Source organism: Sus scrofa, chromosome 3, assembly GCF_000003025.6.
Source record: "Sus scrofa isolate TJ Tabasco breed Duroc chromosome 3, Sscrofa11.1, whole genome shotgun sequence".
NCBI classification, from domain to species: Eukaryota; Metazoa; Chordata; class Mammalia; order Artiodactyla; family Suidae; genus Sus; species Sus scrofa.
Genome location: NC_010445.4, coordinates 25,704,680 through 25,776,569, shown reverse-complemented (window position 1 = coordinate 25,776,569; position 71,890 = coordinate 25,704,680). Strand labels below are relative to the sequence as shown.

Below are 71,890 nucleotides of genomic sequence, written 5' to 3'. Positions count from 1 at the left end.
TTAAAATATCCACATGATCATTGGAAGACACTGGGGGCTCTTTGGGGGCAGGGACCACGGTTTATTGCCTCTGGAGCCCAGCACCTAACACAGTGCTTGGCTCACATTTCGTGTTTAGATTAACTGTTGTCTGAATGCTCTTGAATGAGGGCCGTGAAGAAAACCCGTCCAGGTCATATATCATTTGGAGAGAAAAATACTCAAAGCCTCCTTATTATGGAATATTTTATGGTGATTATAAACAATAAGGTCGCCCCATATGTGCTGACATAGAAAAATATTAAGGGAGTTTCCTTCAAGGTGCCACGGAAACGAATCCAACTAAGAACCATGAGGTTGTGGGTTCCATCCCCAGCCTCGCTCAGTGGGTTAAGGATCCAGCGTTGCTGTGGCTGTGGCTGTCATGTAGGCCAGCAGCTGTAACTGCAATTAGACCCCTAGCCTGGGAACCTCCGTATGCCGGGAGTGTGGCCCTAAAAAGCACACACACACAGGAAGAAAAATATTAATGACGTATTCTGTCAAAAAGCAAGTTTATGCCAGCAGGTATAGCATGACACTATTGTATATGAGTGTGTGTCTGTGTATTTAAAAGATATTTACGGGTAGAAAATGATTTGTAGGCTGTGCAAGAAACTATATCTATCCCAGAGTAGGGGAGAGGAAAAAGGACCTTCCTGTTAATTAATTTATTTTAATCTTAACATTTAGCTATCACTGGTGTGCTATACGGTGTAAGTTTAATGTGTATCACTGCTGATTTGATACATTTATACCGTGTGGTTTGCCGCATGTATATACTGCGATCTGAGTACCACGCAGTGTGAGCCGACACCTCCATTGTGTCAGGTAATTATCCTTTCTTTTTCGGTGGTGCGAACAATTAAGACCTCGTCTCTTAGCAACTTTGAAGTTTCCAATACAACGGGCTTGTTGACAGTAATCACTCTGCCATGCATTTAAATTAAATTCCCCAGAACTTATTTCTCCACTAGGTGCAAGTTTGTACCTTTAAACAGCATCTCTCCTGGATGTGTGCCTATAGAGCTTGGTTTACAAAAACAAGCAGCCTGCAGCATTTGGCTGTTGTTTGCCAGCCCCTGATCTTACTGGTAGTGACAATTACCGTATATCCAACCATTGTCTTCTGGGATACTGAGAGGTCTAATGAGAGCTTTTTTTCTGCCTCAGTTTCTTTTTGTTTTTTTTTTGGTCTTTTTTGCCATTTCTTGGGCCGTTCCCGTGGCATATGGAGGTTCCCAGGCTAGGGGTCGAATCGGAGCTGCAGCCACCAGTCCATGCCAGAGCCACAGCAACGAGGGATCCCAGCCATGTCTGCAACCCATACCACTGCTCACGGCAACGCTGGATCCCCAACCCACCGGGCAAGGCCAGGGATCGAACCCGCAGCCCCATGGTTCCCAGTCGGATTTGCTAACCACTGAGCCGCGATGGGAACTCCCTGCCTCAGTTTCTTTATGTTTAAGGGAGTCAGAAGAGCCTTTCTTGAGCTCTGGAGGGTAATGGGGGAGGTCCTAGAGAGAATGTGACTGCCAGTTGACCCTTGAGCTGGACCCGGGCAATGAGAGGCATCCCCCCACTCCTGTCCTTGGAATGTTCACTCCGCCCACCATTCCCACGGTGGGAGCCCTTTTCAAGGATGCAGCCTTGAGAGAGCCAAGTGTTGAGGAGACTATCTGGACCCCATACACGACTAAACCTTGTTAAGACCTCTCTGTAAACTGTGGAAGTTCTGGTGGGCACGTGTGGAGATCCATCATTGTCACTGGCGGCTCAGCGGCACGGGTTTGATCCCTGGCCTGGGAATTTCCACATGCCTCGGGCGTGGTCCCCACCCCCACCCCCAAAATGCAAATCTACGGCCCTTTCCGATGACTTCAAATCCATCACGGCCCCATCTTGACCACAGGACGCATCTAAGCTTCAGATTTCCAAGGTCTGACTTCATGGTTCTTTCTTTCCTCTTGGCTCTTGCATTTGCCATCCTTAAATTTTTTTACTTCTATAATCTCTACTGGTTTGGGATTCCCACCAGCACCAGGTCACTGATTTTTCTCCTCTGCCCATAAAGCTATCCCTGACATGGGATAAATTCTCACTAAATGTTTGTGCAATGAATGAATGAATCATGCTAATGAGAATGGCTATAGTTTATCAGGTACCTACTACATGTGAGTATTGGCTGAATGCTTTAGGTCCATCTTCCCATGCAGACCTGGGAATTTAACCATCGGGGGTCTTATATTTGAGGAAACTGGTTCTCAAAGAGGGTGTCACCAACTTAAGTTGCCCGGCTAGTGATGTCAGCGCTTGAATTGGGGACTGGCTCCTCTTTTTCAAAACCCCCTCTTCCCTCTGCACTGCCCTTACCCCACCCCCAGTCCCTGGGGACCCCTGAAGAAGGGGATTAGCCTGAAAATTCCAGCCTTGCCCCAGCCTTGCCCAGGAAGCTCTGTTACCAGGGAGGGGGCAGCCGCTGGGAGGGGCCTGTAGGGGTCTGGCTGCATCTCGGTTCCCAGTATCCCCCAATTTGCACGCTGCCCGTGCCGCTGCTGTCTGCACGACAGCCTGGCCGTCACGTAGCGCTGGAGCGCAGGTGTTCTGCACCAGACCCTCTTTCAGGAAGAAAATGCAATTAGGGCTGCACAGTTGGCAGACTGCATCTCTATTCCTGCCTCGGGAGAGGAATCACAGGGCAGCGCGTGGGGCTGCGTGTTCCTGTGCACACGACCGTGTGTGTGTGTGTGTGTGTGTGTGTTTGTGTGTGTGTGTGTGTGTGTGTGTGTGTTGGGTTAACCCCAACATGACTCACAGGGCATTGTTGGCGGGGGAGAGGGGAACTCAAGCTCTTTATCCCCACCAGTGACCCTAGCCTCCCCCTTCATTAATAATAGTTACATTTCTTTTCTTTTCTTTTTTTTGTTGCTTTTTAGGGAGGTTCCCAGGCTAGGGATTGAATCAGAGCTGTAGCTGCTGGCCATAGCCTCAGCCAGAGCAACACAGGCTCTGAGACACATCTGAGACCTACACCACAGCTCACAGCAAACTGGATCCTTAACCCACTGAGTGAGGCCGGGGATCGAACCTGAGTCCTCATGGATGCTAGTCAGATTTGTCTCTGCTGAGCCACGATGGGAAGTCCTCACATCGGCAGTTTAAATCTTCCATTCTCCTGCCTCCTGCCATCTGCCATCTTCTCAGTAGATGGTCATGGAAGCCATCAGTCAAAGGGAGAGCTTCTCCTTTCCAACCGAGCATCTTCTCCTTCCCTTTCTTATGGTCCAAGAAGTGTCTCACCTGTGCTCTGGATCCCCCCTCTTGTGTTCTTTGGGTCCTTGGTCCTTCATCCCCAGTCTTTCTAGCATTTTCAGCTTCTCTCCGGTATTGACTCCTTCTCACCCACATTTATTAGAGCATCTCAAAAGTTGTTTCCCATCAAGGTACAATTTATTGGGCAATAAATAAGACTCCAAGGAAATAAGATTATGTGGTGAAATATCTCCTATGTTTTTTGAGCGTGATTACCTTATCTTTCGACAAAGCGTTCAGTCTGCTAGAGGAGGGATTTGGCAACGACAGCCCATGGCCCCAGTGTGGCCTTTGTCAGTATTTTGTAAATAAAGTTTTATTGGCACACAGCCATGCTTCTTCATCTATGTATATCCTCTGTGGCTGCTTTCATGTTGCAGTGGCAGAAGTAATTGTGACGGAAGTGGTACGGTTCTCAAAGTCAAAACTATTTCTCATCTGGCCCTTTGCAGAAAAATTTTGCTGACTCCAATGTTAGAGAAGAACCAATGTGTATTTCAAGATGAATAATTGATATGGGCTGCTTCAAATTTGTCACGTGTTTGGAACCATCTCCTGAATAGAAATAGGGCCACAGGCCACAACAACCATAGCTTGATGGTTTAAGGTCTGGATCATGCACTGGATGTGGAGTTCGACCCATCCAACTCAGATTTTTGCCTGTGTTAGTGACCTGGAGTGTTCCCTATTGGAGAAGTGAGGTTTTGGATGAGCAAAGCAGGGTGCTGGTGACAATATTTCATAACAGCCCAAATTCACCCCACATGGTGTCACAGCATAGGCACCTGGAATGATGTCCACATTAAAACCCAAAGTCTTGGGAGTTCCTGTTGTGGCTCAGCAGGTTCAGAACCTGACTGGTATCCATGAGGATGCAAGTTTGATCCCTGGCCTTTCTCAGTGGGTTAAGGATCTGGTGTTGCCACAAGCTGCGGTGTAGACTGCAGATGCAGCTCAGACCTGGCATTGCCGTGGCTGTGGCATAGGGTGGCAGTTATAGCTGTGATTCGACCCCTCGCCTGGGGACTTCCATATGCCGCAGATGAGGCCCTAAAAAGACAAAAAACATAACAACAAACACAAAAACAACACCACCACCAAAAAAACCCCCCAATGCCTTAATATCTTGAGCATGTCTTTTCAGTATAACACAATTCATTTACTCACGCCCTTTACCTGGAAGAAATACATACACTCTAATCGCAGTTGGGTCATCACCCATTGTGGGTGCTGCAGATAGGCAACAAAGACAAAATAGATGGTTCAGATGGCTTAGTTATCATCAGAGGGGTCTTTTTTTTTTTTTTTTGTCTTTTGTCTTTTTAGGGCTGCACCTGCAGCATATGGATATTCCCAGGCTAGGAATTGAATTGGAGCTGCAGCCACTGGCCAACACCACAGCCACAGCAACATGGGATCCGAACTGCATCTGTGACCTACATCATAGCTCACAGCAATGCCGTATTCTTAACCCCCTGAGTGAGGCCAGGAATCAAACCTGAGTCCTCAGGGATGCTAGTTGGGTTCGTTCACCCCGAACCATGACGGGAACTCCTAAATAAAATTGGAAACACCAAGTAAACCTGTTTCAGCGTCTTTTGGTATAAAAACAAACACACCCAATACGCCTTCCCAGTCTCACATCCCCTGCAGCAAGCGGCTCCCTCTTCCTCAACCTTCCTTCCTGATAAACTTGTCAGCCAGCTGTTTCTAGTACCTCACCTGCTACTTGCTTCTCAAGCCACTGAGGCCCAGCCTCTGACCCAGGCACTGCTTTGAAACTGCTGATGCCAACGAGGTGTTTTGGTCACCCTCTAGCTTGAGAGCATGTGTTTGGCTAATTGCTTTCTTCTTCCTGAAACTTGGACATCATGCCATCACAATTTTCTGGTTTCCCTCTGAACTACTGATTGCTTCTTTTCATGAATATTTTATTGGTATGAGCTTTCTACCACGGTGTAACAAATTACTGCAAATTTTGTAGTTTCATAATCAGGACATAAAACAACACGCCCTTATGGTCCCAGTTTCTGTGGGTCAGGAGTCCAGGTCCAGCTTACCTGGATCTTCTGCCTGGGTCTGAGAATGCTGTCATCAAGGGGCTGGCTGGACTGTGTTCTCATCTGGAGGCTTTTTTTTGTCTTTTTAGGGCTGCACCCGCAGCATATGGAGGTTCCCAGGCTAGGGGTCTAATCAGAGCTGTAGCCACCAGCCTACGCCACAGCCACAGCAACACGGGATCGGAGCCACATTAATGGTGACCTACACCACAGCTCATGACAACGCCAGATCCTTAACCCACTGAGCGAGGCTGGGGATCGAACCCACAACCTCATGGTTCCTAGTTGGATTCGTTAGCCACTGAGCCACGAGGGGAACTCCATGGAGGTTTTTTTTTGTTTTGTTTTGTTTTTGTCTTTTTAAGACTGCACCCAGGGCATATGGAGGTTCCTAGGCTAAGGGTTGAGTTGGAGCTGTAGCTGCTGATCTACACCACAGCCACACCAATGCCAGATCCAAGCCTTATCTGGGACCTACACCACAGCTCAGAGCAATGCCAGATCCTTAACCTGCTTAGCAAGGCCAGGGATTGAACTTGCATCCTCATGGATGCTAGTCAGATTTGTTTCCACTGAGCCATGATGGGACCTCCTCATCTGGAGTCTTGACTGGGGAAAAAATTCTGACCCAAGGTCAGTTATGTTGCTGCCTGAATTCATTTCCTTATGACCGTATCACTGAGGGCTGTGCTTCTTGCAGGGTACCAGCGGGGGCAGCTCTTAGATCTTAGAGAACCACCCACAGGTCCCTGCCATGTGGCTCTCCCACAAAGTGGCAGCTTATTTGTCAAAGCCAGCAAGAGCCTGTCTGACTCTAGTCTGCTCAGACAGAGTTTTATATAATGTAACGCAATCATGAAAGTGACCTCCTGTCCCCTTTGCATAAGATATAATACAATTATGAGGGTATCAATGATACTCCATCCCCTTTGCCATATTCTATTGGTTAGAATCAAGCCACAGGTTCTGCCTGAATTCATAGGGAGGGGATTATATAAGGACGTGGCTCATTGAAGATTACTTTAGAGTGTATCTGCCACATTATTACAAAATAGAGTAAATGACCAGAGAGTCATAGGAAATAAGAGAAAGCCAGTCACCTATATAACATCTTGACATTTTGCTTTATTTGTTATCTATTTATTTATTCATTTTAAAGTAAATTTTTTTTTTGTTTTGGTTTTTTTTTTGTCTTTTTAGGGCCACACCTACAGCATAGGGAGGTTCCCAGGCTAGGGGTCCAATTGGAGTTGTAGCCGCCAGCCTGCACCACAGTCACAGCAACGCCAGATCTGAGCCGTGTCTGCGACCTACACCACAGCTCATGGCAACTCCGGATCCTTAACCCACTGAGCAAGGCCAGGGATCAAACCTGCAACCTCATGGTTCCTAGTCAGATTCATTTCCGCTGCACCACAACGGGACCTCCCACGATGGGCTATTTAAACAGGACTTTGCTGCCGTCCTTTGTTAAGGAGCTACAGTCAAGCTTGAAGGTGAGCTGCCCTCCCAGGAAACCTGTCTCATTCATGGGGTCCTGGGAAAAATGGCCCCTCTTAGCCCTTTTTCTTCTGGATTCAAGCACCACCTTCACCCCCTCTGCCCCAAACTATTGTTGCCATGAGACCATCCACTTCAAGACAAAGGGAGGCTGAGCCCTTTCTCCTCCCGTCCCAGGCACATTTCCTTTTTCCCTGTCTGATGGCCTGGGTGACGGATGCTATGATGACATCCTCTGTGGAAAAGACCCTGCCCTTTCCCCTCATGGCTGTGGCCTTTCCCTGGCAGACCTCCCCGAGAGAGCAATGTCAGAACACATCACCATGCCCCAGCAATCAGATACAGCAAGGGGCACACGCATACAGCAGCAGGGAGTCACTTCCTTACAGCTTCTTAGAAATCAGATAGTTACAAGATTAATTTGCAATAATAAGAAGCCCTTGTCTCCAGCTGAGGAATATTTGTTTCCTCTCTCGGAGCCCTGGAGACACACTTGACATCGTGGGGACAGGTCACCTCTATCAACCTCCACCCACCCGCCAGCGGGACTATTTCCATTTTTCTCATCATGGGAACCAAGGGGTAGCAACCCTAATGAGATGGGCAAGTGGCCTTTTTCAGCGGCCACCACATCACCCCGAAGGCTGAAGTTTCACTCCAGACATTGGCAGCGGATGCAAATTATTGGAGAGAAAGAATTAGGGGAAACCTAGAGGCCACATTTAATGGAAAATTGAAATTGAGTATGGAGTGACGGATGGCTCCCTCTCGTTTTCCACATCCTTGATGCTGTATCTTTCTCAGGGACTGGCATTGCATGCGCGCAATGAATGATGCGCTTTCGTTACACTGGAAAAGCAAGACAGCTGGAAAATGACAGAGTGAAACCCTTTCTTCCTGAGAGTGGCCTCATCATGGTCAAGTTTCCAACTTTCCCAGACACGTCCTGGAATGTGCCATGTTCTTTTTGTTCCTATCCCAGGGAGCTGCATAATCATACTACCATTTATTAATAATACAAATGTGTTCCAGACACTTAAAAATCTCATCAGCTATTCCCATGACCCGCTTTTGAAGTCGGGACTATTGTTATTCTTATTTTACCCATCATGCAACAGTAGCTCAGAGACTGGCAGTACCTTGGCCGACGTCACTCAGGTGGAAAGTGGTAGGATCAGGATCCAGGCCAGATTTGCACAATCCCATCCTTCCACACCGGAAACCTTTCTTGGGTGGTGGTGGTGGTGTTTGCGGTGTCACGTAGGTGTCTGGCTCTGGCACCATCTTTATTCACTCCTAAAAGTGCTATTTGACATCCTTATTTTAGAAAGTCAATTAAAAGGAAAATTATTATTATTTTTGTTAGAACCGCACCTGTGGCATATGGAAGTTCCCAGGCTAGGGGTCCAATCGGAGCTGTAGCCGCCGGCCTACACCACAGCCACAGCCGCACAGGATCTGAGCCGCATCTGCAGCCTGCACCACAGTTCACGGCAATGCTGGATCCTTAACCCACTGAGCAAAGCCAGGGATCAAACCCACAACCTCATGGATACTAGTCGGATTCATTTCTGCTACACCACAATGGAAACTCCTAAAATTATTTTTTATTTCGGAGCTTTTAGGTGCCTATGTGCCAGCCGTGAGAGATGCGTAGACCAGAGCCTAGAATCTGAGACCCTGAAGATAGAATTATGCCTTGGGGTACTCAATAGCCTTAATCTGAGGACAACAATGCCCCAGGAGGATCAGGAGGCATTTTTCTTGCCCTTTCTCTAAGAATTTTAACCGTACCTGACTCTCTATCTCCTTGTGGGTTGTGAAATTCCCTGAGTCACATTTGTAAAATTCCCCAGGTCATGAGGAGGTGAGTATTAGGGGGAACCATGTTTTTTTCAAATGGTTCTAAGTTAGCCCATACATTAGGAATTCTTGATCTTACTCTCAGAAGTGTTTGGAACATAATTTCTCTCAACCCTTCTCTTTCATTCCACCCCTAATGGAGAAGGAGGACCTTGATCAATTTGTAGGATTGGAAGAAGGAATACCACATATATAAGAAGCCCCTTGGAGTTCCCGTTGTGGCGTATCAGAAACAAATCCGACTAGTATCCATGAGGATGCAGGTTCGATCCCTGGCTTCGCTCAGTGGGTCTGGGATCTGGCATTGCTGTGAGCTGAGGTGTATGCAGGTCACAGACATGACTTGGGTCCCACATTGCTGTGGCTGTGGCAACTGTGCTGTGACCCAGTGGCAGCTGTAGCTCAGATTCAACCCCTGGCCTGGAAATTCCATATGCCGAGGGTATGGCCCTAAAAAGCAAAAAAAAAAAAAAAAAAAAAAAAAAAAGCAAGCAAGCCCCTTATTTTTTCAGGCCTCCAGAAGGGAAGGATTCTCCTTATCTTCCATGTGGGAGTTTTAATTGGGTTGTGAGCTAGACTTGGCTTCCCGAAGAGGGTTTACAGGTCCATCTCTAATTGTTCTTAGGAATAGGGCCCTACTTGGGGGACAGAAATTCTGCTTGCAACCATCTGGGCAGATGTCTTTTATGCAGGTGCAGACTCTTTCATAGGTGTTTGAGCCGAGAACTAAACTGGTTGCGTAGGAAGTCTGTTGGCCCTGGATTCAACTGAGGTTTTCCAACTCACTCTTATAGTAACAGAGCTAATCATTGATCTCCACTAGTCCATTTCTCCTTCCTTCCTTCCTTTCTTTTCTTTTCTTTCCTTCTTGCTTTCTTTCTTCCTTTCTTCATCTCCTTGGCTTTTAGGGCTGCACCTGTGGCATATGGAGGTTCCCAGGCTAGGGGTCTAATTGCAGCTGCAGCTTCCAGCCTACACCACAGTCACAGCAACATGGGATCCGAGACGCATCTGTGACCTACACCACAGGCAATGCCGGATCCTGAACCCACAGGGCGAGGCCAAGCATCAAACCTGCATCCTCACGGATATTGCTTGAAGTCGTTTCCTCTGAGCCATGACAGGAACTCCCCACTTGTGCATTTCTTGCATCTATTTCTCAGCTGGTCCCACACTCTGAGTGAGAGGAGAGATGGATATGATTTTTCTGCTCCCTTGATCTTCAGCAGTGAGGAGCCCACACACCGTGAAACCTCAACCAATCGTGGGGAGTTTGAAATAGGGAACTGGCCAAATGGCAGGTTACTGGGGAAGCTGTGTTGTAATTTCCCAGTTCTTCTAGTAGACAAGCAGGTTCTCAGTCCTGGCTTGGTATCAGAATCACCTGGAAATGTTTTAGAACATTCTGATGCCTTGGGTCCATTCCCAGAGGTTCTGATTTAATTCATCTGGGGGTGGAGTCTGGACATAGGCTTAAAAAAAAACTCTAGGTGAGTCTAAAGTGGGACATTGGGAATCCCTAAAATAAAGAATCCCTGATGTCTCCTTATTAAATCAGTGTTTCCCAAAGTGTAGCGTTTGTTGCACAAGAGATGTGTGAGTGGGCTTAGATGGCAGTAACACTGAAACACATTGTGAAAAAAATTTTTACTTTTTAATTTGCTGGTAATTCTTCTGATTAGGTTAAAGAAAAGTCTCAATATGGTTGTCGTAAGCCCTTAACACACACACACACACACACACACACACACACAACAAAATACTGATGTCAGTTTCTAGTAATTATGTGAGGTAAGAATTATTGACAATCTTTGATCTTTTCCTTTTAATGGTTTTTTATCTATTTATGGCAGGTGATACTGGTTTTCATTTATGATGGTGATATAAAGTTTTCTTTTTAAAAAATCTTCACCTAAGTGAAAAGAACCCTTGTACACTATTGGTGGGAATGTAAATTGGTGCAGCCACTGTTGAAAACAGTATGGAATTTTCTCAAAAAAACAACAACAACAACAACAAAAAACTGAAAATAGATGCCATATGGCCTGGCAATTCCACTCTTGGGTGTATGTCCAAAAAGTCCCAAAATACTAAGTCGAAGAAACCATTAAAACAGTAATGATACATGCACCCCAATGTCCATAGCAGCATTATTTACAATTGTCAAGATATTTCAGTGTCCATCAAGAGACAAAGGAATAAAGAAGAGGTATATGTAGTGTATACACACGCACACACTCACACAAACACACACACAATGGAATATTACTCAGCCATAAAAAATTCAATTTTGCCATTTGCAACAACATGGATGAACTCGGAGGGTATTATACTAAGTGAAATAAGTCAAATGGAAAAAGCCAAATCACTTATATGTGGAACCTAAAAAAGAACAAAACTAGTGAATATAACAAAAAAGAAGCCACAGAGATATAGAGAATAAACTAATGGTTACAAGTGGGGAGAGAGAAGGGGGCATGGGGTAATATAGGGGCAGGGAATTGAGATAAGGTACAATTATTATGTATAAAATGAGGTATGAGGAAACAACACAACACAGGGAATTATAACCAATACTTTACAATAACTATAAATGGAGTATAACCTTTAAAATTTTTGGATCACTCTATCACATACTTGTATCATGTAATATTGTGTATCAACTATACTTCACTAAAAAAAAAAAGAATTCATCATTGGCTCAATGCTAGACTCATCTGAAGAATTTTTAAAATACTGCTATCTGGATTTCATCTTGGGTACTGGGATTTTTCAAAAGCTTCCCAAAGGTGTAAAACCACTGTTGTAAGGTACAGCAGTGCAGTGCTTCCCAAACTTTAATGTGTGTATGAATCCCCTGGGGATCTTATTAAAATTCAGATTCTGGCTCAGCAGGCTGGGTGGGGCTTGTGATTCTACATTTTTTCTACAAATTCCCAGATGATGCCTGTGCAACGCTCCTGTCTGGTGGAGGAGCAAACCACAGTGGGTTTTGTTTCTGTAAGAAATCCTACCTTAAATAGTTTCATAAAGTAAATATTGCTGTCCCAATTCATTTTTTTATGAGAGAGGTGAAAAAATCTGTGTCTTCTTATATAAAATCATTTTAACTTATATTACCTTTCTTGCTCAAATCAAATTCGCGGCCAAAGGACTTCAGCACCTTGGACAGAAAGCAAGGCAAGTGTTTTGAAGGTGTGCCTAGGCTGGAGAATACCAAGAATTAAAATCTGCATATAAAAGCATTTGCAAAACAATGACATTGAAAATATTACTGAGGGTGGTGCAGGAAAGTTTTAAAAAGGCTACGCTTTTTTAAAAAAAATGCCTTATCTGCTAGTAGAGTCTATATTATTTCATTTACAGTTTTGTGAGGCCAATACTCTACTCTGACAGATTTCATTAGATGCATGAATTATATCATGAACTAGAACCATATGATATTATGACCTGATGATTTCTGACTCCTCATTACTGGCATTGGAGGATGACTTTGGCCTAAATAGCAAACTTGGATGGTGAAAAGGGTAATGGGAACAAGCTGCAAATTCAGAAGAGGGTTGAGATGTCAAAGAAAATGTGTTAAAGTGGCCTAATGAAGTGGCTCATAGACCCAGACAGGACTGGGCTTAAAGGACACCAGATAATAACTCATCATGATATTGTACAAGCTTAATTTAGTAACCAGTGAGACTTAGTTTTTTCATCTGAAAAATGGAGGTAACAATACATCTCCTCAAGAGTTATGGTGATGAAATTAAGTGAGAAGATGACATCAATTTCTTACTTAAAATTCTTTTTTTTTTCCTTATTAGGGCCATATCTGAAGCATATGGAAGTTCCCAAGATAGGGTTGTATCCAGAGCTGCAGCGGCAGGCCTATGCCACAGCCACAGCAATGCCAGATCTGAGGCACATCTGTGACCTGTGCCACAGCTTGTGGCAACCTTGGATCCTTAACCCACTGAGCAAAGCCAGGGATCTAACTTGCATCTCATGGATACTAGTGGGATTCTTAACCTGAGTCATAACAGGAGCTCCGTCTTAAAATTCTCCATTGACTTCCCACCAATTCCTTACCAGGATCCGCAAAGCTCCACATGATTTTGCTCCTGCCTGCCCCTCCCCACCTGTTCCATTCTACTCTCCCCTGGACGGCTATGCTTTAACAATACTTGTCTTCTATTTGTTCCTTGAGCACTCAAGGTTGGCCGCATTTCAAGGTCTCTGTCCTTCTTGTCTCTTAGCCTGGAATATTCTTTGTACGACTGTTCCATTTTAGTTTGGGTTCCAGTTCTGTTACCTTCTGAAAAGGACCTTCCCTGATTAGGCTGCTGTTATTTCTGCCTGACCTGAGTCACCTCCCTCCCTCCTTCCCTCCTTTCTTTATTTCCCTCTTTCTTTCCTTCCTTTCTTTCTTTCTCTTTTCTTTCTTTCTCTCTCTCTAGAGAGCTCTTTTTTGATATCTAAATGAAATAATCTCTAAGATCCTCTCCAGCATCCAATGACAGTAAAATAAGACTCTAACCTTGGCTGGCTATTCTGTAATCGCTTCCTATCTCACTTCACCCTGGGTTTTTCACTGCTTTGTGCCTTAGCACCTGGCCACTATGGACTACGTCACCTGCACTCTCTTCCAGGCTGACTTCTGTTTGAACTTTTCTGGGGGTGGGGGGCGGTGTGTGGCATTAGCATGATATCACAGGGAAGGAAGAAAGGGGTTGGGATATCCTGTCCCTTCCTCCCTGGCATCACATCTCTGGCTGTTGTGTGGCACCTGCTTGCTGGAAGGCCTTTCTCCCCAGCACAGCCTACTCTGAGCTGCAGTAACAATTACTTCCTCCCACCACCCACTGCCCATCGGGCCCAGGGAGGTAATAATAGCCTAGGGAGGCTATTATTTCCGGTTTCTGGGTGCCTCAATAACTCTTTTTGGTTCCTTTAATCTTGCTCAAATTGGAGTTCCCTTCATGGTTCCTCAGTTAATGAACCCGACGAGGATCCATGAGGATGCGGGTTCAATCCCTGGCCTTACTCAGTGGGTTAAGGATCTGGCATTGCCGTGAGCTGTGGTATAGGTCGGATCCCATGTTGCTGTGGCTGTGGGTGGCTACAGCTCCAATTTGACCCCTAGCCTGGGAACCTCCATATGCTGTGGGTGCAGCCCTAAAAAGCAAAAAAAAAAAAAAAAAAAAAAAAAAAAATCTTGCTCAGATCATTGTTTCATTGCTTTATTGAAATCATCTGAGTGAGATTTGCTTCCCTCTAAGACTCTGATTGATATGCAATCCATTTGGAAATATATTCTGAGAAATTGAGTCTAAGACTTGCTGCAGAAAAACCACACGGGCGCTTACTGGACCTCTCTGTGAAGATTTCTTCTTTGGCTCCATCTGGGTCCCTCGTGCTGCTGTTGAAGTCTCCTGCCCTCTTGTTCTATCTCCAGTGGAGAGAAAGATCATGTTACTGGTAATATCATGGTAATACCAGGTTACAAAGCTCCATGGACATGATAACTCCTCGTGTGGAGTGTTGGCGAGAGAGCCTCTCTCTTCCCTGTAGGCCTGTTTTACTCCTTTTTAATCAGAAATGTTTTCTTTTTCTTTTTATGGCATGACAGTGACACATTCTCTCAACAAACCCAGGAAATTCACAGTGTCTATTTATCCCGTAGACACAAGCTTCTTATCCCCCTTGTTGTGTCTGGCAAGTGCTCAGAGTAATGGCACACCTTCCATGGAGGCTGAGCCATCACTTTTAGCTGGGAGCACTAATAAAAGGATTCTTATTTAACAGTCCACCCTCCATCAACTGAGGATGTGCTGGCCTTGCCTTCTAGTGTCTGCTTGCCACCTTCTTAGCAAAATCTTGGCTTTCCTGCACTTCCCTCTCACCTTGTAAGTGGCTTTCATTCTCCGAGGTGATGCAAAGACAGACGATGACACTCGTTTGTGGGTGGCTGTCAGAACTGATGGTGGTTTATGTGGGACACGCATACACAGCTAGTCTGAGAGCTGTGGTTGGGATTCCTAACAGAGTCAATTTATAAAAAATTCTACCTCGCAGGGAAAGGTCAAATCAAATGTTTGATTATGATGCTGTTATAATATAGTTCATGCTTGGATGACTTGGGTTTGAAGAGCTGGAAAATTATGCAATACACCCAACTCGAAAAAGGACACAGAAAGAATGTGATCTTTTGAAGGAATGAGTCAGAATCTTGCAGCCGGGATGAGGAGTCAGAGTGGAAAAGATGAAGGGCTAGGTGCCTTGGGTTCTACTCCGGACGAAAGCATGAACCTCTTTGGGTCCGGCAGCCTCACCTGGAAAAGGATGTACAAATGGAGGCTTTTCTTAGCTCTGCTGTTAATATTTACCCCAGGAAGTATGTACTGGAATTACTATGAGTCCGACTTTCTGGAGAGGAAATTTAGAGTCAGAGAGGTTGAAAACTTTGTCCAAGGCCACACAGCTAGAAAACGGCAGAGCCTGCAAAATTATAGCTTACAATAACTCACTCCAAGCCTTGGTTTCCTGACTCTGAGAGTTTCTACTTACCTTGCAGGCAACTGGGGAACGTTAATTTTGACAGCGTTTTCTACAGGAGGACAGTCTGTCAGAGCTCTTCAAGGACTCGTTCAAGGTCACATATCCAGTGAATGCTACAGCCAGGACATGAACCTGTGAATGTCTGACTTTAAGTCTAAGCCATCATGCTAGATTTCTGCTTGTGATTACAGACACCACTCCCTCGAAGATGTGTAGAGAATGTGGTCAGAAGAGAATTTAGATTTTTTTTTTTTTTTTTTTTTTTTTTGCTTTTTAGGGCCGCACACGTGGCATATGGAGGCTCCCAGGTTAGGGGTCCAATTGGAGCTGTCGCCGACAGCCTACATCACAGCCACAGCAACATGAGATCTGAGCCAAGTCTGCAAACTACACCACAGCTGATGGCAACACTGGATCCTTAACCCACTGAGCGAGGCCAGGGAATCAAACCTGCATCCTCATGGATACTAGTCGGTTTCATTAATCACTGAGCCACGACAGGAACACCCTCCCCCCACTTTTTTTTTCCAGTGGTCTTAAGTTCTGAAAAATATCTGGCTAACCAGGTGGAAGGTGGGACTCATGTCTCATCTGGTACCAGCACAAAGTATATGGAAGATGCTTATTTAAAAATATCAATCAGAGGTTTGCCATTGCTGGAGCATACCTGCAACTACAAAACACCAAGTGTGCACCATATTAGAATTTATTATAATACAAACAAGTCCAAACACGATATAATATCTAATTAAGAAAATATGAACATTTACTATTTTTCTATGGTAACATTCTATTCCATTCTTTAAACTGGAATAGCCAACACAAGAGTCTCTTATTCAGTTTAGGCAGGCTCCCCGCCCCCTCCTCCCCTTCCCCCCCGGTTGGACCAGTAGGCACCAACTGTGCAAAGTAACTTTTCCAATTGCAGGATGTTTGCAAAATTAAACTTCATGCCTTCTCATGGTCTGTCTTTTACTGTTAGTCTGTCACCTTCTTCATCTCCTTCCCATGAGACAGTTCAGTCCTCGAGTGGTTCAATAAAAAGACACAGTGTGGAAGTGCGTAGCATCACTGCGTGTCCAGCCAAGGATACAAGTCGTCCAACAAGAGGGATGCTAGTTAACAGCCTGTGAAAGAGGCATCACAAAAACCTGATCTAAGGCAATGGCTTCAGTGCCATCAACAGCAGCCGTTTATACCACAGGCTTCAAAAATCAAGGCTTTATTTCCAAAACTGGCCTGAAAGAAAAGGCTTAAAAGTTTATTTTTTTCTTAAAAAACCATCTTACGTTATCTACAAGTATTACTATAAATAATAATAAATTAAAAGTCCTTAGATTCTCTGAAACAAGTTTGAGGAGATATGTATCCACCGAAGCCCACGGGCACGTGTCCGCATTTTCACCGGAAGACGACACCTCACTGGATTGCCTCTGAGAGGCAGACCTCTTTTAAATATTATGTTATCGAAATATAAACTATCGTCAGAAGGAAAAGAGATTACCACCCTACTTGGTACAACCTCTGTTGTTAAGAGAAGTAATTAACGAGGGAACGAGGAAAACCTTCCAAAAGTACGCCCAGTTTTTGGTTTTTCAAACATCCATAGTTTTTACATACAACCAAACATGTCAAGCAGGGAACACAGAGGTCCACACGCATATCTTCCCTCTTCCATACATTCTCCCAAAAGGCATTGCTTAGCCTTTCTAGATATTGCACTGTGACTCCTTCCTGTGGAGCTCAAACGAGCATTCTTTTTTTTTCAGAGCTATGTGTTTCAAAATAAATAAATAAATAACTATATGTCTCGAGATATATAGATCTATATATATATAGGTCTATGTATCTTGGGTGTAGGTTGCCTTTGGTCAATGTTTATTCACAAGGGAGTGTGGTGGGATCGCCTGCCACACACATTTAATGAACACGTAGGCAAAGAGGGCTGCTTGGCAAAAAAGGAACAGAGAAAGGCCAGTGAAGGGGTGTGAGGAAACCGGTCCACCCTTCCATGTGATGCCCTGGGGAGCGTGTGAGCCCAGAGATATGGATCTGCTGGTCCCTCAACAAATATCAGGAACCTCTTGTCGCGAGAGCAGCCTCCTGCACCTGTGCGAGCCTGGTACTTGCTTATAGCTGTCACACGATACGGTCCCCCAGTGCCAGCCACCTCTGTCTTGTCCTCAGTGGGAGAAGCAGCAAACCTGTTCCAGCGTGGGGGAAGAAGCTTAGCCAAGTTAGGTGTTTTTTAAGGGATAGGATGTGGTCTCGACCACGGCTTCTCCCCGAGAACTTTGCAGAGGTAACTGGCTCTGCCTTTCTCCACTTGCACTGACTTCAGAACGCGTTTTGGGGTAAGACGCGGCTCTCATGCAGTCATTGCAAAGGAGGAGGAATCAGAACCCTCAGGATGAAAGTGACCTTAAGGGGACACTGAATTAGTGTGGGGGCCTCGGCTGAAGTTTAGGGATTGTATGGCATCAGAGCTTTTTCTACCCTGCTCATTTATTGCAAGTTTCCTTCAAAAGGGTAGACCTTCTTTCAATTCAGGGGCAACAATGCCATAAAAATCCAGTCTGAGGAACCCGTAATTCCAGGGGACTGTCTGCTTTTGGTTGGGTCCCCCTGAATATCATACAATTCCAAAATCACCTTGGAAGACTCGTCAGAACAGGGATACACTTCAGATACTGGGAATCTGGGAGAGTTTTTTTTTTTTTTTTTTAAAGACAAACTGAGGAGTTCCTGTCATGGCTTGGCAATAATGCATCTGAGTAACATCCATGAGAACGCAGGTTTGATCCTTGGTCTTGCTCAGGGGTTAGGAATCCGGCGTGGCCGTGAGCTGTGGTGTAGGTGGCAGACATGGCTCAGATCTGGCATTGCTGTGGCTGTGGTGTAGGCCGGCAGCCAAAGCTCCGATGAGACCCCTAGCCTGGGAACCTCCATATACCATGTGTGTGGGCCTAAGAAGACACACACACACACACACACACACACACACACACACACACACACACGACAAACTGAGAAAACCTCCAGCATGGATTTTGCTTTCAAAACACATCCCTGGTACCTAGGAGCCTAAGATAATGAAGTCTGTGTATGCATTAGTGGGGGCACACAGGAGTGGTGACTCCCAGGGAAGCCTCTATTAGTTACATCTTAGAAGTGTTCTTGCCTTGGACAGGCAAGGGGCGAATAAATAAACACATTCCTATTTCATTATTTTGCAAGGGATCTGGGTTAAATAGCATCACTGAAAACTGGCACCTCCCTTTTGAGCCATGTGCATGCCAGGGCAGACATGCAGATCGCATGGGCACCTTGCCATCGCCATTTGTGGCCGAATGGCACTGCCAGCTGGACGGTGGGGCAGAGCCGACAATGGCTCCCTTCGCCCCTGGAAAGCTACGGTTCCTGACCCTCAGACGAGAAATCCGGTTCGGAAGTCACTTCAAGGAAAACAGTTGGGTGAAGGGTTTCAGCAAGCAAGAAGGCAGGCTGGCAAAGGCTTCTCCAGGAAGCTTGCGTGGCACCACCGCATGATGTGACTCTGAGTAAAGAGATGATACGCAGCTGACACGGGGATATGTTGAAACAATGGCAAGACTGGGCTTATTTTTGTGTGTTTTGTTTTTCTGGGCTCAAGAAATCCTCCTTCCCCACCCCACCCCTGACACCCCAGGCAGGGTCTTTGTTTTGGAGGCGCTAGATAAAATCTATACATAATGGTGAATAGAAAGGCTGCAGACCCCTCACCCCCCACCCCTGAGGTCTGAGGCTCATCCTTCCATTGGTTTGGAGTCTTTCCACAGAAGTTCTGGGCAGGAGTTCGAGCAAGATTCCATCCTCCCCGCCCCGTCCCCACAATGTCACTCTGCAGAGAGGGTGCCAGGGTCCCTTCAAGACCAAAACCTTCAGTGGGACAAAGGGCACCTTGGAAAATCCCCCAACTGGTCAGAATTGTTGGCTGCTGGAAACAGCCCGGGGACCCGAGGGATGACCTCGGCTCTTGGAAGAAGAGTGTGGGTTCAGCAACCGGCTAGTGTGGCTGGTGGGTCACTTAAATGAGCAGTTGCCAGTGACTGTGGATGATGCCGCGGTGAAGTCATAGGCTCTTAAGACACCCCCTCCGATGGCCTCTTCAAATCGGGAAGGAACTTTTACTGTCCCCAGGACTTGGGGGGAGAAAAAAAAAAAAGGCAGAAACGAAAACAAGATTCATGCTTTTCTTTCCTCTCCTCCACCTTTTCTCATCGACCTGTCTGAGAGTTGCTCAGTCCGTGGAGACGGGAAATCAGGTTGCCGCTCGCCCAGAGAGCCGATCAGCCCCCGGATGGGCCACCACTTCCCCATCAGGAAAGGGATTAGGCAGAGGCACGAGGTGCCCTCCCCGCCTCCGGGGTCAAGGGGAGACTTTTATAGGCTTTCCGTTTTTGTCATACTGGTACACCAGCATCTTGATACAGTGTGAGTTGGCCGGCGAGATCCAGGGGCTACTGGTTATGGAAAAGTTATGGTGGGTGTAGAACTGGGCCGGTTGCTTCTGACACTTGATGAAGGCCTTGAGGGTGGCGGCGGCCATGGAGCGGAACCGCTTGCTGATGAAGCAGTAGAGGAAGAAGTTGATGGCCGTGTTGAGGAGGGCCAGCATGTTGGCAACGTCGGACACCACGTGCACCAGCCAGCGGTTCTGGATGGGCGCCCCGTAGAGGTGGTAGAGGATCATGACGATGCGCGGCGCCCAGAGGGTGGCGAAGATGGAGGTGATGCTGAACAGGATGGCAGTGGTCCTCCCGGTGGAGTAGCCGCGGAGGCGAAAATGGCTCTTCCGCCGGAGCTTGTACACAATGACCGAGTTCAAGATGAAGAAGATGCAGCAGGGCACCAGGTACACGGTGAAGCAGTGGACCCAGATGAGGACGTGGTGCACCGAGGTGCTGCTGTAGTCTTCCGTCCAGATGTTGGGCCACCAGTAGTAGGGGATGCTGGTCAGGAAGCAGGTGAGGTACACACTCACGATGACCTTGCGGGTGCGGGCTGGGTAGGACACAGTGTGGTACTTGAGGGGGTGGCACACGGCGATGTACCGGTCGATGGTTAATGGAACAGTGATCCAGATGGACGTGTGGATGGACGAGAATTCCAGCACTTCTATGATCTTGTCCGGCACCCGAGGCATCTGCACGTTCAGGATGAAATCTTCCAGGAGGAAGTCCACGAACACGATGAAAAAGAGGACCAGGATGTCCGCGGCAGCCAGGGCCAAGAGATAGTTGTAGGAGGATTTCTGCCTCCTGGCCACCAGCTGCGAGAGGATGATCACCGTGAGGATATTTGCTGTGGAGACAAGAGACTCCGGTTTAGGTGGGAGCAAGAGGACTGTACTGGCTCCGAGGGGGCCCTAGGTATAGTGCACTGGGCACGCCCATAGAAATCGAAGGGACTGGGGAGTTCCCAAAGTGGTGCCGTGGAAACGAATCCGACTAGGAACCAGGAGGTCACGGGTTCGATCCCTGGCCTCGCTCAGGGGGTTGAGGATCCCGTGTTGCCGTGAGCTGTGGTGTAGGTCACAGTCGCGGCTCGGATCCCACGTCGTTGTGGCTCTGGCGTAGACCAGCAGCTGTAGCTCCGATTTGACCCCTAGCTGGGAACCTCCATATGCCGCGGGTGCAACCCTAAAGAGCAAAACAACAACAACAAAAAGTAAAAAAGAAAATAAACTAGGGAGTTCCTTCATGGCTTAGTGGGTTAAGGACCCCATCATGTCTCTGTGAGGATGTGGTTTCAATCCCTGGCCTTGCTCAGTGGGTTGAGGATCCAGGATTGCCAAAAGCTGCAGCATGAGTCACAGATGTGGCTTGGATCCAGTGTTGCTGTGGCTGTGCCGTAGGCCCCAGCTGCAGCTCTGATGTGACCCCTGGCCTGGGAAATTCCACTGCCACAGGTTTGGCCTTAAAAAAACAAAATCAAAACCTATAGCTTTAGAGTAGGTAATCTACCCACATGGAACGTACTTAAAGTTAGCAAAGAAAAGTAAAATTTCATTCCACTCTTGTTCTCCAACCACCCAAGTATCCCTCCTTCACAGCAATCAGAGCTAATACATAATCTGTGCTTACATATGTCTCTAGGACATGCGTGCATGTAGTGTTTGCAAAAAATAGTGGCAATAAATTATTTTTCTTGGGGCCAGGACTGTTTTGAAATGCATCCACGTAATTTCTGATCAGTTTTAAGAACAAACATCTCTCCGAAAAAGATACACCTGGAAAGGCATTCGGGACTCGCTCTTGAATGATATCCCAGGGAAGAACATCTAGAAGTCATTCCACACATTTTTTTCTCATTAGTTTTCACCATCAACCCTGAAATTCAAACACTATTAATCCATGTTCGCCAACAAAGGTCTCTTAGAACTTATGTCGCTTGGCCGAAATGCAGCGGCAGGGCTGGAATCCAGGGCTTGCTCTCTCATGTGTGACTTTTGAAATATTATGCAATTGTTCACACGTGAAAAATGACTTGTAGGTACGCACCCTGGTGTATTCATCACTCAGGTTAAACACAATTTAACATTTTGCCACATTTGCTTTAGTTCTTTTTCAAAAAAGAAGGGACACTATAGATACAGTCAAAGTCACGAGGCTTATGGTATAGAGGGGAGATTTATTTATTCATTTAGTTGTATTGTGAATACAAAAAGGTACAAGAGAGTAAAAACAAAAATAAGTGCAAAATGAATAAGTACAAAAAGATACAAGAGAATTTCAGATAGTGACACTATACAGAATAAAACCAAGGGATGAGACAAATTGATGGGGAGGGGGTTAGATTGGACATTTGGGTTCAATTAAGGATGAGAAGAGGGGCTCTTCCATAAAAAGATCCATGGGAAAAGAATTCCAGGCAAAGAGAATGGCAAGTGCCAAGGCCCAGAGGTAGGAATGAAGTTGGTATTCGTGGAACTAGAAGAAGGCCTCTCATCAGTCTACTATCATCCCAATTTTACAGGTGAGGAAACTGAGGCTTGGAGCTCTAGGGTATCTGCCCAAAGCTGCACACTGAGTAAGTCAAGAGTCTGAAGGTGACTCTAGCTCTGTCTGACTTGATGGTATGTCAAGTTCTGCTTTGTTTTTGGTCACAGGAAAGGGTTTTCAGTCAGAGGAAAGTGATCCCCGTTCCCTAGGTTATCCCCGACTTAGAGAAATGCCATCATTTCTCAGAATCATCTTTCCATTCACTAAGCAATTCCCACACTCCCTTCTAGGTCCCTGCTCTGCCCCTTAGCCTATAAAAGGGTAGAAATGAATAAATACTGAGGTCTCCCCAGAAAAAAAATGTTACATACAGTCGTCCCTTCACTATCTTTGCGGTATTGGTTCCCAAATCCACAGATGCTCAAGTCCCTTATAGAAAACTGCAGAGACAGTCAGCAGGCACATGAAAAGATGCTCAACGTCACTGATTATTAGAGAAATGCAAATTGAAATTACAGCGAGGTACCACCTCACACTAGTCAGAGTGGCCATCATTAACAAGTCAACAAATAACAAATGCTGGAGAGGGTGTGGAGAAAAGGGAACCCTCTTACACTGTTAGTGGGAATGTAAATTGGTACAACCACTATGGAAAACAGTACGGAGATTCCTCAGAAAACTACATATAAAACTACCATATAATCCAGCAATCCCATTTCTGGGTATATATCCAGACAAAGATTTCATTGAAAAAGATACATGCACCACTATGGGCATCGCAGCACTATTCACAACAGCCACGACATGGAAATGACCTAAATGCCCATCAATGGATGAATGAATTAGGAAGAGGGAGTACATGTACCCAGTGGAATACCACTCAGCCATAAAAAAGGACAAAATAATGCCATTTGCAGCAACATGGATAGAACTAGAGACTCTCATACTGAGTGAAGTAAGAAAGAAAGAGAAAGACAGACACCATATGATATCACTTATACGTGGAGTCTAAAATATGGCATGAATGCTCCATCAACAAAACAGAAAATATTATGGACATGTAGGACAGACTTGTGTTTGCCAGGGAGGAGGGGGAGGGAGTGGGATGGATTGGGAGTCTGGGGTTAGGAGATGAAAACTCTTGCACTTGGAGTGGATGGGCAGTGGGATCCTGCTGCATGGCCCAGGGAACCATATATCTAATCACTTGTGATGGAACAGGATGGAGGATAATGTGAGAAAAAGAACATGTGTGTATGTATATATATATCACACTTTGGGTCGCTTTAGCTGTACAGCAGAAATTGACAGAACATTGTAAATCAATCATAATAAAAAATTAAAAAAAAGAAAACTGTAGCATTCAGATGGCCCTGTATCCATGGATTCTGTATCTGTGGATACAGGGGGATGAGCGTATTTATTCTGCAGAGAATGATACCACCACCATCTCTTGCTCCCTCATCGAACTCTCTTTGGAGGGTGGTGCTAAAATGTCTCCATATCCAGACTCTTTAAAAAGATTCCAGCTCCATCTAATCAGTGCTTGAAGTCAGGCAGGTCATCAACCTCAAATGAAACTGCCAAGTATACCTCTTTGACAGTTCCTTAAGTTTCTGGTAATTGCCTCTCTTGAGAAACTAACCCGCAGCCATTTGCGTTTCCCATCTATTTGGGGGCAGGCAGATTTGCTCCCCAAGGCAACATCGAGAGCCCTTAGGACATCCTTGCGATGAGAGAGATGTGTGAGCCACAGAGACCCAGAGAGGAACGGAACTGTGCCTGCGTATTGATTTTCTGAAAGAGAAATGAGCAGGTAGAATTTTCAACGCTTAACTTTTGACATTTGCTATAATTCCCCATATGGGAAAAAATCCTTTCATTTCCACTGTGGCAGCTTTCCTCCCAAAGAACAGCGATGGTGTTGACAGGGTCTGCGTGTATTTATAAAGAGTGAATGAGTGAAACGAACCCAAGCCATCACTGCCTGAAATTCCATTTCTCAGCTTTTTTCTCCAACGAATGGGCCCAAGAATCTGTTGTTGTGGAAACCTAACCAATCCAAACAAGTCCCAGTGAACTTTAAGATCAAAATGTCAATGCTTCTAAAAAAGCAAATCCTTTCTGTCAATGGACAGGTGTTAGCTCCTGGGGAATATAAAGCCTATGTTTTGTGATCGCAAAGCTTCTTGGTTACATTCTTGGGAGAATTCATTTCCTCTGCTGTGCAGCTTACTGTGCTCCAACTTGAGAGGATCTGGGGGAGCAGCTGAAAGAACAACACAGGTCAAGCTGTCAGACCCCCCCCCCCCCACTGAATGCACTGGGTCAAGGTCTTCCAGAGGTATTTTCTGGGTCCATGAGGACTAAGAGGTCCCTGCAGAGTCCTGGAAAAGGCCCTGACTGGGAGTTCCGAGTTTATTTCTCTTAATTCTGCTACATTTCCCTCTTTTTTTTTTTTTTGTCTTTGAAAATTACTTTTTCAATTAGGAAAGTAAAATATACTTATAAAAACCTGGAGTTCCCCTTGTGGCGCATTGGATTAAGAACCCAACATAGTGTCTGTGAGGATGTGGGTTCGATCCCTGACTTTGCTTTTTGGGTGAAGGATCTGGTGTTGCTGCAAGCTGTGGTGCAGCTCACAGATGCGGCTGAGATCCTGCATTGCTGTGGACGGGGCATAGGTCTGCACCTGCAGTTTCGACTCAGCCCTTAGCCCAGCAACTTCCATCTGCGGCAACTGCAGCCCGAAAAAGAAAGAAAAAAACCCTCCACTATATCAGTGTATAATATTATTATTAGTTCACTTTTATTGAGCATTTATTTATAAGCATCTTACATACAATACCTCATTTAATCTTTACTACCACCCTGAGGCTGGAAAAATTACCTGAGAGCATTAAGACTCAGAGATGTTAAGTAACTTCTTTGAGGTTACACAGCAAGTAAGCTGAGCCAGGACATTAAGCCAGAGTTTTTGTCTTCCTGAATTTGTACATTTAACTATTATAGTAGATATTGGAAAGTGAAAGTCTGCCCAAAGCCCATTTTCTGGCAATATTGTGGTATCTAGTCTCTCAGATGGCCCCCAATGAGCCACATTTTCTGGCATTCATTTCTTGATGTAGACTTCTCCCCCTGAATCGGAACTGGTCCTGTGACTCACTTTTGAGCAATAGACTATCGTGAGAGTGACACTGCAAGACCAGAGAGTAAGTGAGCCTTTCGAATACTTGTTTTGGGATGCTCCATCTCAGAACCTAGCCAGGAGGAGGTTAAGCCACATGGAAAGGCCATGTGTAGAGACTCTGGTTGAAAGCTCTTGGTGAGTCCCTGGCTGCGACTTTGAGAGGGACCCCAAGCAAGAGGCATCGCGCCCAGCCCAGTCAGCCCAAGAACCAGGATAAAAAATCATCAACTGTTGTTTTAAGCCTCTAACTTTTAAGGTGATTTGCTATGCTGTAAGCAGAACTCTGGGGGTGTATATCTGTGGGATACTTATATGCCTGTAATTATAAATACAATTAGTAATAAGGATGATTATCACAAAATGAGATCATACAATGATACTCTTGGTTGTGCAAGCTGGTTTTTTTTTTTGGTTGGAACTAAATCAATTGGAAAAAGATGGATTTTTTTTTCCCCTTGTCAATAATCATGAAATATTCACCTACGCCTGGACATTATTTATTTTATTACTTTGGCCACTACAGAGCTTCATTAAGCATCTTTGTATACTTCTGTAGAATAAATCCCCAAAAGTAGAAATGCTGGATTAAAGGGTAACATACATTTTTTCCCCTCATCTTCCCCGCCTCCCTTTTCTTGGTAAAGGGAGTTAAGAGAATCTGTAAAAAGGAAGAGAGCTTGAGTTGTAGCTACCAAAGGACTTAGGTTCAATACCAGAAAGAATTTTCTGATGGCAATAGCCATTATGTGAACAAGAGCAGGTCACTGACACCAGAGCTGCGTCCTCTATGTGGGTCTTCAGAAAAGAACAGAGAGAACAGAGAGTTGCATCTGGGCTGATTCAATTCCCGGCATTACCTTCTGCAAAGCCTCCTTCTCTGCATCCAGAATTAAGCTCTTGTGAATTTCCAAAAAAGAGGACCATTCACTCCTTCCGGGCGCCACCCCCTGTGTCCTAAATGCGCCCCTCCACCTTCCGGGTGCCTCTCTTTTGCACTGGAAGAATCAGCCCTCGGGTCCCTGGACGCTTAAGGTTGCTGACATCCAGAGCAATTCTAGTGGTGTTATTTACGCGCCGCTGGGAGATGCCTCAAGGACAGATTTTTAGGAAAAGCAATTTCTAAGCCTTCCAGGCAAGAAGTCAGCACTGCCCTTGTTTTGATCAGCAGGGGAGTAGGGATTGAATTGTGTGATGGGGCGTTGCCTCTTGGGCGCAGTCACCTCCCTTAATGATACCCGCTCCACTCCGGGACCTTGGAGCGGAGGAAGGGGAAATGAAAAGCTGGGGCTGGCTCTGGAGTTCCAGCCTCTGTTCCCTCCCTCCCCACCTCAACTCCCCTGCAGGGGCAGGGAGGGCGCTGGGTCGTCGCATCCAGAAGGGCACAGAAGGGGAAGGAGGCGTTGCCTCTGTGGCTGCAGCAGCACCCACTATGCGGAGAGGCATGTGTGCAGAGTGGGCGATGGGCTCCTTTGCGCCTTCCCCATGGAGTACAAAATGCATTACTGTGCCCGGAACTGACCGGTGAGTGGTGAGCCTGAACCTGTGAGTCGCTATGGGCCGGGAGCACGACCGCCTCGCACACTCTCCCACCTTCAGACCAGGGTCTTTGTCATCCGTGTCTCCATTGCCAGAGGATGTGCGGCAAAAGAGAGGATGTGCAGCATCCAGAGGTGTTTCGGCGCCGCCCCGTCTTGCCCATGCTCCTGGTGGGCACCGGCGGACACCTGCAGCGCCTCAAGGAGCAGATCCATGCAGTGTGCTACCTTATTTATTTATTTATTTATTTATTTTTATTACTCAAATGAATTTATCACATCTGTAGTTGTATAGTGATTACAACAATCTGATTTCACAGGATTTCCATCCCACAGCCCAAGCACATCCCTCCACCCCCCAAACCGTCTCCTCCGGAGACCATAAGTTTTTCCATGTCTGTGAGTCAGCATCTGTTCTGCAATGAAGTTCAGTCTGTCCTTTTTTCAGATTCCACATGTCAGTGAAAGCATTGGATGTTGGTGTCTCATTGTATGGCTGACTTCACTTAGCGTGATAATTTCTAGGTCCATCCATGTTGTTAAAGATGCGGGTATTTCATTCTTTTTAATGGCTGAGTAATATTCCATTGTATATATGTACCACATCTTCTTGATCCACTGCTCTGTCGATGGACATTTAGGTTGTTTCCATGTCTTGGCTATTGAAAATAGTGCTGCAATGAACATCGGAGTACATGTGTCTTTGCGAGTCGTGGTTTTCTCTGGATAGATGCCCAGGAGTGGGATTGCTGGATCACATGGTAGTTCTATTTTTAGTTTTCTGAGGAATCTCCATACTTTTTCCCATAGTGGTTGCACCAATTTACAATCCCACCAACAGTGTACTAGGGTTCCTTTTTCTGTGCTACCTTGAAGGCTAGTCCCTGCGGCAGGGATGGCATGTCTGCTGAGACCCCATGCCTGTCAAGCATGGGGAGGGCAGTCCTCCAGGGACCCTGGCACTCAGCTCCTGCCCCTCAGCTGCAATCAGCTGTACCTTAGTGCCTTGGTGCCTTAAGGATGAATTCTGTGCCCCTTGGGATGGGTGTTCCCTGAGTGTCTTTTTCTCCTTATTAAGGAGGCCCACAGGGAAAGGGGCTTTGGGTCCTGCTCCATGTTGCATGGCAATAGCAGGTATTCGCCAGAAATCTCCCAGCCAAGGTTAGACTCCCCTCCAAGAAGCCAACGCGGTGCCCCTCTGCATTTTCCCACACAGACATATCTGCCTATGTGCTGCCTCCTCCAGAGGAAGGAGATCTCAGCTGTCCAGGCCCTAAAGGCTCCTTTGCTGCTTTTGGAATTGCACCCCCACCCCACCACTGCCACCAGGATGCTCTTTTCCTTCCGCAGAGAAGGATCCACAGACTCCTGAGATGAATGTGCCCTGACTTACCTCCTCCATGCCCTCCCCCCGCCCCATGCCCAGGTCTTATGCACCTGCTGACTGACTCAGCCCCCCACCCCCTCGGGGTTCTTGGGGGCCTTTCATACCCCCATCAGCATCAATAAAACCTCCTGTCTCCATGGCAGGGTGATGGGGGAGATGATATTGATGAGACTTGGTGCTCAATTGTACTGGCCTCTGGGACGGTGCCTGGAGGTCCTCAGGGGGTTGTGCCCTGGGGGCTCCTGGGAGGGGAGCAAGGAAAGGTTTCCCCAGGGCAGCTGCCCCTCCGTGTCCTTCCAACCCCAGACGCTGCCCACTGCACTGGCCCAGGCCACCCTTGCTTCCTGTTGTTCCACTTGCTCCAGGGCAGAAGCCAGGGAATGGGTCCAAAGGGTCATTCGGTCATTTTGCTCTTTGCAGGCTAAACCTCACCCCAAAGATCCAGGTATCTGAGAACCTGTCTTCGATGGAAGAGGTTGTGAAGTGAAGTGATTCATCTCCCTCAGCCTCAATTCCTACATCTGTGAAATTGGCACCCTTCTAAACCGTGCCCTCAGAGGCTGTTGGAAAGAGAGATGAAATAACGTGTGTGTAAAATGCTTGGTGTAGCTCTGGGCACACAGTGAGCACTCCGTAAATGTTAGCGACAGTGACTTTTTACACCTGGCCCCTTCAGTTGAGCCGGCAGTTATTGAGCCAGAGGCCAGATCCTGTGCTAGAAGCAGAGATGAATAGGGAAAGAGTCTGAGCTCTCAAGGAATCCACAGAAGATTCTCCTTTACCTCCATGGATCATTCCAGACCCTGCTATCCTGGCACCTTATTGCCTCTTACCCAACCAATCGTGGAGCTGCAGCTGTGTCCGCAACCCCCCCACCCCCCCACCCCCGTGTTTCTGCTTGATGGAGAAAAAGAATTGGCCATGATCTATGGAACTATACCCTTAAGAGCCATTACTGCATGATGACTCGGGCATCTCTGAACAATTCTCTGAAATCGCCTTTGTTCTTTTTCAATGTTAGTTCTTCTGTTGCTAGCTCTTTGCTTTTCTCTGTAGCTTTACTCTCATGCCCTTTCCTAATATTTTTTGGAGGAGCCCAAGAGGTGCTACCACCTGTGGCACTTGAGTGGGTTCTTTTCCCAACAAGGATCAGTGTTTCCTCCTTCCTTTGACTCTCCCTTTCTAGGATCTCATGCCAAGAGTGTGAGCACAGCCTGAGGCAGGAAAGACACAAATATTCCATCATCAGTTGATTGGTAGGGGCTGCCGGCTACCATGTTGACAATATTCTAAAACCAGGCCTGGATCTTAGCAGTGCTGCACTGGATTGGCGATGCCTGCCAGGGTGGACCCAATGCGGTGGATTTGCCAGGAGGAAGTCTTGGGCACTGGATCCATGGTGCAGCCTTCTTTTCCCCCAGAAACTTCCCAACGTAGTCATTTCCACTGTAGACCCGGGTGAGTTGAGACCTAGCAGAGCTGTCCTTGTGGAGGAGTACTCAGCAAGAGCTTAGATGGCTGCCACCCCAGGGCAGTCTGACTCAGGGCCACAGAGAAGTGAGTCAGCATCCAGGCGACTGGCCAATCAGTTGCCCTTCTCTTGATAATAACATTGGTTCTGGCTTTTTGACCAGGGCAGCGTCTTTGGAGAACCATGAAAACTACTGGAGTCTCAAGTTGGCCAGCAGATTTGAAAGTCTCCAAACAATGCTTGTCAGTGCCAAGGTTCATTTTCTTGTGACTGCATATGTTGAACACCTACTATGTGCTGGGTGGCTTTGTAGAGATGAGATGATCTTATGTGATTTTCTGATGAATATTTTTTTTACTTTCAAAGTTAGGCATTTAGCGTAAATGGTATTACAAAAATGTTGCTTTTCCATCTACGGTAGTGATAGCCCATTTCTAATACAACTTTAGTTTATTTATTTATTTATTTTTTTGTCTTTTTGCCTTTTCTAGGGCCGCTTCCACGGCATGTGGAGATTCCCAGGCTAGGGGTCTAATTGGAGCCATAGCCACTGGCCTTCACCAGAGCCACCGCAACGCTGGATCCTAGCCGTGTCCGCAATCTACATCACAGCTCACAGCAACGCAGGATCCTTAACCCACTGAGCAAGGCGGGATCGAACCCGAAACCTCATGGTTCCTAGTCGGATTCGTTAACCACTGATCCACGACGGGAACTCCTAGTTTATTTTTTAAATTTATTTTTGTTATTTGGTCTTTTGAGGGCTGTGCCCATGGCATATGGAGGTTCCCAGGCTAAGAGTCTAATTGGAGCTGTAGCTGATGCCTTATGCCACAGCCACAGCAGTGTGGGATTGGAGCTGCGTCTGCAACCTACACCCACTGAGTGAGGCCAGGGATCGAACCCTGTGTCCTCATGGATACTCGTCGGGTTTATTAACCACTGATCCATGACGGGAACTCCTAGTTTATTAAAAAAGTGAGTTGATGTAAAAAAAAAAATACATAAGGAGATGACAGTGCAAGCAGAATGCAGGTGCTCTGCTCTCCATTTCACAAATGAGCAAAAACTAACCCTCAGAGAGGGTTAGCCACCTGCCCAAGCTGGCACAGCTGGTAAGTGGAAGAAGCATTTTGAAAGCACTTGATGGTGCCATTCTGGGTCAAGTTCCATACCAAGTGATGGATGCAGCTGCGTTTTCTCAGCTCTAGAGGTCTGTCACAGAGACAGATGGGGGCCGAGCTGGAGGTGGCTCCCCAGCCAACACAGAGCCAAAGTTATTCCCGAAAGGACAGGCTGCTTAAAATGAGAGGCATGAGTTTGGGAGTCTGGAGGAGCTGGGTTAGCATCCCAGATTTGCACATTTCTAGCTGGCACCCTTGGGCAAATAAACACAATGAGCTTCGGATTCCTCACCAGTAGGATGGGAGCATGTAGCAAGTGGTCAGTTACTGTGTGTGAGTGTGATGACCCGTCCAGGGATGAGGATGAGCCGAACCAGGTGGAGGCCTGATGGGGAGGAAGCAACACCTGCTGAACTAGGCGGGGGCTTCTCCTGATGAATTTCTTTCTTTTTCTTTCTTTCTTTTTTTTTTCGTCTTTTTGTCTTTATAGGACTTCACCCGTGGCATATGGAGGTTCCCAGGCAAGGGGTCAGATCAGAGCTACAGCTGCCTGTCTGGGCCACAGCCACAGCAACGCAAGATCTGAGCTGCATTTGTGACCTACACCACAGCTCACCACAACGCCGGATCCTTAACCCACTGAGTGAGGCCAGGGATTCAACTGGCAACCTCATGGATGCTAGTTGGATTCGTTTCCACTGCGCCACGATGGGAACTCCCTCCTGAGGTATTTCTTGAGGATGGGAGAACTGGCTCTAGGAGAGACCTCATTTCTCGCACTCGGTCACTGCAAGGGCCCTTCGCACTGCTGTGGGTGACATATCAAAGTCATTAAGAGAGTAAATCCTAAGAGTTCTCATCACAAGGGAAACCTTTTTCCCTTTTCGCGTTCTTGTCTTCTTGTATCCATTTGAGATGACGGATGCCCCTAAACTGACTGTGGCAATAGCTTCACAGTATGTGCCAGTCAAACCATCATGCTTTACACCTTAAACTCAGCCAGTGATGCATGTCAGAGACAGCCCAATCAAGCTGTGACAAAAGAAAGCAGCCTTAGCCTTCCCAGTGTTGTTAGGAGACCCCTCTGGGCTAGACTGACCTCTCACGTGGACTCCTGGGTACTCCTGGATAAGCCCCTTCCCTCCTCAGAGCCTCAGTTTCCAGATCTGCAAAGGGAGCCTGTTCATAACAGAGCAACAGTAAAGGTAGTATCACAGCTCCTATCTGGCGAGAAGGTGGCTGGGAACGGAACAGGCACATGAGAGAAGGAAGGGCTTCCAGACACAGGGAACAGCATGTGCAAAGGCAAAGAGACAGCACAGAGAAAGCTCCGCCACCATTCTCTCAGGGTGGCTCACAGTTAGCAAGTGTTTACTACGTATCAGGCCCAAGATGTATTTCTTCTTATACATGAACATATTTCGTATCTATGACATTAAATATGATCTAATATTATAATATCTAAGAGTCAATATCCAGTATGTAATCTTTGATAATAAAGTATTTACTATTTTCACCCCCCATTTTTTTTTTTAATGTCCTCCCCTGTGGCAAATGGAAGTTCCCTGGCCAAGGGGTTGAGTCTGAGCTGCAGCTGCAGCCTACGCCACAGCCACAGCAATGCAGATCTGAGCTTCATCTATGACCTATACTGCAGCTGCAGCAATGCTGGGTCTTTAACCCACTGAACGAGGCCAAGGATTGAACCCACACCTCACAGAGACAACATCAGGTCCTTAACCCACTGAGCCACAGCGAGAACTCCTCATCCCCCCGCCTTTGTTTTAGATGAGAGAGATTGAGGTTCGGAGGGTGAAGAAGTTTACTGAGGTTGAATGCAAAAGTGTCAAATGCCCCTTCCAAGTTCTCTTAGTCACACACACCTGTCAGACGGGGCTGAGCACATGCAACGAGAACTGGTACCTTTACTAGTAAAATTTCCCTTCAGCAAGCACTTACTAGGTGTGGCTCTCTTGCTAGAGGTTTTACTTGTATCAGATTTAATCCTCATCCAAGATTAAGAGATAGGTGCTCTTAATATCCCCATTCCAGAGATGAGAACCCTGAGGCTCGGTGGGTTAAGAGTCGGGCCCAGATCAGACATCCAAGGTGTGCTGGACCCAGGATTCAAAACCAGTGTGTTAGATGCTAGACCCATTCAATGCACCTGCTCATCCAGATGTTCCCATCACTGAGTTGAAGGAACTGACCATTAAGTAGAAATGGGCCAGTTCTTTCTTTCTTTGTTTCCTTTTCTTTTTGAACAGGGTGTATCAGCTGGCATGGATGTGGCGTGAGGTAGCCAAGGGAAGAATTCCTTTCAGAGGAGTCGAAGTTCCTTCAAGAATGCCCACCACTCCCAGCCTGGGAATATGTGACACCTTCGCCTTATGCTGTCTCCCCACATCTGATGGTCCTCCCACCTCTAGTCCTCCCTGGGGTTCGCCCCAGGTGCACGGTTTCTGCCACATGGCCGTGCCCAGACTCGCAGCTGGTGGCTGCCATGTGCATAGGATGCTCATTTGTTTCGCTGTTTTGTGGATCCAGGGCCACGGCTGCTGGGTGTCAAGGGATCAACAGGAAGTCAAAGGTTTCTGGGCTCCTCATCTGGAGTTCACAGGGGTGTCAGAGGCTAATTGTGGCTCTGCTCGGGTTGTCGCTGTTTGATTAAACGTCTTGCGCTGAGCACCATCCATCTGCCTCCCAATGGCTGCCAGGGGTAGGTATTTTTAGCTGTGGGCAAATAGCTTATCAATTGTGCATACAAAATGCAGCCAACCCACAGCCTGCCTCTCTGTTGCCTGTCGTCTTCCAAGCTGACAAGGACAACGGGAGAGTGAAAGGAGGCTGGCACTCACTCATTCCAACAGATGACCTGCCCACTGTGCCCTAGGTGCCATGGTGGACCTTCGGATGCAGCAATGAGCAAGGCTGCAGGTGAAGGGAGTCCACGTGGAGCTTACAATCTATTTTCACCTCGTAGAGTTCTGCACTGCTACCTGTTTCTTCTGCGGCCTTGGATGAGTCACGTCTGTGGGCCTTTCTTCATTCAAAAAGCTGGGCGCAGCGTTCCCAGGCGCCGGGGCATTTTCTTGAGCCCATGGGGAGAAAGTGGCAATGGTTCTGAGGCTTGGAGAGGCTGCATAGCAGTGTGAAGGAGGAGCTGCTGGGATCCAGGAACTGTCCGGGCAAAGGGAACGGGGCCGTGGGCGACACAGTCCAGGACCAGGAATATAAGAGATAAATTAAACAAATAATTCTTCAGCCAGTGACCCAAGCTGTCTTTCTAGCCTGAAGTTTTCTCTTCCCATGGCTGCTTCCTAGGGGCAGCTAGTTGCCTTGCAGCCAAGGCCACGCATAAACCTCAGCAATCTGCTGTTGACTTGGCATCTCCAGCTGCTGTCTAGTATTAGATCTGCATCAAGTGTTTCCAACTTAAAAGAAGGACAAGCAGCGTTCCCATCGTGGCACAGCAGAAACGAATCCGACTAGCCTCCATGAGGACGCAGGTTCGATCCCTGGCCTCGCTCAGTGGGTTAAGGATCTGGCATTGCCAAGAGCTGTGGTGTAGGTCGCAGACGCAGCTCGGATCTGGTGTTGCTGTGTGGCTGTGGTGTAGGCCAGTGGCTACAGCTCCGATTCGACCCCTAGCCTGGGAAGCTTCAGATGCTGCAAGGGAGGCCCTAAAAAGAGAAAAGACAAAAAGGAAAGAAAAGAAAAGAAGGAAAAGCAATACCATGTGGTATGGGGAAAAACAGCAATGCTCACTAGTATATACAGAAGTCCCGGAGCCTGTCGTTATGGTCAGTCGACTCACCCAGGGTTGCATTGCGACAGACACCACCAGCATGGACCACAACCATCACGGCCACCACTTTGATGATCTGGGAGACATTGCAGGGGCTCCCAGTGCCATCCCAGAAAGATAAGGGGCCAAGGAAAAGATTCCAGAGCCAGGCTGCTAACGTTCAAAATATGCCCCTGCCGCTTTCTAGCTGTGTGACCTTGGACAATTTCCTTAACCTTTCTGTGCCAGTTTGCTCATCCACATAAAAGAAAAGGACACAGAACTTCTCACAGGTGTTTTTGAGCAAATGAATTCATACCTGGAAAATGCTGAGCACAGTCCCTGGTCCCATGCAGGCTACCCAATTTTACCGTAATAACTATGAGGTCAGAAATCACAAAGGGCTTTGCTTATTATTCTTCCTATATTGCCAACCTCTTAACAGAGTTTTGGGTGTATAGTAGGTGCTCGAAATACCTATCGAATGAATGAATGAAGGTCTATGTACATGGGTTAATGAGGCATTGTAGACATGCAGAAGGGCTTTGTCCTCATTTTGAATAGACTGGAAGATTACTAAGTATTTACCGCAGAAAATGAGTCAGGTGATATGATCAAGGGTAACTGGAAAGTAATTTCGTGTTCCGGGTGTGGGAGAGATCGTTTCCAGACTATCAGCTTCTCCAGAAGAGGTTTTGTGCCAGCATCTTCCATGTGAATCCACTTTCAGTTCAACATAACTTCAGTGATGCCCAGCTGTGTGCCAAGCCTGGATCAGGCTCTCGGGTACAAGACCCTGGGCTCAGGATGCCAAGATCTTACTAAATAAGTCATTCCAAGGCAGCAAGAGGAATCATTTCAAACTCCCTGTTCCCTTTAAAGGCTCTATGCCAGGGCTTATAAGCTCAAATGGCACCAGGGCCCGGCAGGTGACATTAGTGAGCATGCGAGGGCCTTGGGTGAACGGTACAGCTCATATCCCTTTCTTTCTTTTTTTCTTTTTCTTTTTCGGCTGCCCGTGGCATATGGAGGTCCCAGGCTAAAGATCTGACAGGAGCCGCAGTTGCAACCTACAACGCAGCAATGCTGGATCCTTTAACCTATTGTGCTGGGCCAAGGATTGAACCTGTGTCCTGGTGCTGCAGAGATACCACCAATCCTGTTGCGTCACAGCTGGAACTCTCTCCTCCCCCTTTCAAGAGGGCAGACACTGTTGACACACATACACAGTGTGGCCCACAGACCATTAGTTTGAGACCTCTGCTCTACAGCAGCATCCAGTGTTTCTGCACAGCCAACCAGGTACCTCCCAAACCATCCGCTCCCTCCTGCATCCCATACACAAGCTCTTCACTTTACGAGCTGTTGCCTGAATATGCATGGCTCTTTCTTAGCTTTGTAGCAATGCATGGGCTATTTCTTCTCCCTGGAATGCCTCCCCTGCCTAGACCCCTTGGATTTTTATTTTTAAAGGCTTCCCTGATCTCAGCGCACGGAGGCAAGCACCTCATTGGACACAGCATTGCACACATTTTCGTAATGATCTCTTTCAAAATCTTTATCACCCATTTGCTGGGAGCCCCTGGAAGACAAGGACTGTATCTTTTCCCCCTGAAGCTTGAAGGCCTATCACAGGGCACTCTGTCAGTGTTAGTGGAATAAAAGAGTGACAGATGGATGGATGGACGGATGGATGGATGGATGGATTCTCTAAGGCATTCTCTGTGGAGCATTGATCTGCCTGCCTGCTGTCAGTCCCGTGGAAATCCATTTTGTATGTGATGACTTGATCTTATTCTCTCCCTCGTTCCTCTTTCTAAACCCAGCCTCTCTGGAATTTTTCCTGTTACCTCCTATGATGGCTGGTGGATCTGAGTTCAAATTCCCCATTTACTTGTCCAGGCATGACCTGAACTCTGTTCCATCATCTGTGCCATAGGGACAATATTATGTCCCCAAAGGGCAGAGTAAGAGGATGGAGTTGCCATTCCCACCGTGGTGCAGTGGGTTAAGAATCCCGCTGCAGGGTTAAGGATCCCTCGTTGCTGTGGCTGCGGTGGAGGCCGGCAGCTGAGCTGTAGCTCTGATTTGATCCCTAGCCTGGAAACCTCCATATGTAGCGGGTGCAGGCTTAAAAAGCAAAAAACAAACAAACAAACAAACAAACCAACAAACAAACCAAAACAAACAAACAAACAACAAACAAACAAAAAACCCCAAAAAACAAAAAGTAATCCTGCTGCAGCCGCTCAGGTTGCCATTGAATTGTGGGTTTGATCCCTGGTCTGGCTCAGTGGATTAAAGGATCTGGCTCACAGGCCTCACTCATTTCTGTCATCTGCCTGCCCCATCCCTGGCTGGTGCTGGAGAGGGAGTTGGAGAAGAGGTAAAGACGTAACAGCTCTTGATTCTTTTTTTTTTTTTTTTCTCTTTTTGCCATTTTTTGGGCCGCTCCCGAGGCATGTGGAGGTTCCCAGGCTAGGGGTCGAATCAGAGCAACACGGGATCCGAGCCACGTCTGCAACCCACACCACAGCTCACGGTAACATCGGAGCGTCAACCCACTGAGCAAGGCCAGGGATCGAACCTGCAACTTCATGGTTCTTAGTCGGATTTGTTAACCACTGTGCCACGATGGGAACTCCCTTTTTTGTTTTCTTAGGGCTGCACCTGCTGCATATGGATGTTCCCAGGCCAGGGGTCCTATCGGAGCTACAGCTGCCGGCTTACATCACAGCTACAGCAATGCTAGATCCTTAACCCACAGAGCCAGGCCAGGGATCAAACCTGCATCCTCGTGGATCCTAGTCAAGTGCCTTACCGCTGAGCCATGACGGGAACTCTGAGCACTTGATTCTAATGATTCAAACTGGGTTTGAGTTGAATTTGTCCTGAGGCAATGGAGAGTCATTGAAGGGCTTTCAGTCTGAAAGGGTTTTACTAAGTAAGATGTTTGTTATTTCTGTACCAAACCACAGACATCCCTGGAGGTAGATGGGGAGGGCAGATGGTGGAGAAGAGACAGCCCTGTATATCTACCTCGTTGAAACTTTCAAACACGGGGTCCTATATAACACTTGACAGGAGCAGAGGAGATTCGAGGTACCCTCTTCCCTCACAGTGCATCCCCCCGCCTCCCCCTTAGGCTGCTGGGGGAGGTTCCATGGGATCTGGATGTTCCAGAACACTTGAAAATTCCCTGATGCACACCACCTGGCAGCACACGCTCCAAGGCCACGGTCCTGGTGGACGTTCTGTTCTGAGATGGGACCTGCATTTTCCTGGGGGATGGGGGCCTGAAGTGGCAGCACCTGTGCCCGGGGACGTGGATGGCCAGGGAACAGGCCATGCCCAGAAGACAATGTCTAATTACCCACGGGCCTCAGGAAGCAATTTTCTCTGGTTGGAGAAATTGGTTTTTGTGCCTCCAGCCCCTGCACGCAGCCGAAAGACATGTAGGTCAAGGAGGCATAATTATATGGAAATGGATTTATGTTTGGGAACTTCTGAAGCCCCACCTCTGCACACTGGGGAGGCGGCAGAGAGAGAGAGGGCGTCGTTTTCATTCCGGCCCAACTGGGTTCAGCAGGTGAAGGACTGCTTGCTCCCTCGTGATTTTAAAGGGGTCTGTTTCTTTCCTGGCTTTGGGACAAGCACCTGAATGGCACAGAAGAAAAGAAGCGATGCCTTCCTACGGCGGTGACGAGCATGGGCACTGGGTCCAGATCTGACATGCACTTGCTGTGTGACCTAGAGCACGTGTTCTAACTTCTCTGTGCCTCCATGTGCTCGTCTCTGACATGGAGCTGGTTGTGAGGATTAAGTAAGTTAATGCATTGGAAGTGCTTAGAAAAGTTAGGGCTTGCATAGTAGACACCACTGGAATTTGGTCTTGACTTCCCTCTCTGTGCCCATCTGTCTGTCTTTCTCTTCCTTCCTTCCTTCCTTTCTTTCCTTCCTTCCTTTCTGTTTACTTCTGTCTTTCTGTCTTTCTTTTTCTTTCTTTGTTTCTTTGTTTCTTTCTCTTTCTTTCTTCCTTCCTTTTTTTTCTTTGTTTCTTTCTGTCTTTTTGTTTCTCTTTCTTTCTTTTTCTTTCTTTCTTTCCTTCCTTCCTTCCTTCCTTTCTTGCTTTCCTTCTCTTCCTGTCTTTATTTCTGTCTTTCTTCTTCTTTCTTTCTTTCCTTTCCTCTTCTTTTCCTTTCTCTTTCTTTCCCTTTCTGGCTGCACTCATGTGACACAGAAGTTCCCAAGCCAGGGATCGAACCTGCACTACAGCATTGACCCAAGCCACTGCAGTGACAACACTGGATCCTTAACCCACTGAACTACAAGGGAACTCCTCTATCCCATTTCACTCACCACTCCTGCCTTCCCTCTGGCCCAGCTGAGAGGCACTGCGGCACCCACAGCTCCGCAAACCAGCCTCAGTGTGTCCAGCTCTGGGCCTCTGCCTGTGTGATTCCCTCTTCCTAGCAGCCTCTTCCTCCACTTGGTCTGGGTGACCCTTGTCCTTTACCCATCATGAGCCTATGTCCAGCCCCCCAGATGGGTGTCCCTCATGCTTTCCTGTACCCCTGCCTATGAGGAAATCCTCCGGTTCCCTTTCTTTTCTGAGCAGAATTATCATTTCTAGGAAAGGACAGGCAAAGTGTCAGCAGAAAAGCAAATGCTTTTCCCCCCCTTAGAAATAAGAGAGAATGTAAATAATAACAGCAGTGACAATGACGGTAAGCATTTCTATCCCTTTTTTTGCCATGAGGGAAATGATCTTTTTTTTTTTCTTCTGTTTATGGCCACACCCATGGCATATACAGGTTCTAGGGCCAGGGGTCGAATCAGAGCTGCAGCTGCACACTTACGCCACAGCCACAGCGACATGGGATCCAAGCTGCATCTGTAACCTATGGCACATCTTTCAGCAATGCCGGAACTTTCACGCACTGAGCGAGGCCAGGGATCAAACTCACATCCTTACAGACACTATGTTGGGTTCTTAACCCACAAAGCCACAATAGGAACTCCAAGGACGTGGTCTTAATAATAAAAAGAATAACTTCTCTTTAGCAGTCTCTTCTTTGCTAAAAACTGTAATGCATGTTTTACGTTTCAGAGTCCCTGCTGCTCCCCTTACTTTAAAGGTGGGTATTGGAACCTTTCTAGAGACGAAGGAATTTAGAACTGGGTTTGGTGATGTTGCCCGATTTTACACAGCTAGCAAATCATGCAGTCAGGATTGGAACTCAGAGCTGTCCAAACAAAACGTATGAAGGAGTCAGAAAGCCTTCAGACCATCGCTTCCACTGACACCCAAATGCTTTGCAGGGCAGACCCTGTGCTCACTGGCCTGCTGGTCTACCTCTGGCCTGGGCCGTGTCCCTGGGTGTTCTCGGCTCCAGGGTGCCTGAATCTTCCTTACCGCCTCTGGGAAAAAGGCCTTTCCCTACCTTCCCTCGGCTTCCTGAAATGAAGACAGCGCTCCTTGGCTGATCAGGGAAGGGATGGGCATCTTTCTTGGCAGAGGGAACCACAAGCACAAAATCAAGCAAGTGCGAAACGATGTTGTGTCTGCAGAACCGTCAAATGACAGGCTTGGCTGGTGTGTGGACGGCGGGGAAATGAGGTTTGAGAATTCAAGACTCCCGTGCGATAACCTCAGTGAAATTGCTTTGCAAACGCTCAAGGTTGTTGTGGGGACCGAAGCAGACAATGCCCGGGAAGCGCTTTGCAAACTGGAGAAGCGTTGGGCAAATGTTAATTATCACGAGATAGTCCAGAGGCGTCTCAAGGCTATCGCGAGTGTGATAGCAGAAAAGTGAAATATCTGCTAATGTCCCTTGAATCCGCATGCTCAAAAGCATTCATAAATGAAAAGGTCTCATTTCATTGCTCTCATCTCCTTTTTTTTTTTCCTTGGGTGAATAGATTGTAATAGATTTGGGAAGCTAATAAGAAGTCAGTCAATTTCCTGGTCATTATCAATGATATGACCAGGTTTTGAGACTTGCTGTAAATTTTGATGCCCATCCATACGACCAGATCCAGGTAATTCTTTATCCAGATATTTCTCAGATGCTCTCTGTCCCTTCTTTCTCCTCGGTTAGCCTGACACCAGGAGCCCTGGGACGGCAGGTCTGTGTCTGCCTGGTTTGGGGGTCATATTCTTTGTCACTAGCCCAGGACCTGACTGATAGTAGGCACTTGATAAATATTTGTTTAGTGCTGCACTGCAGTCTGGATGTCATCATATTACACCTGAGGTCCTGCAGGGGCTTCTTAGGTCCTCCTTGGTCCTTGTCTCTCTTTCCCCAAAGCCATTTGTCTGCCCCAAACCCCAATCCATTTTCCTCAGGCTGATAAAATACTACTGGTAAAATTAATTGAACTAATATTACATACTAATGCTTCTAATAAAGAATTCAGGGGAATTCCCTTTATGGTTCAGCAGTTAACAAACCTGACTAGGATCCATGAGGATGCAGGTTTGATCCCTGGCCTTGATCCGTGGGTTAAGGATCTGGCATTGCCGTGAGCTGTGGTATAGGTCTCAGACATGGCTTGGATCCTGTATTGCTGTGGCTGTGGTGTAGGCTGGCAGCTGCAGCTCTGATTCACCTCCTAACCTGGGAACCTCCATATACCATGGGTGAGGCCCAAAAAAGCAAAAAAAAAAAAAAAAAAAAAAAAAAAAAAATTCAGGAGTTCCCATCATGGCTCAGCAGTAATGAACCTGACTAGTATCCATGAGGATGGGGGTTCAATCCCTGGCCTCACTCAGTGGGTTCAGGATCCAGTGTTGCCGTGCATTGTGGTGTAGGTCACAGATGTGGCTTGGATCCATCAGTTGTGGCCTAGGCCACAGCAGTGGAGGCCTAGCCTGGGAATTTCCATATGCTGCAGGTGAGGCCCTAAAAGAAGACAAAAAATAAAATTAAATTAAAAAAATTTCAAATCTAGATGCTAAGGCAGGAAACTAAAATAAGCAATGTAATTATTCAACAAGGCCTAGTCGGGAGTTCCTGCTGTGGCACAGCAAGTTAAGGATATGGCGTTGCCATCGCTGTCACACTGGTTGCAGCTGCAGCTTGGATTCAATCCCTGGCCAGGAACTTCCCTATGCTGCGGGTGCCGCCGAAAAAGAAAAAAGGCTTAGTAATAATTATTATTTGCAGATAATATAATAGTATGCTTAGAGAACTCAAGACAAAATTATTTGAAACATTATTGCAATTAGCAAGTGAGTCTTCAAGAGGACCAAAGCCCGAACATAACAGCCATGGCTGATCAAAAAATGGAATGGGAAGAAGATTCCGTTCATAACATTCTAAGCGTCCATGGGGAGATGAGAAGAATGGCTGCCCTTTTTCTGTTTGTTTTGGTCTTTTTAGGGCCGCACTTGGAGGTTCCCATGCACAGGGTTGAATCAGAACTGTGGCCACCATCCTACACCACAGCCACAGCAAGACCAGATCTGAGCCATTTCTGTGACCTACACCACAGCTCATGGCAGCGCTGGATCCTTCCCCCACTGAGCGAGGCCAGGGATCGAACCTGCGTCCTCATGGAGGCTAGTCAGATTCATTGCTGCTGAGCCACGACGGGAACGCCCCTTTTAACTCTTGGGTGTACTTTGTCTCCTAGCCTGCTTGAGACCCACATCTCCCTACGTATCTCATAGAGCTGATGGAAAGCACCCATGGAAATCTCCATCCACTCTGCACCGACAGATGGGTGCGTAGGCTGTAGCTCCCGGTGTCTTGTGTCTGGGTTGGAAGCCTGTCTTCACTGTGGCACTAACTGCATGACCATGTGCCTCACTTTCCTCATCCATAGAATGGGGGAGTCACAGCATCCCCTTCGGGGGGTGGGGGTGGGATGATTAAATTAGTTAATTTATGCAAAGTGCCTGAAACAGTGCCCAGCACGTAGCATGCACTCAATGAATGTTCCTTAGAATTATGATAAATGATGACTGCTTTTGTTCCGACCATCAAGCCTTCAGCAGTGTGCTGTCTGAGTTTCAGTCATGGGTATGACCTTGGGAAGGGTGGCGGAGGACGTGGGCAGTACTTGGCCATGGGTTTGGGAGTCTCCCATCATTCTGAGTTTTTTTGTTTTTGGAATACCAAATTACTACATTAGAGAGTAATGGGTTGAACTATATAAAAGGGACATTTGAAGAAGAAAAAAGTGGCTGGATATTGACCGTTTCACATGATACCAGCTCATAGTTTTCAAGTTACTTGTTTTGCACCCTGGTCAGTGCATGGCTTGAAAGCATGGGGGGAAGTTCACCCCTCTCTCTGGTCCCCAGCCCTTGGCTGTGGTCCTGATGCTGCCGGAGGTGCTCAGGGCATGGGTGATGAAGAAAGAGATGTCTGTTCAGAGGACACAGAGTGTGTCAGGTCCCAGAAAGAGGAAGGGGAGTTCCAGAGACTAGAGGCCAAAGTCTCCCCCCTAGAGCCACCCCATCCCCAGCACTGCCCCCCACCCAAGACTGGGGCCGATGTCTTTCTCTCCATCACGTGATACACGGCTTCCTTCTAGCACAGCACACATCAACCTTCACATTGATGTAATTTACTTTTTTCTCTCTCCAGCTAGACTGTTCTCTCCCCAAGGGCAGAAACCCAGATCTATTTGTGGCACCAGGAGCAAGCACTCAATTCTCAAATGAATGAATAATAGAAAGTCCGAGCAGGGTGCAGAGGCATGGCTCCATTTGGGGGGTGATCTCTGCCTTTTTTTTTTTTTTTTCTTTTTAGGGCCACACTCATGGCATATGAAAATTCCCAGGCTAGGGGTGGAATCTGAGCTGTAGCTGCTGGCCACAGCCACAGCCACAGCAACTGGGGATCCAAGCCACACCTGTGACCTACACCACAGCTGATGGCAACGCCGGATCCTTAACCCACTGAGCAAGGCCAGGGATCAAACCCGCATCCTCATGGATACGAGTTGGATTCGTTTCCACAGCACCACAGTGGGAACTCTTGATTTCTGTCATTAACAGCTTTGTATGTTTAGTGGAACAATGAACCCTGGGTTTGAGGTCCAAGGATGCTGCTTTGCCTTTCAGATCTGCCCACTAGTGATAACTTGGGGAAGCTGCTTGACTCCTCTGAGCTTTAGTATCATAATGGATGAGTCAGTCCTTGGAATTTTAATTCACTTTGCATATTGACCAAAACTATTTTAACATTCATGGCTATTATTGATGACTCTTTTAAAGCATGAGGAATAGAGCCTGGCACATACTAGGTGGGCAATACACAGTCACCAGGTGAACTGGGTTTGGAAGCCCTTGACTGAGTTGAGCCTACTTCTGGCTGAGAAAGGAAACTTTGGAAGGATCTGGAAGATGACAGATTTTTCTGGGGAGTTGTTTCATCACAATGTGCTGCTTGGAAAAAAAAAAAAGAAGAAGAAGCAACTCAATTTCCATTTTGTAGGTTAGGTGTTGGGTAGAGAAGGAATTCACCTTCTTGTCCTTGCTTAAAAATAATTTCAAGTAATTAAACCATCTGCTTGGGGAAAGGGCAGCAGGGACGCAGGGAGAGTCTTCAATCAGGAAGGAAGACAGAGTCCCTCGAAATGTCTGCAAAGACCAGGCGGGCAGGGTGAAGCAAGGCAGAGGTCTGTCGACACAGCGTGTGTCTCTTCTGATGCTCAGAATACCAAAGTCTACAGCAGGCCCAGCAGCAAGCTCAGGCATGACCAGGGGTGCACTGGCTCGTCGCATCTCCGCTTGGATGCTCAGTGGCTGAATTCTCTTGGGCACGTCACTGTACCTCTCAGAGCCTCAGTTTCCCCATCTGCCAAGTGAGGATAGAAGTACCAACCTCACAGCCACTGCTGGGAGGGTTAAATGAGGCAATGTGGAAAAAAGCGTTTGATCTAGTGTTTGGCTCACAGAAAGTGCCCAGTAAAGTGTGGTGGTGGTGAGGATGACAAGGATGATGATGACAATGAAGATAATTATGATCAAAGTGGTATATATATATTTCATATACATATGTATATATATGCAATGGAATATTACTCAGCCATAAAAAAGAATGCAATAATGCCATTCGTAGCAACATGGGCACAACTAGAAATTCTCAGACGTAGTGAAGTCAGTCATAAAGAGAAAGACAAATACCATATCATATCACTCATATGGGGAATCTAAAATATGGCACAAATGAACCCATCCACAAAACAGAAACGGACTCACAGACATAGAGGACAGACTTGGGGTTGCCAAGGGGGAGGTAGGAAGGCATGGGATGGACTTGAGTTTGGGGTGAGTAGATGCAAACTATTACCTTGAGAATGGATAAGCAATGAGGTCCTACTGTGCAGCACAGGGAACTATATCTAGTCTCTTAGGAGAGAACAGGATGGAAGATAATATAAGAACGAGAATGTGTACATATATGTATGACTGGGTCACTTGGCTGTACAGCAGAAATTGGCACAGCATTGTAAATCAACTTAACCAAATAAACAACCCCAACTATATCAGGCGAAGGAAGCCAGACCAAGGGGGAAAAAAAAAGAAAGATATTTTCTTCAATCCCTTCAAGGTCAGCATGGAAATTACCCTTATGGGATTTAGAAGGCAGTCATCTGCTTATTCTTGCATGCGTGTCTCCATCCACTCATCCAATACTTACTAAGCCCCTGACCACGTGCCCTGTGCCAATATCAGAGCGTATTGGAGTCAGAGGACGCACACGCGGTGCCTGCCATCCAGGGCACCTAACTCTCGTCTTCTTGATGCTTCCCGGCAGAGATAAGTTTGAGTCCCCAAAGGAATTTAAATACCTTACTCTTACTTCTGTTCCAGAAGCTGTCACTTTGGATTATGATTATTGATCTGCCTTTCTAGCCAAGGAGAGTGTGAGTGCTTGTGCACGAGCATCTTTGTTCCCCCTGCATCATTATCCCCTACAAAACCTCAGTGCATGGAGTTCCTGTCATGGCTCAGTGGTTAACAAATCCGACTAGGAACCACGAGGTTGCCGGTTCAATCCCTGGCTTCACTCAGTGGTTAAGGATCCGACGTTGCCGTGAGCTGTGGGGTAGGTCGCAGATGTGCTATGGATCTGGCTTTGCTGTGGTGTAGGCCAGCAGCTACATCTCTGATTTGACCCCTAGCCTGGGAACCTCCATATGCTGCAGGTGTGGCCCTAAAAAGACAAAATAAAATAAAATAAACAAATAAAACTCAGTGCAAAGTAGGGCCTCCTGTAATGGTGCCTGACCCTTCATGCAGCCTAGAGAGCTCAAGTGGGGATCAGATAGGAAATCCTTGTCCATCTTAAGAAAGGAAATTCTTCTCTTTGTTAAGCACCTGCTCTGCGCCAGGCACTTTAGGTCCATTATCTCATGTATTCTCCACAAGGTAGGTATTTTTTTTCCCTTCTTTTCTTTTCTTTTTCCTTTTTTCTTTTTTTTCCTTTTTTTCTTCTTTTTTTCTTTTTCTTTTTCTTCTTTTTTTTTTTTGTTGCTTTTTCAAGGTGGGTATTTTTAGCCTTATTTTGCAGATATGGGAAGAGAGGTTCCGAGACGTTAGTGCCCCATAGTGAGAAAATCCAGCGAATCTCAAATCCGGGTCTTCCCACCTTCCTTTCTTGCAGAAAAGCATTTAGAGTGGTTGGAAAGTGGCTGTGAGGCCAAAAGTGTGATGGTGTAAATGGATGTGTGTGTGAGTGTGTGAATATGTGTGTGTGTTGTGTACATAGTTAAATTTGAGGAAGGGCATTAACACAGAAACCTCAAAATCCGACAGGGGCAAGGCAGCGGACAGACGTGAGAGAAGCAGGCCAGGTGTAAGAAAAAACTTTATGTTGGGTGCACAATAGGGAGAGGTGGGCCTGGTGTGCACTGGATGGCACTGCTCCGTCTAAAGGAGGCCCTGGCTCTCTGGTTCTAGGAACTTGGTGAGAGCTGGGTTTTGCCAGACTCACGAGAAATCTGAATATTTATGAGCTTCCCTCTGAATGTTAATAGGAAAGGTGCTACTTTTTTTTTGTTGTTGTTGCTTTTTTAGGTCCGTACCCATGGCATATGGAAGTTCCCAGGCTAGGGGTCGAATGGGACCTACAGCTGCCAGTCTACACCACAGCCACAGCAACTCGGGATCCGAGCTGCATCTGCAACCCACACAGCTCACGGCAACACCAGATCCCCGACCCATTGAGCGAGGCCAGGGATCAAACGCGCATCCTCATGGATGTGAGTTGGGTTCATTTCCGCTGCGCCCCAAAGGGAACTCCAGAAGGTGTTACTTTTTAAGAAAACCTCAAACAGGCTTCTTCCCCATTCTAAAAGGTCTGAGTTTCCAGGTGCCTGTCAGAGGTTGGGACCCCCGTCCGGGCCTCTCCAAGAAGTGAAATGAGGGGGCTCGAGAAGGATGTTAATCAGAACGCATCTGACTAGCATTTGGAGGGAAGCGCTTAGTGCTGCAAGTGAGTGATTATGGGGGAAAAAAAAAAAACTCCTCTTCTTTCTCAGAGCCAGCCTCTTCCGGCCAGAAGCCTCTTCTGAGAAGATCCAAGAGACGACCAGCCTTTTCCTCCCTCTTCCTCCAGCTCTCTCTGCCCACTGGTGGATGTCCCCTGTGTCATGGAACTTATTACTCTCTGCTCCTTCCTGGACCCTGGTCCTTAGCACTGGATGCAGTGATGGTGGCAATGGCCACAGCTCGCTCCTGCTCATCTGTCAAATGACAGAGCTGAAGGGGACCCTATTCCTCCTTAAGGATCAGGAGTCTTGCAACGGACAGCTGGGTCATCAGCAGGACTTTCCCACTGCCACCCGAGTGTCCTCACGGCCCCGGCGGCAGGCACAGGTGTCCTCAGGGGCTGAGGACGTATTAGTTCCCTCGCTTTGCTCGGAGGCAGAGGAGATGATGGATGGGGCAGGAGGGGGATGCGAGGGCTGTGAACGTGACCCTCGACCGACGCTCCTGCCGTGTGCCTGGCCCTATGCCTGGTGCCCAGAGGCCCTTTATGCTGCTGCCGCCCCCTCAGCTTCTGGCTGCTCCCCTCTCCCCACTTTCCCTCAGTTCTTCTCCCAGCAGCCAGAGAGGCCTTTGAAGAGCTCAAATTAGGTCATGTCACCTGCTTCAAAGTCTCCCGGGGCTGGCAACACTTCGATTAAATCCCAAGCTCCAACATCATCCTGCCCGTGATGACTTCATCTGCCTTTGCGCAGCCCCGCTCCCGGGGAGGCTTCCACCTGCGCTGGTCCCTCTGCCCGGCACGCCCTTCCTCTCCTGCATCCCCACGCCGCCCCCGCTTATTGTTCCAGTCTCTGCTTGGGCATCAGCTTTCTGGAGAGCCCTTTCCTGCCTCTACATCGCTTGACCACGTTTTCATTTTTTTTGGGGGGGGGGCCACACCCACAGCATATGGAGGTTTCTAGGCTAGGGGTTCAATCGGAGCTGTAGCTGCCAGCCTCCACCACAGCCACAGCAACATCAGATCCAAGCCGCATCTGCGACCTGCACCACAGCTCATGGCAACGCCAGATCCTTAACCCACGGATCAGGGCCAGGGATCAAACCTCACGGATGCTAGTCCAGCTCGCTAACCACTGAGCCACGACGGGAACTCCTAAGTTTGATTTAGAAATCTTTGGCGTCTGTTTCTGTTTTGTCAATAAGTTCTTTTGTATCATTTTAATGTTTTTTATTTTTAAAATGATTTTTATTTTTTCCATTAGAGCTGTTTTACAGTGTTTTGTCAATTTTCTACTATACAGCAAAGTGACCAGTCACACACACACACACACACACACACACACACACCTTCTTTTTCTCACATTATCCTCCATCATAAGTGACTAGATATAGTTTCCTGTGCTATACAGCAAGATCTCATGGCTTATCCACTCCAAAGGCAATCATTTGGACCTCATTTTCTTTCTTTTTTTTTTTGAAGTGAGAATTGCAACGATTTTAATTTTTTTAATTTCCTAATATATATATACATAATTTTTAAAAAATTGAAAAAATTAAAAATCTCACTTATTTTACTTTTTAGGGCCACACGCGTGGCATATGGAGGTTCCCAGGCTAGGGATCCAATCGCAGCTACAGCTGCCAGCCTACAGCACAGCCACAGCAATGCAGGATCCAAGCCGTGTCTGGGACCTACACCACAGCTCATGTCAATGCCAAATCCTTAACTCACTGAGTGAGGCCAGGGATCAAACTCACAACCTCATGGTTCCTCGCCAGATTCGTTTCCGCTGCGCCACGACGGGAACTCTGACCTGATTTTCTTATCCCCTTGCCACGCATCCTTCTCTAACAGGACGGTGTGGCTCCCCTATGTGCTTGCTCGCTGCTTGTCCCCCTGGTGGAGGGTGTGCCAGTGCGGGGTCGCTTTGCAATCTTCTTTGCTGTCTTCTCGGTGCCTCCAAGGGTGCCCAGCACGCGAAATGGGCTCCACATAGTGTGTGCGGTAAATAAACTTATCGTCACCCCCTTTCCCAGATGGGGAGACTGAGGCTCCAAGACAGGGAAATTATGTGCTTAAGACCTCGCCGAGGGCCAAGCCGTGCTGCTGGGGTTTGACCTTAATTCCTAAACTGGTCTTACTTCCTGGATCCCTCCGGAATTCTGGAAGAGTCCTGGATGTGGAGGGTGGACTTGAGGGGGAACCACACGCGGGGAAGGCCCTGGGATTCCTTGAAGGAACACCCGTTCCCGTCCTCACAGCAGGGCCCCGCTCGAGTTCTGTTTCCAATCACTGCTCCTTCAACCACCTTCCAGGGAGGCCGCGGCTTTTCTTTCAAGAGGCAGATGATGGTTCTTGTCAGCGGATCTGTGGAGCTGAACCACGGGGCGAAGCCAGGAATGCTAAAAGCGGGGGCTGCAGCCAGAATGGAGTCGCTGGCCATTCTGCACTGTGGCTGTGGAGTGTGTGCACATCTGTGTGGTTGTGTCTGTCTGGATGTGTGTGTGGGACTGTGTATGTGCATCTCTGTATCTGTGTATGTATGTATGTATGTGTGCGTGTGCGTGTGCATGTCTCTGTGTGTGCTTGTGTCCATATGCATGTCTGTGTGTGTCTGTGTCTGCACATCTGTGTATCTGTGTGTGTGCATGTCTGTGTGTGTGCTTGTGTCCATGTTTGTGTTTCTGCGTGTGTGCATCTCTGTGTATCTTTGTGTGTGTGTATGTGTGTGTGCATGTCTGTATGTGTGCTTGTGTCGATATGCATCTTTGTGCGTGTGTGTGCACATCTGTGTGTGTGTGTGTGTGTGTGTGTGTAGTCCCTTAGTTGAAGTGATGTGCTGTTAGTTTGTTTTGCACTTAGTTGAAAAAGGTAAGAAATGTCTGTGGCAGAGAAGCCACACCCTGCGCTCTGTCGATGTCCACACATTCTGGCAAAGGAAGGGGAGAGACGTGGCTGGTGGATCCGTCGGTCTTCACCCTGCAGATGTGTTGTCCCAGCTCAGCGTCCACATGCACGGTTTTTCTGAAGCTCTGGTTTCCTGCTCCCCTTGGCTCACATCTCACACCCTGTTCTCACCCAACCCCAGCTGCCTTTGGGTCTCCAGGCTCTGGCGCTCCTGCTCCTTCTGTCCCCGTATGTGGGGACAGGGTCACGGCACAGCCTGCCCCCTTCTCCCGCGTCCTTCCATCCTTCCCTCCCCAGCCCCAGGTTTCAGCTGTCCACGTTGAGGAGGCTTCCTTGGGCTCCCCGTGTGGGAAGCTCCCACAGGAAGACTTGCCCAGGTGCCTCTCTCTCCTTCGCCATCTTTTCACAGGTGACCACTGACCTTTATTTACATTTTATGCTGGTCTTCCTCATCTGTGTGTGTGATTGTCTGTATGTGTGTGTGATTGTGTGCAAGTGTGCACAGAAGCAAGTGGGGGTCTTTTTTGCTGTCTAGCATAGTGCCTGGCACACGAATGGATGGATGGATGGATGGATAAATGGATGGACAGATGGGCAGACGGTTGGACAGATGGATAGAAGGATGGATGGATGGACGGATGGATGGATAGATGGATGGTAAGTGAACTGATGAATGCAGATGCTTTCTAGGTTGAATTGTGCTCTTTGCATTCTCATCTCATGCTTTTTTTTTTTTTTTTAAAGCCATGGGGCAAAATGAAAACATACCTTTGAATGAAAAGCCCTTGCTTCCCCTCCATACAGCTCAGCTGGTGATACCATTGTTCAAGAGAAGCCCACTTGATAGGAAAGCAAAAATCCTGGGTCGTCCAGACAGAAAAGTTCCCTCCCTTTTGATTCCCCTGGGATCCCGGGAAGCCACCCCCTCCCTGCCTTGACCCTACCCTCCTTACGTTTCCCCTGGGGGACAGTGAAGATGGCAAAGTTAGCCCCCCTGCAGTGGCCAAAGCTCACTTGCTTTGGAGTCTGGAAAGTCTGGGGTCAAGATCACCCCTAGTTAGCTGCGGAACCTTGGGGGAACTTCCTTGCCCTCTCTGGGCCTCAGAATTTTCATCAAGGGTATTGTTCACTGTTCCTCAGAGTTTAGTAATTAGTCCACCGAGGTTGCGATTTTTGCCATATTCTTGTGTCCTCTGTGCTATTTGTTTATCTTTCTGCTTTCTAGAGCTGCACCCACAGCATATGGAATTTCCCAGGCTAGGAGTCCTATCGGAGCTGCAGCTGCGGGCCTACACCCCAGCCACAGCAACTTGGGATCCGAGCCGCATCTGTGATCTACAGCACAGCTCACAGCAACGCTGGATCCTTAACCCACTGACTGAGGCCAGGGATCGAACCCGCATCCTCATGGATCCTAGTCGGGCTCATTCCCACGGAGCCATGATGGGAACTCCCACGTCCTCTGTACTCTTATGTACTTAACATCTTGTTATAAAGTGATTAGCCTTTTTTCTTGAACATATACTTTATATGATGATCCGCTTCTCTGGGGTAAGTGTAACGTGAACCCCGTATACACTCTCAATGTTTTCTCGCGGCCACATTGAAAAAAATACGAAGAAACAGGTGACATTCATTTTAGCAATGTATTTTATTTAACCATATTCATCCACAGTGTCATCAATATAAGTTATTGAGATATTTAACCTCTTTTTTTTTTAATGGCCACACCCTTGGAGTATGGGAATTCCCAGGCCAGAGACTGAATTCGAGCCGAAGCTGAGACCTACACCACAGCTGTGGCAACACGGTTCCTTCAACCCACGGAGCCGGGCAAGGGAGTGAATCCGAATTTCCTCAGTAACCTGGGCAATTGCGGTTGGATTCTCAACCCACTGCACCATAGTGGGAATGCCAATTTCACTTGAAAAAAAAATACTAAATGTCTAAAGTCTGATGCGTACTTTGCATTTCCAGCACATCTCTCTATGGATGCTAAATTTTCACTGGAAATCCTTGATCTCTGTTTAGATGTCATAAAATACGGACTGAGAGTAGACTCACATACCTGAGTTGCTCCAAGCATACAATGATTTTCTAATAACTGAACTGAGCATCAGATTTTAATTGTAGATTAATTGCAGTAAAATACAAAACTCAGTTCTGCAGCTGCACTAGTTAAATGTCAACTGCTCACCAGCCGCATGTGGCTGGTGGTGATGATACTGGGCAGCATGAGCGTGGAACAATCCTGAATAACAAACCCACCTCCCTATTGTCAACAGAAGGTAGCCTTAAAAATAGCTTCAGTGACAATACAAAAGTGACATTAACTTCTAGCGAGATACTGTCGCCTGCTTAAGCTTAAGCGTGGGGCCCGAGATCTGCTCTGTGTCTGTTAAAAAAGATTTCAGGAGTTCCCTGGTAGTCTAGTGGTTAGGATTTGGCGCTTTTACTGCTGTGGCGTGGGTTCCATCCCTGGTCTGGGAACTGACATCCCACCTCAAGCCGGTGCACTCTATGGCCAAAGAAAGGGATAGATTTAGCACCCATGAAAAGGTGTTAAAAGACACACGGGTACCCAGCTGAGATGCTCCCTTTGACGAAATCAGAAGGGTGAAGAACCCTGAAAAGGGATTTAATGTTGCAGCCTTGTCCCACCTCAAAATAATCCTCATAAAACAACAACAGACACCCACCCCCATCTAGATAATTACTCTGAGCTTGAAAATTCTGCAGCCCTTATCCCTTACTCTCATCACTTTGCTTCCTCTGAAAAGACCGCTGGCATGGGATCTTGCAAAAAGCGAACTAAGCACGACACGGACCAACTCAGTTCTGGTTCAGATGCAGCCATTCCCAGCTCTGTGACTTTGGGTGAGGTCTCACCACAACCCAGCTGCCATGGAGTGGCGGGCTCTGGCCCTGGCTAGTCAAGGATTGTCTCACTTTGTCCATGACCCTCTGAGGAAGGCACTCTCCTTTCTGCAGAGAGGAACGAGGAGGCTCAGAGAGCTCCAGCCAACCTGCCAGAGCCCCGCCCACAGGAAGCCACCGGATGAGGACCTGAATCCTCAGGTCTGGGGACCACTGAGCCCATGTCCGAATCCACCACTTCAGGTTCTCAGGGCAATTTCTTTGTCCCCAAATGGCAGGTTTGTGTTTCACGACATTGTCAACATGAAACCTGTGCTCTGTCTTGGAGCTTTCTTTCCAGTTTATACCACATCCCTGGTTTCCTGAGTTGGCATGCTTTTCTGATGCACACACATTTTCTTTGGGTCCCCATCTCTATCTTTTCCTTCTCTTCTCTTTCCTTTCTTTTCTTTTCTTGACCTCCCTGTGGCATTGGGAAGTTCCTGGGCCAGGAATCAGATTGGAGCCACAGTTGTGACCTATGCTGCAGCTTCGGGAACGCATCGTGCCTGGCTGGGGATCGAATCCCTAACCCATTGTGCCTGGGGATCGAATCCTTAACCCACTGTGCCTGGCTGGGGATGGAATCTGCATCCAGAGATGCTGCTGATCCTGTTGCGCCACAGTGGGAACCTCTCTCTATTACTTCTTGCTCTTTCCTTTAGCTTCTTGCTTTCGTTCTCCATTCACTGTGACTCCCCCCCCCCCCCACCCCGCGCGCGCGCCTTGGCATTTCTTGGTGCTTCTTGCCGCTTGTGGATTGGCAGCCGGGGAGGAGAGTTGCGTATCAGGCCTGCAGACACATTTGATTTGGCTCATGAAGGGCTGGCTCACATGGTGTTTTTAAAATTTGTGAATTAGTTGCCAACACTGAACCATGGGGATATTTCACACAGAAAGCTGGATATCTCGATTTGGGGGAACAATCTGGCAACACTGGACCGTTGTCTGGAAAGCACCCCTTTCTACCTCCCCCAGGCCCCCCGCCCCCTTTGGTCTATCGCCCCCACCTCTGGACCCAGCTTGAGCGTCAGTTGTCAGCTCTCATCGCATGTGTGCTGCCATCTTCTTGTAAGAAAGCTGAACGGCAGGACCAAGTATTGCTCTGTCCCATTCTAGCTCGGTGACCTTGGGTAAGTGTCTCAATGTTCTCATCCGAAAAATGGGCGTAAGAGTAATCACCATGCCTCAAAGAGTCCCGGTGAGACTTAAATGAGTTTAAATGATGCAAAGTGCTTGAAGAAGCTCTAGCGCATACTAAGTGCTACGTAAGCGCCAGCAATCCTGAAGCGGGAAGGGCAGTGTTTTTGATACACATGTCAATCACCGAGGGAAAACAAGAGAGACCCCGGGAACCGTGTGTTTTCAGAAAAAAACAAACAAACAAACAAACAAAAAAAAGCCCCAGCAGGGAAGCACAATCCCTTGGAAGTGAAGCAGTTCTTGAAATTGGCTCGGATGTTCATTTATACCATCTGACGGCCCCGTGCAGATAATCCGAATTCAAGACGCCTGCCCTCCCCCACCGCCAGCCCTTCAGGGCTGTGTCCTCCTAACCCTCTCCCCTTACAAGCATCTCCCACCTACTTCAGATCCGGCAGAGGTTCAAGGGCAGGATCTTGTTTACCCCCCACCCCCCATGTGTGCATGATTCTGGCTGCAGCATGCAGGGCGAAGGCGCTGGTGGGGCTGGTCATTCTCTTTGCTAACATTAGCTTCAGCAGTCCCTGGTCTGGACTGCTGTTCTTTCTGGAGGTTTCACTGCACCACAGGCAACTCTCTTAGGGGGACGAATTCCCTAGGCTTATGGCCGCATTGATTGCTTCATCCAGTGGACCGCTCCTAGTTTGCCAGGATGTGGAGCTTCCTATCCTGTGGGTGCTCTTTGAGTGGAATTATGTGTTTATGGAAAAGACCTGTGTATAAAGCAGGGTGGGGCTCCTGGGGATTGACAAGGCTAGAACACACTGACGTGTTAGACAATCAAAACAATGGGAGCTACTATTTATGGAGCTCCTCCAAGGTGCAAGGGACTATGCGAAGCCTTTGCATGTTTCATTTGGAAATGCCCCATCCACAATGCAGGGCAGAAAAGGTTAATTACATTTATTGAACTCTTATTCAGAGGCAAGGATTACAAAGTTACAGTTCTGGACTCCGGCCCAAGGCCAGCCCAGGCAGCCTCCAGCAGAGCCACTTCGCGGGTCTGTACTTAAGGGCCCATCTAAGGGCCATGTCTCCAACTGGACCACATAAGTAGAGGCCGGCTCTCCTGGGTCTCTGGCAGACCCATGAAGAGTGACTTGTCCAAGGTCACACAGTGAGTTATTTATTACCTGAACCAAGCCTGGAATTTCAGACTTCTCAAGCAGTGCCTTTTCTCCCACTGTTTTAACGAGGCTCTCAAGACCAAATGTGCCTTAAGAGGGGCCAGTCAGATGACAGTGGAGAATTAGTTGCACCACATAAGTACTGTCCCAAATGGGGGTGCGTGAGTGCTGCTGAAAGGGGCAGCCATTAAATGATATTATGGTACAAGGATACTATGGAATACTATACAGCTTTGTAAAAGAATGAAAAAGCTTCATACATACGGTTATGGATGATTAACATATTAAGTGAAAACAGTAAGATGGAAGACTGTGTGTATAATGCACCCATTTTGGAGAGAGGAAAAAAAAAAAGAGACTTGATCTCCTCTATCCACTTTTACTTGAGTATGTACTGTGACACCCTGATAAAATAAATAGGACACTAAGATACCAATGTGGCGGTTACTTCTAGCAGTGGTGATGATGGGGCGGATTTGGGAATTGGTGAACAGGGGAATGGAATGAGAGAACCTCTGCAATGTGTGACTTTTTACATTTTTAAGTTTTTGAGTAATAGGAATGTCAGTACCTATTTAGTGTGCATGCACACACACACACACACACACACACACACACACACACACGCACATGGCTTGTTCCTTAGTTCCAGCCAACTGTTACTTTCTGGTATATAAGCCTAATGTTGTCAGTTCTAGTTTTTTCAGAGAACTTGGAAATCAAAATTTTTTTCTTTTTCAGCAGCCCCTGTGACATATGGAAGTTGCTGGGTCAGGGAATGAATCTGAGCTGCAGGTATGACCTATGCCACAGCTGTGGCAGTGCTGGATCTTTAACCCACTGAGCAGCCCATTTTTTTAAAAAAGATCCCAATTTTCTTTTTGTCTTTTGTCTTTTTAGGGCCACACCTGCGGCATATGGAGGTTCACAGGCTGGAGTCGAATCGGCGCTGTAGCCCCCAGCCTATACCACAACCATAGCAATGCCAGATCTGAACCACATCTGCAACCCACACCACAGCTCACCACAACGCCAGATCACTAACCCACTGAGCAAGGGCAGGGATCAAACCCGCAATCTCACGGTTCCTAGTCGGATTCGTTAACCATTGCTCCATGACGGGAACTCCTGAGATCCCAATTTGTAATTTCAAGTTGTTCACTGCTAAGATGTAGAAAATACAATAGGGTTTTTGCATATTAACATCGAGCAAACATGCCGAACTCACATGTTTTTGTTCTTAGGAGCTTTTTTGGTAGAGTCCTTGTGATTTTCTGTGAAGGTGATTACATTTTCTGTGATTAGAAACGATTTAACTTCTTCCTTCCTGTATCCCTTTTATTTCTTTTTCTTGCCTTATTGCTCTGTTTAGAACGTCCAGTATGATCTGAATAAGAGTGGTGAGAGCATTCTTGCCTTATTCCAAATTTTAGGGGGAAAGTATTCCATTTTTTCATCATTAAAGGTGATGCTAGCTGTAGGTTTTTTATAGATGCCATCTATCAGGTTGAAGCAGTTCTCTCTCTGTTCCTCATTTGGTAAGTTTTTATCAAATGGGTGGGCATTGCATTTTGTCAAATACATTTTCTGCCTCTATTGGGATGATTATATAGATTTTCCTTTTTAGTCTGTTAATATGGTGAATCACCTGGTTAATATGGTGCATGATTTTCAAATGCTGAACTAGCCTTGAGTTCCTGGGATAAATCCAGCTTGGGCTTGATGTGTTACCCTTATATTTTGTGGTATGAGATTTCTAATATTTTGGTGAGCATTTGTATGCCTATGTTCATGAGGACAATTGGTTGGTAGTTTTTTTATAATGCCCTTGTCTGGTTTTGCTATTAGGGTAAAGCTGATATCATAAAAGAAGTTGGGAAGTGTCTCTTGATTTCCCTAATTTTTAAATGATGAAAAAAATTACTTTCGAGGGCTCACTGTGTGCCAGGTATTGTGTGAAGTGCTTACGTTATTTAGTCCTTACAGTGACCCTTATGTACCCTTATTATCATCATCCCCACTCTATAAATGGGGAAACTGAGACACAGAGGGGTTAAAACCACTTGCCCATCAAATTGCCCCCCCCTTATTTTGGTCTTTTTAGGGTCACAGCCAAGGCACATGGAGGTTCCTGGGCTAGGGGTCACCACAGCTCATGGGCAATACTAGATCCTTAACCCACTGAGCAAGGCCAGGGATCGAACCCATGTCCTCATGGATGCTAGTGGGGTTGGTTAACTGTGGAGTCACGACGGGAACTCCTAAAGCCACTTGCCTAAAGTCACACAGCTTCTAAGTAGCAAAGCCAAGACTCAAACTCCAGAAGCCCAGCTCCAGACTTTGTCGTCTAAATCTGTTTACTGCGTTTTCTCTAAAGACATGTACAGGTGAAAGAGAACACATCTGGAACCATCTTAGCCATTTTTTCCACCTGCGATTAACAACAGTTACCAGCACCTGTCAAAGCACCTACTACCTTCCAGGCTACAGACTCATCAATTCCTTTCATCTTGTACCCACCCTCGGAGGCAGGCATTGTCATCCTCCCGTGGCAGTGGTGGAAACCCTCCCTTCTGCTGGGCGGTCTGTGGTTTCAGGCTTCATCTTCCTCACTTGGTCTCCCTGAACACTTGCGGTGCCTTTTTAGACGGTAAACTTTTCAACAAATATCTTTCAAATCTCAGTTTAATTGTGCACTGCTCCTTCCGTATCAGGTGGGCTCACCCATCCTCCCTCCCCTCCTCCTCCCCCAGGCACTCAGGTTCATCTTTCGCTCCTGCTCTGTCTTCTGCTTGGCACGGTGTTGTCCCAGCTGGCCCAATCAGTGTCCCCAACGCCACCTTGTTGGCTTATTGCGTGTGCTTTGAAAAATCAGAAACGTCTTGCTTATGTAAAAAGGAGGAGCAAAGAGCTGGAGTTTTAGGAACAGCTGGGACACCAATTTTCTCCACTGAGCACACAGCACGGAGGACTGAAGTTAGTTCAAAGAACTTCCCCGTGGTAATGAAGGCACTGGATGCAATGGGAAGAGCAGGTGTTTGCACGTTGGTTGGACTGTGTGACTGCAAATGAGATGCTCCGTTTCTCTGAATCTCCGTTTGCTTCTCTGTGAGATGTGTTCGGGCCCCGCACAGATCCCAGGGCTGTGGCAGGGATTCAGTACAATAGCACAAGCATTTAATAGAGGAAAAGATCCAGTGTGGAAGGGGCACTGAGTGACCATGTCCTCCTCTGTCCAGGCTCTGTGCTAAACCATATTAACATAGATTATCTTCATATCCTTGAAACCAGTCACCCCAGTTTATGGGTGGGAAAATTGTTAAAGAGAGCAAGATTCTTTTCTTCCTCCCTCCCTCTTCTTCTTTCCTTTTTTCCTTTTCTTTCTTTCTTCTTCTTCTTCTTTTTTTTTTTAATAGCAGCACCTGCAGCATATGGAAGTTCCCAGGCTCAGGGCTGAATTGGAGCTGCAGCTGTGGCCCACGTCACGGCCATGGCAACCATGGATCTGAGCTGCATCTGCAACCCACACTGCCGCTTGCAGCCATGCAGGATCCTTGAGCCACGGAGCGAGGCCAGGGATCGAACCCACACCTCACAGAGATGCTGGGTCCTTCACCTGCTGAGCCACAACAGCACTTTGAGAGTAAGAATTTTTAAGTGGCAGCACTCTGCCTATATGTCACAGTAGAACACCCTGGACCCCACACCTGACCAGTTGTATTAGATTGTCTGGGGCAATTCCTAGAGCCAGGGGATTGGACCAGGTGGCCTTTCCCAAGCTCTTCCTCAGAATCCAGAGGCTAAAGGTGCTAAGAAAAAGCCTGCCTTTCCTCTAGTAACACTCAGCCACTCCCCATCCCTCCTTTCAGGGTCCGACCACTGCAGTGAGAACCCAGAGTTGGGGTGAGTCCACTGCCAGGAAAAGCGATTCAATTAAAGTCTCAGTTTTCAACAATATTATCAAGCTCTGCGGTCTGTCACTTCACACCCAGCATAGCTGTGCTTCCCCGTCCAAGGCAGCAGGGAGAGGGTTTGCTGATTGCTGGGGGCTGTGGGCAGGGCAGGGAATGCTGTAGCCTGCTCCTGTGCTCCCAGGGAGGCACGTGGCCCCGAGGCACTGAGCAGAATGCCCTCTCGGCACAGCCTCTCAGTTCCTTCTCTGGCTGCAGGCAGGGCTGAAGAGCCCCTCCTTCCTCCTTCCACCAAAATGGGCTTCCCGAGAACCACAACGGCACAGCACAGCAGCAATCAATGCGTGGTGGGTCAGGCACTGAGCTGAGCGCTCAACTTTCACCATCATCTCCACCGACATCTTTACCTCTCACCCCAATTCCAGGGCTAGGAACTCAGAGTGCCTGTTTTACAGATGTGGAGACTGAACAAACACCCAGCTCTGCTTCATTCTGGGGTCTGCATTCCTGGTCACTAGGACCTACTTGCCTGCCCTTAGGATGTTAAGAGGATGACTTAAGGATTTCACCTTTGAGCCACCTTGCAAGCCATTAACAAAACTGTTATCAGCGCATCCTCTTCCTGCCAGCCTGTCCTCTCCAGTCATTCTTCTCCAGCATTTCATCCTCCTGCATCCATCTCAAGCTTCATTGATGAGCTTCTTGACCTCAGGGACTGGACTTTATGGGTCTCTCAGTGCCTTTGGCACCTCCTGAGCCCTTGGCACATAGGAGCTGGTCATCACTCTGAATGCATAAGCACATCCATGCCCTCCAAGTTCTAGTCCCAAATCCCACTCTTTTAAGTCTCCAAGCCCTGGGCTCAGCCTTAAGGAGCTCATGCCTGTCGTAGGTGCCAGTCCCGATGGTTCCGGAAGGTCCTTGCTGGAATGGGAACTAAGCTGTAAAGATATGCGGTCCCTTGACACCCACCTTGAGATTTTTGAGTTTCCCTTGTCCTCCGCATTCTCACATCCCTGCTCTGGACCCCCGGACCCTCTCCCTGCCTTTCTGTTTTGGTCCCTCCTTGAAGGGCTTTTAGGAGAAAAGCCTGAGCGAGGGGCTGCTGCAGTCTGCAGAGGGGATGGATGGGTGAAGGCTGGGGTCAGATACCCTCTGATATAAAGGCTGAAGGGAAAAGGGACCCAGGTCAGCCAGCGTCACCACTAACCTGCCTTCTGACAAACACGCCCCAGAGGAGAGCTCTGGAGAGGCTCAGAAGGGCCACCAGGGGGGAGGTGGGAACTGGACCGAAATCAATTCCAGCTCGAGGTAATTACAGGACACGTGCCACCGCTCCAGCAGGGCCAATCGGGCTCGCGCCTCTGCCAGGGCAGCTCGAGCGATTAGTTAGTAATAAAAGCCTCGTCACTCACTGGGGGGGAGAGGCTCAGCCTTCGCCAACTTCTGCTTTCTCCTATCTTCCAAATTTGGGAGGGGGGATTTATTGCAACAACCTTATCAGAGGCCATGGCTACCAAGTCGAATGTTTTGGGAAGGAAATTTCAGCAGAGTTCTCACAAATCCAGCTCCCACGTTCTGAGGATCCGAGGATGCTGAAGACGCCGGGTTGATGATGTTGTGATTCTAGGCTGTGGGTTGCATTGGATTTTTGTTTGTTTGTTTCTGTCCCTCTCTCTCATTGGCTTGCAAGTGATCTTTAGCAATCTTTCTGTCTGAGAGACCTTCATCTATGAGTGGAGCCTTAGGAATCCCTCCTTCCCTCTCTCTCACGCGACCCCCCCCTCCCCCGGCAAGCACCTCATCCCCTCCCTCCCCACCCCCAGCAGCTCAGCTCTCTTCAGGAATTCAGTACGAGACTCAGCAACACTTTGGACAGGAGGCTAGGATGTGGGACCCGCCAGACATCTGCAGTAGCCTTGAGCTGCCCAGGATGGGCGGACCGGGAGGCAAAGCCAAGGGGTGAAGCAGGTCTTCAAGGAGACTGTGACCCCCCCCCCCAAACGAGGTAGCGGCCTCGGCAGCCCGCCTTGTGTGTCTCTGCACCTGCCCTGTCCAGGGCATGGTCTCCGAGCCACCCGGACTTCCTAGCCAGCCTGGAGACGCGGTCCTCCCTCAGGATGGCAGCGGGGGCTCATCCCTTTCTCCATCTCTTTCCCCGGAGCAAGAGAGTGCCCAGCATCAGGGTCTCTGCGGGTGATACGCCGAGGGGCAGAGGTGCCCCCAGTCTGGGTGGACGTAGGGAGGGATGGGGGGGGGGCACGAAGCCATCTGCCCGGACTTGCAGTCAAGTCACCCAGCCCTCCCTAGACCCCCTCACGGACGCCGATCGCTTCAGACGCGCGCACAGATGCACACCGACACACTCGAATCCCGCGCACTCACACCACTCCCCTCGCACCCTGCCCATCGCCTAACGCGCACACTGGCGAGACGCACACACGCAAGGTCCCCGCCAGGCCACCGCAACTTCCTCCCCCCACCCCCCCGCCCCGCCCCGAGTCTGAAACGTCCGCAGTTGCCCTTAAGGCGTAAACTTTTTCAGAGGGGGCGCCAGGGATGACACCGGGAAGGTGGTTAGGCCTGGGGGTCCTGCTCAGGGTCGCCCCGCCCTCAGGGCTCCTGGCTTCCCTCCCTTCCCCTAAGCCCCTCACCTGGTAAACCGAGGCACAGCAAGAGGCTGTAGTAGACTATGGGCACGAAGCCCAAGCCGCAGGCGGAGCCGGGGGACCAGGACAGCGAGCTGTTGGCTACGAGGTGGGCGTGCGTGTGCTCCATGAGCGCGCCCCTCGCTCCCCTCCTCTTGGCGCCGGGCCTGCCAGCCCCGCTCTCTGGACGCCGGCTCGGTGGCGGCGGCGGCCAAGGCAGCAGCTGGAGCAGCAGAGCCTCTCTCCCCGCAGGACTTGCTTCTACCCTTGGCCGTGGTCTCCTCTGCTCCCTCCGCACCTGCCCGCCTGGCGTCCCGGCTCTGGCGTCCCGGCTCAGCCCTCCCGCAGGGCGCTGGGCGCAGGGACTCGGGAGGGGCTCCCGGCGCCCGCTTGTGCGTCTCCCACCGCGGACCCGCTCGGCTCCCGCCTCGGAGCCGGGGGGCTGGGACGCCGCTCCCCGCAGCCAATCAGCAACGGCCTGGAAGCGCTGGAGGGAGGAGTGGGGATGCTCGGGAGGAGGGGGTCCCAGAGGCTCCTCGCGGATCCAGTTTCTGGAGAGGAGATGGAGTTAGACCTGGAAACCCCAGAGGAAGACGAGGTGGGAACAGGCTACCCCATCTCCACCGCCCCGGGGAGGGGCGTGGTGTGGGTGGGACCTGCTTCTCCCGCAAGGCTCCTTACTCCTCTGGCGTGTCCTCAGTTTGCCTTTCTCGACTTTCCTCCCAGCCACGTCTCTTCCCCAGCTCGCCAGCGAGTCCATCTCCATAGAGAGGGTTCTTCACTCAGGGGCAGGGGGCAGGAAGAGGAGACTGTGTGAGGGGGGATGCTCTAGGGTTGTCGATTCTCCTGGACCAGAGGAGCTGAGCTTGAAAGGCAGCGCGTGTGTGTCTGAGTGCCTGTGTTGGCTCTGGAGGAGGCCTGAGGTGGACTGTCCCTGAGCTGAGTGTCTTTGAATGGGATGCGGACCGGGGAGCAGGAGCCCTCCACATGGAAGGGATAAGGACGTTGCAGCCACTCAGACACACTCATCCACCCTCGCGGAGACTCGATATCCCGTCACGCGGGCGCACTCACACACTCTCGCAGTGCGAGGGCCTCTCATCCCACCTCTAGATGCGTGAAAACGCAGGGGCGCCCTCATCAATATGCACAGAGACCGCACTCATGGGGCTACCAAATGCACACGAACCCTCGTGGGAGTCATCTGGGGCTTGGCGATCTAGTGTTTGAAGGCCGAGTGAAGGATCAGAGAGGTAAAGCATGTGAGTAGGCGATCTTGCAGAGTTGGGGTGAATGGGCTTCTTTTCAGCGTAGGCAGATGGGGAGTTTCCCATGCAGCTCTTCTGGGGCCAGTGCAGAAGTGGGGAGAGAGAGAAGTCTGTCTGGGGCTCAAGACAGGGCATGGGAGAGAGTTAATGATTTGGTAGAAGTTCCGAGGAGAGGTGAGGCTGAGCAGCTGCTTGTGCAGCAGCATATGAGATACTCAGAAAAGCCTAAGACCCCCTCTTCTCCCCGCCCCCACAGTCTCACTTCCCTGCACCCCAATATCCATTGTAGGGGAAAGGAACTGGGTGAGTTTTCTCCAGCCTCTTCCAGGATTGAGGACAGTCTTGTCTCTCTTTCCCAGCAAGAGGTCTGAGTGCAGTTCCCATCTTTGGTAGAGGATCCCCAAGGCAGGAACTGGGGATGGGCAAACTTCAGTGCATTCCAGGCTGGGCCATCAGAGGGAGGGAAGGAGGGATGGATCTGCTGGTTGTGGGTAGGTCTGCGGTGAACAGGGAGGGACAGATAATTATTGAGTCACGTCAGGCTAGGTCTGCTATCTCAAGCCAAGTTAGATATTGAATTTTTGCTGTGAATGCTCCATTTTGTGTGTGTGTGTCTTTTTTTGTCTTTCAGGGCCACACCAGCGGCATATGGAGGATCCCAGGCTAGGGGTTCATTCGGAGCTATAGCCTCTGGCCTATGCCACAGCCACAGTAACAGGGGATCTGAGCAGCGTCTGCAACCTACATCACGGCTCACGGCAATGGCAGATCCTTAACCCACTGAGCGAGGCTAGGGATCTAACCCTTGTCCTCATGGATGCTAGTCGGGTTCGTTAACCACTGAGTCACCAAGAAGACTCCTGAATGCTCCATTCAGAAGTGATTACCCCAAACAAATCCCTCGTGTATTGATAAATAAAGGAATACTATCACAGAGGCTCAAGTAATAATTATTCAGGAACCTATAGACTTTCCTGTTGAGGCTCATTGGTAATGAATTCGACTAGTATCCATAACGACTCGAGTTTGTTCCTGGCCTCACTCAGTGGCTTAAAGATCTGGTGTTGCAGTGAGCTGCAGTGTAGGTTGCAGACTTGGTTTGGATCTGGCATTGCTGTGGCTGTGGCCTAGGCCCGTGGCTACAGCTCTGATTCAACCCCTAGCCTGGGAACTTCCATATGCCACTGGTGTGGCCCTAAAAAGACCCCCCAAAACACAAACAAAACCCCCTCAAAAAAAAAAAAAACCCCACCTATAGATTGGATCTGTCTGCAGGCAACTAAATGGATAGGAGAATCTGGGGCTGGGGACAGGCATGTGTCCCAGTCTATTCAGAGATCTCCTTATGCCTCAGAGCTTTTGCACTGGCTCGTCCCTCTCCCTGGAGTGCTCTTTCTCCAGAAAGCTGTGTTAACCTGCTTCTTTGCCTTCTTCAGGTCTTTACTTATATGTCTCTTTCTTTTTTTCTTTTTACGGTTGCACCTGCAACAGGTGGAAGTTCCCCAGCCAGGGGTGAAACCAGAGCTGTAGCTGAGGCCTACTTCACAGCCACAGCAACACCCGATCCGAGCTGCATCTGCACCTTGCAGCAAGGTCGGGTCCTTGATTCACTGAGAAAGGCCAGGAATCGAACCTACATCCTCACAGAGACAATGTCGTGTCCTTAACCTGCTGAGCCACAGTGGGAACACCATGTGTCTCTTTCTCACTAAAGCTTTCTCTGACAATCCTATTTAAAATTGAAATCTTCACCCAACCACTGTCCAAAATGCTCAGTTCCTCTGCCTTGCCTGTTTACTTTTATTCTATAAGCTTAGCACCATCAACATACCATATACAATTTATTTAGTTTGTTTCTTGTCTCTTTCCCCTCTTGGGACAGGCAAAGCCTTTAGTCTGTGTGTTTTTTTAGTGGTTGCATGTCCAGCTTCTAGACACTGCTTGCATTTTGCAGATTCTCAACAAACATTGAAAGATGAGGGCCCCAGCACCCCTGACCCAATGTGTGCAGGGCATGGGGAAACGAGTTTATCTTTGCCTTTGTGGATTCAAGTCAGAACATGGGGTGCTGTTGGGGTTGAAGAAGGGCGCAAGCTCAGATTTAGTGTGTAGTTATCATATGTGACTGCTCCTCTAAAAATGATTTTATGATTTGATCTTGGGGCTCTAGTCAGAGACTATAAACCTAGAAACTTGACTGGGCAGAGGAAGTGGGTTGCATGGACAATCTTAATGGACCTTGTTTCTGAGCCTCCATTTCTCCATCTGTAAAATGGGGATGAAGGAACCCGGCATGCCCAGTTCTAGGGATGCTGAGCAGGCAGAGAGGGTGTGGAGCAGTGGGGAGAGTGCAGACTGTGATTCTGGAGCACAGGGGACTGGGCTGGGTTCCTGCTGCTCTATCTTGATAGCTTGTCTAGTCCAAGTTTCCTGGGAAATGGATGGGTTGGATGAGAAGAACTTTAAGGGCCTAGGTCAGGCTTTGGGTGTTCCTGGTCCTGCGGGAGGGACACAATGAGTCACCAAAAAAATCTGTTTAAATTTGTTCGAGCGCTGACCCACTTGGCTGGCTCTGTGAGGCAATGGCAGGTGTGAGCCGGCAACTGTGGTTGGTGAAATTTGTTCATCTGTCAAATTTGTTCATTCATTTGTTAATCTGTCAACAGACTTTCACTGGACATTTGATGTGCGTTCTTCAGGACTGGTCACATAATTGCAGGGCCCGAGGCAAAAATGAAAATATGGGGCCCCTTGTTCAAAAATGAAGAATTTCAAGGCAGCCACAGCAGAACGTGAAACCGAATACGGAGCCTTTCTAAATGAGACAGCACAGACCACATGCCCTGAAGCTGGTCCTGCTTAGGGTGAAGAAGTTAGTATTAAGAGTTAATATTTATGGGGGGGGTATGAAACAGCTATATCCTATCTCATTTTTTTAAATTAATGATTCTTATTTTTTCCATTTTAGTTGGTTTACAGTGTTCTGTCAGTTCCTCCTAAACAGCAAAGTGACCCAGTCTCACACACACACACACACACACACACACACACACACACACATTTTTTCTCACATTATCCTCCATCATATTCCATCCTAAGTGACTAGATGTAGTTCCCTGCACTATATGGCAGGATCTCACTGCTCATGCATTCCAAATGCAATAGTTTGTACCTATTAACCCCAGACTCCAGTCCATCCCATTCCCTCCCCTTCCCCTCGGCCACCCCAAGTCTGTTCTCCAAGTCTGTGAGTTTCTCTTCTGTAGCAAGGTTCATTTGTGCTGTGTATTAGATCCCAGATATAAGCAATATCATTAACTCACTTTATCCTCATGGTAACACCGGAAGGGAGGTACAACTGTTAGCCCATTGCACCTGTGAGAAAACCAAGACACCGAGAATTTGCCAAGGCCGCCTGGCTGGGATTGGCTCCCAGCGGCCTGGCTTCAGATCCTGTATTGTAACCATGGATGGAGCTCGGGTCAGTGGAAGGACGGGTGTACCACAAAAAACTGTCACACAATGTAATGTGGGCTCCGTGTGACACTTGAGTGGGGACTTTATCTGCCTTGTCCTCTGCTGTATCCTCCGTGCCACGAACAGGGTGAGGGGGATGTCAAGAAAGAAATCTTAAATAAATAAATACATAAAACAGGAATATATAGAGACTATTAGGGGAGGGAGTTGCAGACTCAAATGCCTATAAGCCTGGGCAGGTAATAAACATGAGTGAGGCAGAACTATTGTATATTCTTCACGTCCATAAAGAAAGGCTGTTCCCCATGAAGGAATAATTCTTTAAGAAAAACAGCAGCACAAATATAACGCATTTTTACTTACATTTCCCTCAGTGATGGGAAGACAATAGGGAGAGGTAGGGCCTGTAGCAAACTAGAAGGGTGTATCAGCCACTGTCTAGAGTTCAGGGTGTACAGTTGTTATGAAAAGGCTGTCTCTGCTTTCCTGGATCTAAGAAGTGCAAGAGGTAGGCATGAATCAATCCATCTGATACCATAAACACACACACACACTCACAATTATAAACCTGCATGAGTGCTTTAAAGAAAAAGTAAAGAAATCTGAGAAGACATACCAGTGATATTGGATGTGGTCTGGCAATCAGGGAAGTCTTTTTTGAGGAAGTAATATTTGGACCTGAGATGAGATGTGAGTGATGAATAATAGTTAATTAGGGAAGGGATATGGGGCTGGCAGTGAGGAGAGCATCTCAGGGAGAAAAAAAGAGCAGGTGCAAAGGCCCTGGGGTGGGAGTGAGAAGGACTCTTTGAGGGACCAGAAGCCCAGGGAGACAGTGAGTGGAGGGTGTGTGGCGCTGGGTGCAGAGGGCCTTGGGGCTGTGGTGAGAGATTTGGTCTTTATCCTTGGTTTTAAGCAGGGGTGTGCCATGGTGCGAGTTGCATTTTCAAACATTTGCTTTGTCAGGGAGTTGGAGGAAGAGGAAAGACAAGTTATGAGGCTGTCAGGCTGGACATGCGAGAGATGATGTTGGGTTGAACTTGGTGGTGGTGGCAGAATGGATGATCTCCAGGAAGTTAGGAGCCAGAGCTCATGGGGGAGGTGAGAAAGAAGGGGCGGGGGAGGGGGGCACATGTGGACACAGAGGGAGGGTGCGGAGGGAGAGAGGGAGAGACTGAGAGGAAAAGAAAAGAGAGACAGGGAGGCAGAGACAAAGATGTGGAGAGAGACACAGAGAGATGGATGAGCAGACCGACCGATAGGGAGAGCAACCCACACGGTGATGATGGGCTGAGATTCTTCCTGGATGAAAGAGGGCTTGGTGAATCCTCAGCCCACTATGCTGACTTGCTCCACTCCCCCGCCTCCCATAAGAGTGTAATTTGTTCTCTGCTTCTGCCTCACTTTTTTTTTTTTTTGGTTTTTAGGGTCACACCCTCGGTATATGCAGGTTCCCAGGCTGGGAGCTGAATCAGAGCTCTGACTGCCGGCCGACACCACAGCCACAGCAATGCCGGATCCAAACCACATCTGTGACCAATACCACACCTCATGGCCACACTGGATCCTTAATCCAGTGAGCGATGCCAGGGATCAAACCCGCATCCTCATAGATCCTAGTTGGGTTTGTTAATCGCTGAGCCACGAAGGGAACTCTTATTATTTGTTTCATTAAAACCTGGACTAAAAAAATAAAATAAAATAAAAACCAACCCAGACGTTATTTTTTAGAGCAGTTTTAGGTTCACAGCAAAACTGAGTGGAAGGTAGAGAGATTTCCCATGTGACCTTTGCCCTCACACATGTACATTACCAGCAACCCCCACCAGAGTGGTACATTTGTTGCAACTGATGAACAGAATACATTGTTATCACCCAAGTTCAGAGTTCACGTTACTCTTGGGGTTGTACATTCTATGGATTTGAACAAATATGTAGGACATTATCGATCACTGTAGCATCATAAAGTGTATTTTTTATTGCCCTAAAAATTCTCTGTGCTTCACCAATTCATCCCTCCTTTTCCCTAATCCCGTTTTTTTCCCCCCCAATATGCCCAAAACATCTTGCCCATGAACCACAAACAAGCCCTGAACTCTGGTTAATCACACGCATGCCGAAGTTCTCACCTGACATGTACCTCAGCATGAGTGAAGCACATCAAAAAGTGAAATGGATTGGGAGTTCCCATTGCAGCACAGCGGAAATGAATCCGACTAGCCTCCAAGAGGACATGGGTTCCATCCCTGGCTCACTCAGTGGGTCAGGGATCCGGCGTTGCCATGAGCTGTGGTGTAGGTCACAGACATGGCTCGGCTCCTGAATTGCTGTGGCTGCAGCTGGTGGATAGAGCGCTGATTCGACCCCTAGCCTGGGAACTTCCATCTACTGCAGGTGCAGTCCTAAAAAGCAAAAAAAAAAAAAAAAAAAAAAAAAAGAAATGGATTGATGGCTAGACAGAAGAATGGATGGCTATGTGGCAAAGCAAGGAGTTGTTAATAGTAGAATCTAGGTCACAGGCATATGAGTTTTCACTGTGAAACTCTTTCAATTTTTATGTATGCTTGAAAATTCTTAGAGTAAAATATGGGAAAAAGCATCCTGGGTCATGTTTCTTGCGAGTAATTACAAGCTGTTGTTGAAACCAACACGGCTGGGGGTGTTGCCGTTCTTCAGACATCCCGCCTTCGGGGCTCTTGCAGAAAGAAGAGCTGTCCTCCCTGCTATGAGGCTGTCACAGGGGTCCCTGGCGTTTCCCCCCGATGCTCCCAGTTCTCCACTGACCTTGGCCAGCTCAGCTAGAGCTCTTAGGAGTTTGTCTGAAGCCTCTTGTTTCTTTCCAATAAGAACTGTAGCCTCACCTTTCTGAGCTGTGTTGGTTAGACGCCGCAGCCCTGGCTCGTGGTGGCGGGCGTCTTGGCGAGCCGCCGAGGACCATCCAGCGTGGCTTGTAACCGCCTTGCGCTAAGGTCTTTGAGGTGCACGTCGATTCTCATAGAATTTGGATAAAGTCTTCGGTTGCTTGTCATTGACCTGTTGAGTGGTCGGGGGCTGCCGCAGAGCAGGAAGAGACAACTTCCATAACGGCACCCCTCTCTCTCCCCTACAGCCCCGTCTGGGGGACAAAGCCATCATCCAAGCTGCACCTGGACAAGTTTCCTCAAGAAGTGGAGAAAGTTGGCCATGGAGGAGGTGAAGCAAAAACGGCCACGGTCTGAGAAAAACGGAGGTGAGGGTTGGGGAGTGTGTGTGTGTGTGTGTGTGTGTGTGTATTTGTGCATAGGTATGCACCTGAATGTTTTTGTGTACACATGCACATGCCTGTGTGATGTATCTGTACAACTGTTGTATATATATATTTTTGTCTTTTTAAGGCTGCATTGCAGGTATTTGGACGTTCCCAAGTGAGGGGTCAAATCGGAGCTACAGCCACAGCAATGCAGGATCTGAGCCGTGCCTGCAACCTACACCAAAGCTCATGGAAATAAATGCCAGATCCTTAAGCCACTGAGCAAGGCCAGGAATTGAACCTGCATCCTCATGGATACTAGTTGGGTTCATGGCCACTGAGCCATGATGAGAGGTGCCTGTGTATATGTCTTTATACGTGTGCATGTGTGTTTATGTGTGCACGCGCGGATGCATATGTGTATACCCATGTGTGCCTGGGTGCGCATGCTCGTGGTAGGTTGAGGGTGGGTATAATCGACCCGGTTGTTGAAGCGGGAGGGGAACAGTCTTTTCTGCCCAGTTTGGAGAGACCCATGACAATGCTGAATGGGCTTTAAGGCTCACTTTGCTCCCGTCCTCTCACCGCACAGAAGGGAGTTGGGGGAGAGTGAGCAAAGGGGAGAGGAGGAGGCGGAAGAGGAGAAAAGAGAGAGGAGATGGAGGAAAGAAAACAAAACCCATCTGTCTCCCCAGATTACCTGTTTTCCAGCAGGTGGGAAACATGTAATGGCAAAAAGGCTTGAAAAAAGGTCCTATCTGAGGATGACACGTGGTGATTATTTGAGCATCTAAGTAATCTCTGGGCTGTGGTTATTTCACACGTAGGGGCTGAACCGAATCATATTTCCCTTCTTAATAGATCCTTGATTTCCTTTCAGAGGGAGCTACCCACCCCTAGATGTGTTCTCAAAAGGAGTGTGAATTCAGGCACCTGCTCTATGGAAGTAGAAGGGGCCAAATCCTTTGAGGGAGGAGAGTTGGGGGTGGGCAGGTCTCCTAAACTTGGTTAATTAGATTCTGTTTTCTGGGCTTAGAATCTTGATTGAATGGCACAAGGGCAGGCGAGACGGATTTCATTCCTCTCATGGGGACAGCCCAGCAGGACTCATCTCTGGGGCCATTCCTGTGACTCACGTTTCCTGCCCACTCCAGGGTCTGCTCCTGGGTTGCTGTGAGCCCGCTGCTGTCCCCCCATCCCTGTGTTCATGGCAGCAGCATTCACAATCGCCAGAGGCGGCTATAACCTAATGGCCATCAGTGCATGAGTGGAGAAAGAATGTGGTATAGACGTACAATGGGATATCATTCCGCCGCAAACAAGAAGGAATTCTGCCTATGTGACAACCTGGATGGGTCTGGAGGACATTAGGCTGAGTGAAATAAGCCCGTCGCCGAGAGACAAATACCACATGGTTCCCCTTGCATGGAGCCTCTTTAGAGCAAACTCAGAGAAGCAGAAGTAGAGCTGTGGTTACCCGGGGCTGGAGGCGGGAAGTGGAGGCGGGCGTGGAGTCGTGGAAGATGAACGTTGCTAGAGATTTCACCTATAACATCACGCCTGTAGTGAACGATATTGTATTACACACTTACACAGTGAAAGGGGTAGATCTTGTGTTAAAGGTTCATACTACAATTAAGAAAAAAAAATCCCCCAGGAGTTCTCATGGTGGCACAGTGGAAACCCATCCAACTAGTATCCATGAGGATGTGGGTTCAATCCCTGGCCCTGCTCAGTGGGTTAAGGATCCGATGTTGCTGGGAGCTGTGGTATAGGTTGCAAACACAGCTCGGATCTTGCATTGGAGGGACTGTGGTGTAGGCTGGTAGCTGCAGCTCTGATTCGACCCCTAGCCTGGGAACCTCCAACTGCTGTGGGAGAGAAAAAAAAAAAATCCCCCAAATATTAAAGGTGGTTTAAATAGGGTTCCGGAGATGGGAGGAGTACGTCTCAAAACCAAACCCAAACCCCAC

General features: G+C 48.0%; 1 protein-coding gene across 1 annotated transcript; it reads right to left on the bottom strand.

Moving 5' to 3' along the window:
* GPR139 (G protein-coupled receptor 139) lies at positions 15,996-62,249 on the bottom strand. Its single transcript, XM_003124564.4, has 2 exons — positions 61,950-62,249; positions 15,996-20,645 (listed from the first exon to the last, which is right to left on the bottom strand). The coding sequence occupies exons 1-2, from the start codon at positions 62,071-62,073 to the stop codon at positions 19,711-19,713; spliced, it is 1,059 nt and encodes a 352-aa protein (XP_003124612.1). The 5' UTR covers positions 62,074-62,249; the 3' UTR covers positions 15,996-19,710.

Bases quoted from the DNA above. Each gene is read 5' to 3' on its own strand.
- GPR139 (XM_003124564.4), bottom strand. From the start codon at position 62,073: ATGGAGCACACGCACGCCCACCTCGTAGCCAACAGCTCGCTGTCCTGG. The intron at 20,646-61,949 runs GTGAGGGGCTTA...TTGTCTCCACAG, and splicing joins GCTGTGCCTCGGTTTACCAG to CAAATATCCTCACGGTGATC.